Source organism: Schistocerca gregaria, chromosome 1, assembly GCF_023897955.1.
Source record: "Schistocerca gregaria isolate iqSchGreg1 chromosome 1, iqSchGreg1.2, whole genome shotgun sequence".
Classification (NCBI taxonomy): domain Eukaryota; kingdom Metazoa; phylum Arthropoda; class Insecta; order Orthoptera; family Acrididae; genus Schistocerca; species Schistocerca gregaria.
The window spans coordinates 457,922,958-457,995,046 of NC_064920.1; the positions used below are offsets into that span (position 1 = coordinate 457,922,958).

Genomic DNA, 72,089 nt, shown 5'->3' on the forward strand with positions numbered 1-72,089 from the left:
CAAGAGGTAAAAAGGGATCTGGAAGAAATGGAAATACAGGATACAGAGATTCATTAAGAGGTGACTCTGAAATAAATAAAAGAAAAACATTGCTTTATAGGACACCATTATACCGAGAGCAAAATCATCTTGGGTACAGGAGCAAAAAGATTGCGAACTATGACAATGAAAAACGACTAGAAACAGACAAGTTGACACTAATTCATGTAAACTGCAGACGGGCTAACGAAAACAAAACGAATTTCAAGCTGAAATGAATGAAATTTATAAAAATTGTATTTGTCTGCGAACAAAATACGTTTCCAGACATGTGGTTTCTTCCCAGTAAAGTGACACGTCGGTTACGTCAGTACCTCAAAACTGCAGCCAAAAAGTCTTAGATAACTCTTCAACATCGATTTTAGTAACATATTTTTTTCATTGGGAACGAAAAAGCGTCTCTGATTTGACAAATGGGATGAGACAATCGTTAGAGGTTAATGCCCTGTCAGGGAAGATGTAATTATAAATGGGTGATTGGGCTGGTAGCAAAAGATCTCAGTCGCTATAAATGCACGTAAACCGTCTATCAGACTTATTTCTACCTGACTATTTACGATCAATATGATATGCATTTAACCAATTCATCGCAGAAAAAATATCATGACATTATCAGTAACGTTCTTTAGATATATTAAATGTTTTTAACTGTGTGTACACTGTGTATCTGAGTTCGAGATAGGATCTGGCTGGGTATTCATGCTTACAAATGTGAAAACCCGACTAGAAAATAACAATGACTCGAGCCTGTGTTGCAGACTGACGGTAGAAGGCGCGTTATACATTACTGTATCCGAGCCCTTCTTAAAACGTAGGTCACATAAGTGAATAATGGTTAGCACAAGCCCATCTGAAGGCCATTTTTGCAGCGGAGACACATGTGATGCGTAGTTTGCGCTACACGTTCTCACTCCCAGAATTGTCATTTGTCACGGAAAACGTACCTTACCGAAAGGAACACATCACTGACTTCTATTGACAACGTTTTATGAGCTAGGAAGTAAATACAGACTTAATTAAAGTATTGCGAAAGCACTGCAACAGCTGCGTTTGGCAATGATTTACTCCAAATTCCTAGTCATGTAGTATACAGTTTTCAAGAAATATGCAAACGCAACTGCAGAATTGAAACTAATCACTGTATATAATTAAAGAAATCGATAGTATATAGCAAAAAAGAAATTAATTTTTAGAATTTGAACTAAAGAAACGATTTATTTTCTAAAATGTTTAAGGATATGAACGGTGAAACAATTGCCAATAGATAACAAAGCATGAATTCACACCCTCGTTAACTATAGAGGTAGCACCACCTATCAATTTCCTCATTTGCATGGAAGAACACCTCCCACCACTCCCCTCATGTGGATGTGGACATTTCTATTTAATATCAAAATAAATGCAAACACATGTTTTAAGTCGATTTAACAGCAATGAAATTCACGACAGCAAGCATCCTTCGAAGAAATGAGTAGCGTACAGACCTGTATTCTAAAACGTGGGCCAGAGCCAGCTTTGGGAGGATCTCTAAAGGTGAAGAGGCAGTCGGTTGGCGGAGTCACTGTTGAGGAAAATAGCAGTCCATGTGTAATCCAGAGCTCTAATGTAGAGAATAGATTTTTTCGTGCATTGTTTTAGAAGGTCATCCAATTCCAGGTTAGTCACGCACAATACCGCCGTTGTAAATGATATGTGCCATGATAGCTGCTTGTAACAGACTGACCGTACATGTGAGGGTTGTCCTTGGAGATGTACAATATCAGGTAACCCCCGCAAATGTCCTAGTTATCGTTAACTGTTGTTCCCGGAGCTGCAGAAGATTGCATTCAGCCGTGGCTTCGTTTATGATGTGGTGCTGTAATGATGAGAATCGTAGACAAATCTGTAAGTACTTTTCACTAAAGAGCACACATATTTATGTTTCCAAGCGATGCCTTTTTAATTCCTTGCTGTACTTCTTGACACAGCACTGTTAACTTTACACATGAGGTATTACACAAGATGAGGTACTTGACACCCATGAATAATACATGTTAACTCCATTTTATACTCTTGGTAATCGTACGCGACGTCACCCGCTTCCGACCCACGTCTCAGTGTTTCTAATAAAATCGTAACACACTCTTACATATTCAGTGACTTAACACTCGATATCGGCTTGGACTACAGCCCATGGCCAACTCGTTCTGATAATATCTCAAAACTGTTAACCCACTCTAATAACCTCACCGCCTTTCACTAAGGCCCGTACCCAACTCTAACTCTAATAATGCCATATTTCTTAACAGTTGGCTAGAGATGAAACCTGTGCGACCGCCCACTTCGGCCGTTACTAACCAACTCTGCCTGCGATTACGAAAGACCTTCTGTCTCGAGCTTATCAACCAATCACAGCCTTAGAAAGAACTGTGAGCTAATGGCAAACTGGAGGATTGCTGAGCAGTGTGGCATTCTTACCAAGTAGGATGGACGCAGGAAATAGAAGTTCAAAGAAGGACAGCTTACTTAGCGAAATAGGGAACAGAGTCACGGATGTGATACGCGGATTGGGGTGGCAACTGGAGTTTACTTAAGAGAACTAGAAATGGCCACAAAAGGGTTTAGAGCTCATAGCTGTTCTTCAGCACAGGCAGAGAGGATTTGCTTTGGCCCATCTCTACAGACCAGGGTCCAAAGGACCGCCATAGCCGTCATAAAAAATTCCATTCTACGACGCCTAATGAAATCCTTTTTGAAATAAAATGTATGCACCCAGAATGGAAGGATCATGGACTCTGCCGCTTTCTGCCGTGCCTACATGTGCGCCATTCAATACACCTAGGCCAAAAGGTGCACAAGGAGTGGGAGAGACTTTCTGCCTTCCTCCTCTCACCAGGCCATCACTGGTTAGTCGTGACCAAATCCGCAGGAGCAGCGATTATTTGACTTATGTACGAAGTTGTTATTGGATAGAACTCACAAGGTGTGCTGCAATAGAGTGGCAAGATTCCTACATTGGCAGACGGAGCCGGGGTTGAGAAAATTAATTCAGACCACACTTACTGCTGGGGGATGGAAGAGAGAGCACTTGCTGCCAGACAACCAATGAGATGAGACTTGTCGTCATACTAAGGGATGCCTCCACTTTAATACTGAGTACAGAGGCCGAGCTGGACTCAGAAGTGCCAGCCCTTAGTGCCACTACTTTCCACATTCGTACTGTATACAATTGATAGTAACGAGCCAGAGATACAATCACCAAGTGGAACGTGATGATAGTTTAACTTTCGTCAGAGGCTAAGTGTATGGTTTTCATAATTCCTGCCAGCTAGTTGCTTCCATCATGCACTTTGTGCGATTCTACTGCTGTTCTTACTTAGTGTTCTGTGTCATTTCATCAACCACTAACCATTCTCAATTAGAAAAATACACATTACGGTGCACAGTGCCACCTGAGATTTCTGAGTGAACAGGAATAGAGAGAGCTGGATCCTGAGTATCTCATTTGTCATAAGACAACAAGCTGCACCCAGGCACTCGTTGCTGTGACTAAGTCTGCTATAGTGGAATAATATGGCATTGGCAATGGATGTACGTCCTAATGTCCTTCTCCCCGTGCCTCTTCCATCTACTCCTCCCCCTCTCTGTATCCACCTCCTCGTCTTTCCCCCATCACCTTCTTCTCCACCTTATGTCTTCCTGCCAAATCCCTCCATCTCCTCCTGCCACCTCTGTTTCACCCTCATTTTGTCCATCACATACTCCCGCCGTCCTCTGTTCTTCTTCTTCTACATCCTCTCTCTAAATCTCCCTCTGGCCTTTCTGTCTCCAACTCTCTCTGTCCATCTCTCTCCATATGGCCCTGCCCTCTCCTCTCTCTGTCCGTTTACTCCTTTGTGCTCTCTGTGTAAATTTAATCTCAATTCTTCATCCATCCCCTCCTCCTCCCGCTCTCTCTGACCTTGAGTCTTGTTTATTGTTATTGCAAGTTTTGATTCAGTGCTAATATTCTAATCACAAGCCTATAAGCCATAAATACATCTATTCTGCCTGATAGCGACGTTTCATTCTTACATGTATTTTGTATATATTTATGCATGATGTATATTAAAGGTATGTAGCATATACATGTGCGATTGTTTACTATAGTAACGTGTAAAACTTTGAAGTAAATAAATCACACACACACACACACACACACACACACACACACACACACACACAAGTAAATCTCTCAAGAAAGTTTCGAGATTTTTGGTAACAGTGTTTCCCGCTTTTTACACACATCAAAGAAAGTTTGGCATCACGCCGGTTCCCAGAACTCCTGAAGATAGACGATAACTGTGGACAATGTATCACAGACACAGTCCCTTTTACTGTTCATAGATGTCAGTAAATCCGCCCAAAGATGTAAACAACGGTGCATGGGCAGCGCCTATTAGGGGGTGTCGGACAGCCGATCAGTTCCAGTCATTCTACCAGGAAGGAGGTACACGGCTGGAGTTGTCTGTAGTTCAACCATGCCTAGACGGTAAATATCGCTGTTCGATCGCGTCCGCATTATTACTTTGTGCCAGGAAGGGATATCAACAAGGGAAGTGTCCAGACGCCTCACAGTGAACCAAAGCTATGTTGTTCGGACATGGAGGTGATACAGAGAGACATGAACTGTCGATGACATGCCTCGCTCAGGCCGCCCAAGGGCTACTACTGCAGTAGATGACCGCTCCTTATCGATTATGGCTCGGAGGAACCCTGACACCAAAGCCACCACGTTGAATAATGATTTTCGTGCAGCCACAGGACGTCGTCTTATGGCTCAAACTGTGCACAATAGCATGCACGATGCGCAACTTCACTCCCGATTTCCCTGGCGAGGTCCATCTTTGCAACCACGACATCATGCAGAATGGTACAGATGGGCCCAACAACATACCGAATGGACCTCTCAGGATTGGCATCACGTGCTGTTCACCGATTAGTGTGGCATATGCCCTCAATCAGACAATCGTCGGAGACGTGTTTGGAAGCAACCCGGTCCGGCTGAACGCCTGAGAGACACTGCCAAGCGAGTGCAGCAAGGTGCAGGTTCCCAGCTGTTTTTGGATGACATTATGTGGGGCTGAGGTAAGCCGCTGGTGGTTATAGAAGTTGCCGTAACGGCTGTACGAAACGTGAATGCCATCCTCCGATCGATAGTGTAACCATATCTGCAGCGTATTGGCGAGTCATTCGTCTTCATGGACGTCAGTTCACGGCCCCATCGTGCACATATTGTGAATGACTTCCTTCGTGATTACATCACTCGACTAGAGTGGCCAATGTGTTCTCCAGACATGAACGCTATCGAAGATGCCTGGGATAGATTGAGAAGGGCTGCTTATGGACGGCGTGACTCACCAACCACTTCGAGGGATCTACGCCGAATTGCCATTGAGGAGTGGGAGAATCTGGACCAACAGTGCCTTGATGCACTTGTGGATAGTATGCCACGACGAATACAGGCACGCATCAATGCAAGAGAATGTGCTCCTGGGTATTAGAGGTACAGGTTTGTACAGCAGTCTGGACCACCACCTCCGACGTTCTCGCTGTATGGTAGTACAATATGCAGCGTGTGGTTTTTAATGAGCAGTAAAAAGGACAGAAATGATATTAATGTTGATCTCTATTCCAATTTCTTGTACAGGTTCCGGAACTCCCGGAATTGAGGTGATGCAAAACTATTTTTGATATGTGTATATAAAACGTAAATATTAATATGTTATGTATATTAAAATTTGTAGCCTATGCCCATCTGAATGTTCATTAGAGCATCCTGTAAAAATCTGAAAGAAGTCGGACAAGGTCTTTTCGAATATTTTGATAAAAATATTGCCCCTTTTACATATTTATTTATGTATTACATTTATTTGTATATCAGAAAATGTTAATCAGTACATAGTACAACATTTGTATAATGCTAAATTTCGTCTTCAATTCAGGCTGTCCTATAAATTATACGCTGGTTGTCCAGTGCCGTGCGACAGCTGGCGCACGGCATTTAATTAGTTCCTTCCCACGCGTCAAAGGTAGGCAGGCTGTCACTTTAATAAATCCCAGCTCATCCGAGCAGTGCCTGCTTATCACTGAAGTTAGAAAGGGAATGCGTGCAGCTAATAAACGCATTAGAATCGTTATTATTTTCTATTCGTAGGTTGTAATTTGTAACACGTCAGAGTCTGCTGCTGTAAATACTTAGATAACACAATATTTTAGTATCCAGCTGTGCAAAAAAGATGAACCGTCTGCCTGTGGAAGACAGCAGATAACAGACCATTCAGATGATGTTTAACCTAAATTCTGATTTTAAAGAAAACCTTCTAGTACGCTTTGGCGTGGAATACCATTAGCTAACTAGCAGAAGGAAAAATACTCATTCCTCTGAATAATATGGGGCTACCACAAATTGTCTATTCTTATATATGATTAGAACATATATTACCAAAATCTTAACGTATAACGGAATTTATGAGCACCTCTCACCATTTCGGCATCATTTGTGAAGTATCAGAGCAAAGTCGGCCATTGCCTTCGTAGTTACGGAGTTTACACTAGTTAGCTGCAAGTGAAAATGTTACTGGACAGTTTAAACTCTTTAAAATATCATAATAAATTTATACCTGGGGTTCCAGAGAGAATAATAGAAAGTCACAGATGTAATAGGAACGATCACTCGAAACAAAAATCCTGTATAGATGGACTCTAAAATCTTACCCTAGAAGCTATGAGCACTTCTTCATCTTCGATACGGTGAAACAAACCTCTTCCACTGCAAGCTCTTTGTTTTCATATTTGATAGGTGATAGAATGGGCAGAAATAGGAAAAAAAGGTCCAGTAAACATGGAATCTAAAGTGCATGTCGTGAGAGCTGTGAGTACTTGTTCATCATCGCTACTGTGAAACACATGTCTCCTACCGAACAAGTGCTCACAGCTCTTAGGTACGCGTGTTAGAGCCAATGTTTACTAGACAATTTTCTATTGTTTTCGTCCGTACTGCCTCCTCCCAAAGTAAGGAAAACAAAGAAGATGAAGAACTGCTCATAACTCTTAAGGAATACATTGCGGAGCTCATATTTACTAGACTTTTTCGCTTCGAATGTAATTCCTGTGGCATCTCTCAAAACTGACTGTTTGCGCTGAGACATTCTGTATATAAGTATTTATCAGTGCATAAATATCACTACAGAAATTGCGCTTGAAGCTTTGCTTACTTGTGTTATGTTGGAATAGTGAAATTTACCACCTTGATTTGCAATTTTACTGCTCTCTATTTTCTTTTATAATTTTTTTTCTGTTTCGCACAGTGTTTCAGCAAAATGAAAACTCAGGTATTGTCATCAGAAGGAAGACAATCGATAGCCAGGAGTGGAATTACGAAAACTTTTCTTGTAATAAGATGTACAGGAGCAAAAAAGGAAGCAGTTGGTTAGTGTTACCCTGTAACTAAGCAAACCTTTTCTTCTTCATTGTCTACTTAGAAAAACATTAGTCATTATTTGGGGAAATCCTAAAAGCAGCCTGTGTACGTTGTACAGTACTAGAGGACACGCACAGTTTGTTCTTTCGTTTATAAATATATAATTTGATTTATTAGTTTCTCAAGAAACAATCTATCAAATCATTCTCAGTTCCTTTTATGACTTGCCCGTCACATATTGCTGAGTGATTATTATTCATCTCATTTCGTGCTGATTTCTTAGGAGATTACAGCACCTGCTAACTCAGGAAGAAGAATTCATATTGTCGTGATAAGGAACAAACAAATAAAAAAGAAATAAGCTGGCCCTGGCTTCGTCGTGTGGTTTGGCTTGACCTTATGGTGTCAGTCACACAGGATCCAGTGTAAGGCCGTTGCTTCCCAGGCACTGCAGTTCACAGGAGTGGTTCCGATTAACCTTTGCTTCATGCTTTGGCGGCGAATGCGGCTTTCTCCTCTGAGGGCATCTGCCACTAAGCCACTACAAGAAAGTAGAGCGTACCTGTTGTTGATGTTGTTGTAACTCCTGGTTTGTTGCAGCACTCCATGCTACTCTACCCTGTGCAAGCTTCTTCATCTCCCAGTACCTACTGCAACCTACATCCTTCTGAATCTGCTTGGTGTATTCATCTCTGGGTCTCCCTCTTCGATTTTTACCCTCCACGCTGCCCTCCAATGATAAATGGGTGATCCCTTGATGCCTCAGAACATGTCCTACCAATCGATCACTTTTTCTAGTTAAGTTGTGCCAAAAACTTCTCTTCTCCCCAATCCTATTCAATACCTACTCATTTAATTATGTCATCTACCCACCCATCTAATATTCAGCATTCTTCTGTAGCACCACATTTCGAAAGCTTCTATTCTCCTCTTGTCCAAACTATTTATCGTTCATGTTTCACTTGCATACATGGCTACACTCCATACAAATACTTTCAGAAATCACTTCCTGACACTTAAATTTATACTCGATGTTAACAAATTTCTCTTCTTCAGAAATGCTTTCCTTGCCATTGCCGATGTACATTTTATATCCTCTCTACTTCGACTATCATCAGTTATTTTGCTCCCCAAATAGCAAAACTCGTCTACTACTTTGTGTCTCATTTTCCCACTCTAATACCCTCAGCATCTCCCGACTTAATTCGACTACATTCCATTATCCTCGTATTGATTTTGTTGATGTTCATCTTATATCCTCCTTTCAAGACGCTATCCATTCCGTTCAACTGCTCTTCCAAGTCCTTTGCTGTCTCTGACAGAATTACAATGTCATCGGTGAACCTCAAGGTTTTTATTTCTTCTCCATGGGTTTTAGTACCTACAAATTGTAAATAGCCTTTTGTTCCCTGTATTTTACCCCTGTCACCTTCAGAATCTGAAAGAGAGTATTCCAGTCAACATTGTCAAAAGCTTCTCGAAGTCTACAAATGCTAGAAATGGAGGTTTGCCTTTCCATAATCTAACTTCCAAGGTATGTCGTAGGGTAAGTATTGCCTCACGTGTTCTAATATTTCTACGGAATCCAAACTGATCTTCCCCGAGGTTGGCTTCTACTAGTTCTTCAATTCGTCTGTAAAGAACTCGCGTTAGTATTTTGCAGTAAACTGAGAGTTTGGTAATTTTCACATCTGACAACACCTGCGGATTGGAATTATTATATTCTTCTTGAAGTCTGAGGCTATTTCGCATGTCCCATACATCTTGCTCACCAGATGGTAGAGCTTTGTCCGGACTGGCTCTCCCAAGGCTGTCAGTAGTTCTAATGGAATGTTGTCTACTCCCGGGGCCTTGTTTCAACTCAGGTCTTTCAGTTCTCTGTCAAACTCTTCACGCAGTATCGTATCTCCCATCTCATCCTTATCCACATCCTTCTCCATTTCCATAATATTGTCCTCAAGTACATCGCCCTTGTATAAACCCTATATATACTCCTTCCACCTTTGTGCTTTCCCTTCTTTGCTTGGAACTGGGTTTCCATCTGAACTATTGATATTCATACAAGTGGTTCTCTTTTCTCCAAAGGTCTATTTAATTTTCGTGTAGGCAGTATCTATCTTACACCTAGTGAGATAAGCCTCTACATAGTTACATTTGTCCTCTAGCCATCACTGATTAGTCATTCTGCACTTCCTGTCGATCTCATTTTTGAGACGTTGGTATTCCTTTTTGCCTGCTTCATTTACTGCATTTTTATATTTTCTCCTTTCATCAATTAAATTCAATATTTCATCTGTTACCCAAGGATTTCTACTAGCCCTCGACTTCTTACCTACTTGATCCTCTGCTGCCTTAACTACTATATCCCTCAAAGCTACCCATTCTTCTTCTACTGTATTTCTTTCCCGCATTCCTCTCAATTGTTCCCTTATGCTCTCCCTGAAACTCTGTACAAGCTCTGGTTTAGTCATTTTATTCAGGTCCCATCTCCTTAAATTCCCAACTTTTTGCAGTTTCTTCAGTTTTAATCTACAGTTCATAACCAATGGATTGTGGTCAGAGTCCACATCTGCCCCTGGAAATTTCTTACAAATTAAAACCTGCTTCCTAAATCTCTGTCTTACCATTATATAGTCAATCTGAAACCTGTCAGTATCTCCCGGCTTCTTCCATGTATACAACCTTCTTTTATAATTCTTGAACCAAGTGCTAGCTATGATTAAGTTGTGCTCTGTGCAAAATTCTACCAGGCGGCTTCCTCTTTCGTTTCTTACCCCCAATCCATATTCACTTACTAAGTTTCCTTATCTCCCTTTTCCTACTACCGAATTCCAGTCACCCATGTCTATTAAATTTTCGTCCCCCTTCACTATCTGAATAATTTCTTTTATTTGATCATAAATTTCTTCAATTTCTTCGTCATCTGCAGAGCTAGTTGGCATATAAACTTGTACTACTGTAGTAGGCGTGGGCTTCGTGTTTATCGTGGCCACAAGAATGCTTTCACTATGCCCCTTGTAGTAGCTTAACCGCATTCCTATTTTTAAAATTCATTATTAAACCTACTCCTGCATTACCCCTATTTGACTTTGTATTTATAACGCTGTATTCGCCTGACCAAAAGTCTTATTCCTCCTGCCACCGAACTTCACTAATTCTCACTATATTTAACTTTAACCTATCCATTTCCCTTTTTAAATTTTCTAACCTACCTGCCCGATTAAGGGATCTGACATTCCACGCTCCGATCCGTAGAACGCCAGTTTTCTTTCTCCTGATAACGACGTGCTCTTGAGTAGTACCCGCCCGGAGATCCGAATGGGGGACTATTTTACCTCCGGAATATTTTAACCAAAAGGACGCCATCATCATTAACCATACAGTAGAGCTGCATGCATTCGGGAAAAATTACGGCTGTAGTTTCCCTTTGCTTTCAACCTTTCGCAGTACCAGCACAGCAAGGCCGTTTTGGTTAATGTTACAAGGCCAGATCAGTCAATCATCGAGACTGTTGCCCCTGCAACTACTGAATAGGCTGCTGCTCCTCTTCAGGAACCACACGTTTGTCTGGCCTCTCAACAGATACCCCTCCGTTGTGGTTGCACCTACGGTATGGCTATCTGTATCGCTGAGGCACGCAAACCTCCCCACCAACGGCAAGGTCCATGGTTCATGGGGGGAGAGCGTAACTATGCAATATGAATTCATTTCCCAGTAGGCCGAACTAAGAAAGGGCCGCCAAGTCGTTGCTTGGCCTCCGACTCATGATATCCAATCCACTGAGTCTGGCCGCCACCGTACTCAGGCACGAATGGCTCGGCCAATGAGTGAACACGCCTAGAAGCCGATACCAACTTCTTGCTCGTTTAAATATGGTCTGTAAGTCAAGAATGGGAAATTTATGCGGTGTTCCGCTGTATACTCGTAAATAAAGAGAAATTCTCACTAGTCTTTCTGGCAGAGCCTCGATCCCCTCTGTTTCGTGCACATATTTTGATGAGAAAAGGGGACTTTTCTTTAGAGGAGGGGAGTTTTCGGAGTCCAAGACGCACAAAACAATACAATTAACCCGGCTACACAAGTAGCGTAGTAAACCCCGTACATTGTGAGCTGCTCAGAAAGTGGACAGCACTAACGCAAAACGCGACACTTACTGAAAACTCGGTGTCAGGACTAGGACTCTTTTCCTTCGCTAGCTGGAGGCAAAGTGCCGAAAATTCTCCTCCAGTAAAGCTACGTCCCTTTTTTTTTCTTCAAGATATTTGCAAGGAAGAGAGGAGATGCAGGCACTGCCACAATGTCTAGTGAGTATTTCTCTTCATTTACGTGAATACAGCGGATCCCCGCATAAATTTCCCATCGTGGCTTATAGACGACATTTCAGCGTGCAAGAAGTCGGTATCGGCTGCTAGCCATGTCCCACTCACTGACCGAGCCAATCGTGCCCGAGCACTGTGGCGGTCAGCCTCAGCAGATTGGATGCGCTGGCCGAGCAGTTATTTGGCGGCCTGTTCTTAGTTCTGCGTTCAGGGAAATGAACCTATCATGCACAGTTATGCTCTAGGTACTTCTTATTTGTGAGCTGCGCAGAGCACGAAGGCTCGTAACGTTTCCCAGGCGGTCTTCCACATAGATAAGGTACCTTCACACCGTATTAACGGGATGTGATCAAATTGAGCTTCTAGAGACATTTGCGTTTCAATATTTTAGGTTACATTATGTGCGTTGTATTAGAGCAATTTCGTAGTCAACATTACAAGACTATCTTTATTTCGTTGGAAACTTATTCTCTGACATTTCAGTGTCGTATGAGTCTAGATCGCAGAATAAATGAATGAATTATAAAACACAGATTTAATTTTGACTCTAAGAACCAAACTATTCTGGTGAGACGACACCTAAAATCCAAGTTTTACGACTCTGTTACTAATCTGACTGTGTCACCGAAACGGTGTCAAATTGGAAAGCAAGTGCGACCACTTTTGCTTAAATATTAGATAGGAGAGTATTTTGGTATGTGATTGTAACGTCGGATTTACGTGCATTGAACTGAGATCGAAACATATGTGATCTGATAGAGATTCCAAAGATAGATAGGCAGGCAGCATAGGTTCGGTTCATGTCGATCCTGATCGAGGATAATCGTAATAGGTACAGCACAAAATGATCGGATCCAGGATATCCTAACAGGTACAGATCACTTGCTTGTGTGTTGTTATGAAAACGTATTTAGTGGTTGGAGCATTCTATATAGAAACGTATTATGTGAATCCCATGGATTAAACCAGAGTTACATGAATAATTTACGTAGATATAATACGTGGATAATGACTCACAGCTTTTTTTCTGCTTCTTAGTCTGCTGTATAACCGTTATTAATCAAATTCAGATTCTAAGTTTTCATTGATTTGATGCATTTGAGGTTTCAGCAGTATATTTTTACATTTGAACTTACCTTATACCTTAGTGTAATTGGCTTTTCTATCCTCTTGTGCGGAAATTCAATCGGCCACTTATATATGGACTAGTATTGCTTTTCTTATGTTCTCAGGAAATATAATTAATGATATGAAACTATTTTGTATCTGTACACAATTTGCTATTATTATTTTAGACATTCCACTGAATACCTTAACCAACATTTTAAGTTATTAAAGCAGTTTATTTGGATCGCTAATACATACGAAATGTCATTGGTATTTACTTTTTTAGTTTCACTTATAAACGGCAAGCTATTAAACGACTGGGAGTTGTCATACTGGTCTTGTACAGCACAGTACCATAGCACCATTCAGTGCAGCAACAATAATATTAACTTCTGCATTTGCAACAACATTCTCGTGTTTATCTGTGGCCATCAACTTTAGTCGGTTTCAGATTTCTCCATGGTGTACTGGTTTTGTTATGATAATGGTGTATTGTGATGTTCACCGTCGGTTAGGTTGGATGGATAAGGAATATAACTGGAAGTTCTCACTCTAAATATGAAGAAACTGATTGTTGTGCTTATAATTTTATTTCACAATTAATATGTACATACAAACATATTTTTGATTCCACAAAGATCACACACATAGCCAAGACTAGGCCGGTTACAACTACATACTAGGTAACAGAGGAGTAAATTTTAAAGTTCGAGATGACAATCACTTCGACACATATAGATAACGAGATACATAAAAAGGATTATTCCGTGCGTTTTAGACATCGCCGCTTACTCTATAACTAAATAGACAGAGAGAGAGAGAGACAGACAGACAGACAGACAGACAGAGAGAGTGAGTGAGTGGGGAAGACAGACAGAGAGAGAGAGAGAGAGAGAGAGAGAGGGGAGAGAAAGAGAGAGAGAGAGAGAGAGAGAGAGAGAGAGAGAGAGAGAGAGACAGCACGGGAAAACAATACACATAACTGTCGTGGTAGTGTAATTTCAATGTGTAATTTAAGATGTAAGAAGACTGCCACAGTTACATTTTTATTTACGGGCAAATGTAGTAGTCAGCTGTTTTCTAGACTTTCAGAAAGATTTTCGTTGTAGAGACCCTAAATGCAGAAACACAAAAAATTTAATTTTACCAAATGTTTGACTACGGTCTGGTGTATAAAATTAATAAATGCACGTGGCACCAGTGACAAAGCAGTTAGAATGAATGAGAAAGATTGGTGACTTATCGAAATACATTGCACTGACTATGCTGAGTGGTTCAATAACTTCGTTCTACGCTGCATGCAGGAAGATGTGGGAGACACGCTGTAAACGTCAGAAACAGAGGAGGAAGGGCAAAAAATATTAAAACTGTGCATGGGCCGGCTTTCTTGCACGATAAATAGTGATTTTAATTACTTACTTGGATAAAGTGCACTTTAGCGTCGTTTTGTGCGGGTCAAATAAAAATATGTATTCATTCAGAAATACATTAATTCATGGCGATGGATCTGACTAGTTATCAGAAGAAAAGTGAAGAAAACATGTTTATTAACAAAGATTTTAATTTCTACGGCTATCGAAAGACCTGTTTTCATTGAGGCTACATAATACTCACGTCACGCACAGACATTAATTAACGGTCAAATACGGAATACAGAATTAACGTGTTTACTTGTTTGTAGTGAGCTCAAGTATATTCATCTTCACTACTGGGGAAGATATCATAGCATAGGATTGTCCCAGCGTACAACAGACAAAAAGTTACCGACAAATAGTACTGATAAATTTCAGACATAACTCTTACAGCCTCAGTTTAAAATATGTCATTTAGATATGTCCGTAAATTGAAAGTTTAGTGGAGTACACGTAGTTATCGGAGCTCTTACACATACAGGAACAGCTAAATTCTTTACAAGTGAAAGGGGGTGCAATATGAAACATGTTTCAAAATATTTTAAAGAAACAGAAGGTAATATACGCAGCCACAAACACCATAAAATATCGTCCTTAAAGGAATATAACAGTTCATTTTAAGAACCAATCTTTCGGTTCCACAATTTTGCTCTTCAAAATCTTAATTTAAAAGTTGGAAACAGGTACTGAAGTATGGATTTCCCATTACACGTGCAGGCGTCGATGACATGTTTTTCGTGTAGCTGTACGAATAATAAATTTCATTACATTTTTCTTTTCATCACTTACACTCACAAAAAATCTACTGCAAACACTTCATTCGATATTATTGTCCATTGTTTTGACTTGCTGAATTGGAAAGGTTAATAACCACATTAGAGTCTGAGATTCCTGACGCCTACGTTAAGTCTTTGAGTTCTAAATGTTCGTTCGGCGATAGACTAATGCGCAAATTTTATATCTATGGTTTTAATTTTCCAGAGTTTTAGCCCGTCTTCGGCTGTACCGAAATGGCCCAAATCCATCCAAATTAGTATCTTCGACGACTGTTGCCTTATAGGACTTCTGAATTTGGGCATCTGAGAATCATTTACAAGTTTGAATAGTGATTTACTCGTTTAGTAGGTCCTTAACGGATGACTCTTTGTCAGAAGATTCACCCCCACAAAGGGATACCATCGCAAAAAAGGGACACAAAGGCGGATTCAAAGTGGTAATGCTGAAAGATCATGGCACTGGCACTCTTATAAGTACTGATATCATAACCTTTTACTGTTGTGAAACTGACAATAGTTTCTTCTTACATTGTACTAGTGCCCTTACCCTGACGAACACCTAATCTGTGCTTCACTATTTACGAAAATACTGAGTTCGAGCATTCTCTTGACGTAATCGATCAACTGCTATACGATCTGATGGTCGAACAGAGGCATATTTAATGCTGTAAGTATACTGATTTGCTTGCTGAATGAAACCAGAGAGATATCCAGGTACCTTACCGTCTGAGAAGGTTTAGTGGCAAGATGCTGGTTGGTGGTTCAAGCCATCCAGGTTATGGTACTTCCTTGTTTCCCTAAATCGCTCAAGATAAAATTTCCACAATAGTCCCTTTGAATGAATAAGACCAATTGCCTGCCTAGGAGTTCCTTAATCTGATCATCTGAAGCGTCTCTCGTGGTCTCGTTGTCAGCTGATCATTGTACCCAGTACTGCCTTCCAACACTTAGTTTATTCTTAGTTAAAGTTACATTGGTATAAACCTTAAATGAACGTTGTGAGCCGATTAAAAAAGTCTATTTAGCTTCATACTGTGATCAACCTAAAAATATTCTCATTTGTTTTCATCTGATAGTGAAATATATAATCCAATGCTATCTTACTCTAATATTCGGAACAAGTTCTTTGGTAATGAACACGGATCACTCCGCCAAGATTCTGCGCGCACTCAAAAGTCTGTTGAAACTTGACTCCAGTCCAACAAAGTACTTCAGGCTGGCATAGAAAACTGAACTTCAAGAATAGAAAATTGCAAAACCATTCAGCAATCATCATAAAGTAATGAGTCTCTTCTTTGGTTATGAACACGGACCAAGCCACGAAGATTCCGCAAGTATGTTGAAGCTTGACTCCAATTCATCAAAGTACTTCAGGCTGGCATAGAAAACTGCACTTTAGGAATAGAAAACTGCAAAATCAGTCAGGAATCATCGGAAAGGAATGGTGTCTCTCACTAAAACCATATCGAACCAAATAAAACAAAACAGACACAAACATAGGGAAATTTTTGTAGCGCTATCTGAATATAGCGATCTTTTTTTTTATTTTTTTATACTTTCTAGCCTTGTCATCTGGAGCTATCGAAGAGGTCCATCAGAATGATCTGTAATGGTCAATACATCTTCACAAGAAAGGTTTCCTTGCGGCCTAGTCCTAATTAAGGCGCTTGTCTTAAGATATAGGCAATATGATCATTCACTTATTCGGTGTCCCCACGGTTTCGGCATCAATGGACGTGAGAACATTATGCGGATCCAATGTGCAGAACGAGAGGTGGAAAGAAGAGTAAGGGCAATCCTTCCAGAAGGACTAGTTTGCAAGAATATCGTGGTGTTGGTCTAATGGGTCTGACGAGTAGACATTTTACATCGGCTAGAACCCAAGCCGGGGATACAGCGAGAATGTCACCACAAACCGTTGGGAACAGATTACTGGCATATATATGTGAAGTCTGTTTTTTCGGACATGCGCAAAAGAACAGACACCACTTTTGGACCTGGAACCTTTTGTTTTGGTGTCTCTTCTTTGGCAATGAACACGGACCACGCCATAGTAGGTGTTCGGGAGAACTGAAAGGACAGATATCACATATGTGTAAGCAGGTGAGTTGGCCAACTATCCTTCCAGTGCAGATGCTCAAACAAACCGGAACTCTTGTGGGAATCAGTGGTCGTACTAGTAGTGAGGGAAGTGAGCAGTGTCGGTACGTAGTGGCGTGTGGATAATTACGGAATTTCCGGCGGTCAGGCACCGTGTCCGGATGCCAACCATTCGTCAGTAACGGGAAAATCTGGGTCGAATCCTTTTAGAGGAGATGCACAGACAAGCCCGAACTGCTATGGAAATTACCGGTGGCTGCAAGTAGGTGGACTGCGTCAGTAGTGTGTAAGTAATGTGGGAATTTGGGTTCGCCAAGGACCGTGTCCGGGTTGCCGAGGCGGTCAAGGCGACCATTTGTGAGAATCAGAAAAATCTGGGCTCGAGTCCTAGACAGGCAACAAGTTTTAAATGTCCCCAATTATTTCCGCTTATTAATAGTTGTGAGCTAGGTTATAATCTTAAGTCGCATACCCTTGACATCACAGCATAGACGCAATAGACTCGCTCGGTGTATTGCCAGAGTCAGCTTCGTTACTGAGTGGCGTTCCATAACGTTCAACGATGACTACTCTACTCCATAATACGCTAAAGAAAAACGCCTTATTTAGTTACAACAAATCGAATCGATAAATTTGACTATTTGGAGGATACACTGAAACAGAGTAAATAACACCATGTGGACAGAAAGGTTAAAGAAAACGGAATTAACATACAAAGTCACCCAAAACCGACACAATGAATGATCAGTATCGTTCCAGGCAAAAATGAAACACTACACAACAGTAATTAATCAGGAATATTTATGTAGCTCTGAATGAGAGAGGCAAACAAGAAGAATTGAAAAAAAAAAAACAGAAAGCAAAAGACTTAGAAAAATTTTAGGAAGACAGAATATCAGAGACTGCTACTGAATAGAGAGGAGAAATGAAAATTAATACATAAATATACATGGAACCACTCATAGAATAAGGAAGAGGTGCTTAAGGTCTTACCGTCACATTCGCAGAATGAATGACAGCAGGCCAAAGAATAAAATTTTCGATTTCATTTGCGTATTTAAGAATTAAACGTGATTTCTGGGAGTGACAACAAGGTATCTGAGAAGACTTACCATCACAGAACGCAACATGAAGGACAGGGAAAATATCAGCCTTCTCAACAACAGTGCAATATTTGCTGTCCAACAACAAAAACTACAACCTATGACATCGATGTGAAACGAGCAGAGGCGGGCCATCATCCAACGAACGTAGACGCTCTGGGAAGATAAGAAGAGAAAGGCTGTCCCACTGTCGTCTGTTATAAACGGTCTAGATTGGCCAGCACAGAGTGTGCTATAGCTGCAAGCATCATACCTTAATAGAGGCAAGCGGTGACCCATACCTGTCCCACTGCCTGATATGTTTCACCTGTTGGGGTCCAGTTTGGCTGATGGTAGGAATATTCTGAAACGACGCAGCTGAAAAAGACACCAGCCCGGTATGTGGGGTTGGGTGATTTAGTTCCAGCAGACATTGCTTTGTAGTTCCAACCGTTATATCACAATCTGAGGAAGGAGTGATCCGTACCTGCCCTGCAATCTGTCACGTTTTACTGATTGGCATCCAGTCTCGGTGACGGCAAGAATGGTGCGGCGACCACACACCTGGAAAAGGCCTCAACCAAGCATATAGCCACGGCTGATTCAGGTCCCACAGCCAAATTTATAGTTCCAGAACAGGTGTATCAGTGGGGGAAGTAGTGACCCGTACTAGCCCCCCTACCTGATATGCTGACAGCTTGGGATCGAATTCAGCTAGCAACAGGGATGACGCCGCAACCCCGAAACCAGTAAAAAACTGGAAGAGGAACCAATAGAAATACTTATCAGCTACGAGCCGGCCAGTGAATCTCTCTTGCAAAAGTAATGGAGAAGATCGTGTTTGCTACGCCGTCACACAGTTTCCGGTACGAACACCAGACTGGCGTCGGGACGCTGTGCCTGGCAGAGGTGAGGCGAGGCCTCACTCGGGCAGCCAGAGGGCGGAGGCGCGGCCCCCGGGCGGCCCTGCGGCTGACCGTTACAGGTGCGAGTCCGAGTAGACGGCGGGTGAGGGCGGGCGCGCGAGCGCCTGCGCCTCGAGCAGCGCGCGCTTCAGCACCAGCTCCTGGTCGCCGCTCAAGTTGAGCCGCGTGTTGGAGTTGCGCAGCGGGTGCGGAGAGCCGCCGCGCGGCTGCTGCTGGCTGCTCGAGCTGGTGGTGACTCCCTCGCTGGGCGGCGACGACGTGGGCCGCGGCTGCGCGTCCGACTGGGGCGCCTGCTGCGGACTGCCCGCGGGCCTGCCGGGCCCGTCCGAGAACAGCCCGGTCGCCGTCGCCGTCGCCGTGGCGACCGTGGCGACGCCCGGCGGCGGGTGCGGGCCCGCGTGGTGGTTGGAGCAGGCGTGGTTGGCGGCGGCGGCCAGCGGCTCCTTGCGGCCGCGCGAGGCGGTGCCGGAGCGGCCGCCGCGGCCCAGCAGCGCGCGCAGGTCTCGCCGGTACTGCTTGGTCAGCAGCGCGTACAGCACGGGGTTGGCGCACGCGTTCAGCGGGTAGAAGCACACCAGCAGGATCTTGGCGCGCGGCACGCCCAGCAGCGGCCGGCCCGCCAGCGCCGTCAGCCCGAAGAACGCCACCGGCGCCCAGCACGCGAAGTCCGTGAACACCAACAGCGCCATCCGCTTCGCCACCGTCGCGTCCGACCGCGCCGCCGCTCCTGCGGGCCGAGCCAATCAGCATCGTTACAGACACTGTCAGGGCCATACCGAGGGCACAGTCCGGTAGACGAAGGAAGTGCGGGGAAAATCGCGTAGCCATAGTGTTTCTACAGTGGTACAATAGAGTAACATTCACTACTGGCCATTAAAATTGCTACACCTCGAAGATGACATACTATAGACGCTAAATTTAACCGACAGGAAGAAGAAGTTGTGATATTCAAATGATTAACGTTTCAGAGCATTCACACAAGGTTGGCCCCGGTGATGATACCTACAACGTGCTGACATGAGGAACGTTTCCACCCGATTTCTCATACACAAACAGCAGTTGACCGGAGTTGCCTGGTGAAACGTTGTTGTGATGCCTCGTGTAAGGAGGAGAAATGCGTACCATCACGTTTCCGACTTTGATAAAGGTCGGATTGTAGCCTATATCGATTGCGTGTAGCACGACACTGTTGCTCGCGCTCGTCGAGATCCAATGACTTAGGAGAATATGGAATCAGTGGGTTCAGGAGGGTAATACGGAACGCCGTGCTGGATCCCAACGGCCTCGTACCACTACCGGTCGAGATGACAGGCATCTTGTCCACGTGGCTGTAACGCATCGTGCAGCCACGTCTCGATCCCTCAGTCAACGGATGGGGACGTTGCAAGACGACAACCACCTGCACGATAAATTCGACGACGTTTGCAGCAGCATGCACTATCAGCTCGGAGACCGTGGCTGCGGTTAATCTTGACGCTGCATCACAGACAGGAACGCCTGTGATGGTGTACTTAACGACGAACCTGGGTGCACAAATGGCAAACGTCATTTTTTCGGGTGAATCCAGGTTCTGTTCACAGCATCATGATGGTCGCATCCGTGTTTGGCGACATCACGGAGAACACACATAGGAAGAATGTATTCGTCATCGCCATTCTGGCGTATCACCTCGTGTGATGGTATGGGGTGCCATTGGTCACACGTCTCGGTCACCTCTTGTGTGCAGTGATGGCACTTTGAACAGTGCACGTTACATTTCAGATGTGTTACGACCCGTTGCTCTACCGAGCATTCGATCCCTGCGAAACCCTACATTTCAGCAGGATAATGCACGACTGATGCTGCAGGTCCTGTACGGGCCTTTCTCGATACAGAAAATATTCGACTGCTGCCCTGGCCAGCCCATTCTCCACATCTCTCACCAACTGAAAACGTCTGGCCAATGGTGGCCGAGCACTGGCTCGTCACAATGCGCCAGTCACTACTCATGATGAACTGTGGTATCGTGTTGAAGCTGCATGGGGAGCTGTACTTGTACACGCCATCCAAGCTCTGTTTACGGCCGGAGGTGGTTGTTCTGCATACTGATTTCTCAGGATCTATGCACCCAATTTGCGTGAAAATGTAATCACATGTCAGTTGTAGTATAATATATTTGTCCAATGAATTAAAATTGCTACACCACGAAGATGACATACTATAGACGCGAAATTTAACCGACAGGAATAAGAAGCTGTGATATTCAAATGATTAACTTTTCAGAGCATTCACACAAGATTGGCCCCGGTGATGATACCTACAACGTGCTGACATGAGGAACGTTTCCACCCGATTTCTCATACACAAACAGCAGTTGACCGGAGTTGCCTGGTGAAACGTTGTTGTGATGCCTCGTGTAAGGAGGAGAAATGCGTACCATCACGTTTCCGACTTTGATAAAGGTCGGATTGTAGCCTATATCGATTGCGTGTAGCACGACACTGTTGCTCGCGCTCGTCGAGATCCAATGACTTAGGAGAATATGGAATCAGTGGGTTCAGGAGGGTAATACGGAACGCCGTGCTGGATCCCAACGGCCTCGTACCACTACCGGTCGAGATGACAGGCATCTTGTCCACGTGGCTGTAACGCATCGTGCAGCCACGTCTCGATCCCTCAGTCAACGGATGGGGACGTTGCAAGACGACAACCACCTGCACGATAAATTCGACGACGTTTGCAGCAGCATGGACTATCAGCTCGGAGACCGTGGCTGCGGTTAATCTTGACGCTGCATCACAGACAGGAACGCCTGTGATGGTGTACTTAACGACGAACCTGGGTGCACAAATGGCAAACGTCATTTTTTCGGGTGAATCCAGGTTCTGTTCACAGCATCATGATGGTCGCATCCGTGTTTGGCGACACCACGGAGAACACACATAGGAAGAATGTATTCGTCATCGCCATTCTGGCGTATCACCTCGTGTGATGGTATGGGGTGCCATTGGTCACACGTCTCGGTCACCTCTTGTGTGCAGTGATGGCACTTTGAACAGTGGACGTTACATTTCAGATGTGTTACGACCCGTTGCTCTACCGAGCATTCGATCCCTGCGAAACCCTACATTTCAGGAGGATAATGCACGACTGATGCTGCAGGTCCTGTACGGGCCTTTCTCGATACAGAAAATATTCGACTGCTGCCCTGGCCAGCCCATTCTCCACATCTCTCACCAACTGAAAACGCCTGGCCAATGGTGGCCGAGCACTGGCTCGTCACAATGCGCCAGTCACTACTCATGATGAACTGTGGTATCGTGTTGAAGCTGCATGGGGAGCTGTACTTGTACACGCCATCCAAGCTCTGTTTACGGCAGGAGGTGGTTGTTCTGCATACTGATTTCTCAGGATCTATGCACCCAATTTGCGTGAAAATGTAATCACATGTCAGTTGTAGTATAATATATTTGTCCAATGAATACCCGTGGATCTTCTGAATTTCTCTTTCGTGTAGCAATTTTAATGGCCAGTAGTGCACTAAAAGTCTCCATCCATAGAGTGTGAGCGTGGAAAGGAGAGGGTTTGAAGGTCATCTTGTTCGCGAAATTTCAAACGTCTAAAAGTTGTCTAGGAGATTGATAAGACAATATTTTGAATGGCAACACATGTACTGAACTGAACCTTTCCTTTGATACAGCTCTTCGAATACTCGTTTGATATGTAAGTATTCTACTGGCTATTCACGGTGGAGGCGGAGGGGTGGAGGAGATGTTTACAATGGATCGGCTGATGTAATTTGATGTCTATCCTACCTCCGTGAGCTGGTCCGAGTCCGATTCACGTATCTGTGAGTGTTAAGGTAACGTGGTTGATTACACAATTGCAGGATAACCTGACATGATCTTCCTGTATGGCAAAACTCACTGTAATCGAAGAGCTGCTTGTTGCCTTTATCAAGATCGTAATCCTGAATATCTGACTCCATCGCATACCCTTTTCGCCACAATTAGGCCACGGGTGTGAGAAAAGGGTACCTCCACTTCACTACCAGCAGGCATGACTGTGGTACTGCAAGGAGGTGCCGCTCTCCCGAACTGGACGACAGCGCCTGTGAAAACTAATGAGCTTTCCTTACTGTTCCTTTGCTTATTAATAAATGGCTTTGTAAAACAAGCGATGTGCTGGATCACACCTATTAAATTACTTGTAAAATCGGTCACTTTACTAACACGTTTTCGAATAGTTATATCAGGGATATGTTACGTTTCCAGACATGGGTTCCTATTCAAAATATTGTCTACTCAGTTCGCTCTACAAGTTCTAGAAGTTTTAAGGTGAATTTTATGGCACCCTGTATATTCTTTTTAATAACTTGAAAATCGTGTCTTCTATCGGAAAGGTTTCCCCGTGCAAAATAAAACTATGTTACATTTGCCACAGTAACATCCCGTTCAGTGGGACTAATAGTTCCCATGGTACAGAGGATGGAAAAACCGGAGATTCGTTTAATGATAAAGAATTAATGTTTATCATTAAACTGGTCTTTCCCCTGCAACTTTGCTCATATATGTGTTTGACACGTATTTTGCAGACATCTCTCCTCCTCCCTCTCCAGCTTTACCTCCCTTTGCCCACTTCATCCTCCAAACTCGATATGCCCACCTCCTTCTTCCCACTGTCTCTCCATCTCCTATTCCCCCTCTCTTTGTCCATCTAAATCACCTCTTTCTCCCACCACATCTTCTTCCCCCCTCCCATTTGTCCATATCCTCCTCTTCTCCCTCTGTCTGTATACTGATCACCGTTTCACTGTCCACCTCATTTTCCACTCTCTAACACCCCACCTTCTCCCTGACCCCCCCCCCCCCCCCCCTTACCTCTCTCTTCTCAGCTGTGTCTATCTGCACATTTAGCCGCAGCTAAAGGAGGTCGAGAAATCAGGCCAATACTAATCCCACACAAGACGCCTATTATGCAGGGCAGGTTACATGTTGGGGAATGGAAATCGATTCTAGCCCCTGAGTTTAAGGCTGCACTGCAAAGAAGGGGGCGGCCGGAGTGGCCGAGCGGTTATAGGCACTACAGTCTGGAACCGCGCGAGCGCTACGGTTGCAGGTTCGAATCCTGCCTCGGGCATGGATGTGTGTGATGTACTGTGTTAGTCAGGTTTACGTAGTTCTAAGTTCTAGGGGACTGATGACCTCAGACGTTACGTCCCATAGTGCTCAGAGCCATTTGAACCATTTTTGCAAAGTAGGGTGACAAGACAGGCCGATACTCTTCCCAAACAATTTGCTTGTAAAGTAGGACAGCCTATGTGGCTATACTCTACGGACTGAAAAAACACGTTTTTGTCCACATCTCAGTTCCTATTGGAGCTAGGGGGGCTAATTGACTTGAGACCTGCTGTTCAGGTGCCAAATTTGGTTGAAATCGATTCAGAGGTTTGGGAGAAGATCCCAGACATACACACATACACGGTGTAAGTGGGTCAGGAACAAATATATTAAATGTGTGCACCATATACAAGTGTAGTAGAGCAATGCTAAGGAGTAAAATGTGATCTAGGGGTGTAGAACGGTGGAGCGGGAAGTGAGTGTGGGAGGGTGGGTGTCGAGAGAGTGTAGGTCGTCAGATTGTGCACATTCACTTCATAGGTTGGTTCTTTGATTTGTGTGGAGGGGACCAAATAGCGATGTCATCGGTCCCATCGGATTAGGGAAGGATGGGAAAGGACGTCGGCCGTGTCATTTCAAAGGAACCATCCCAGCTCTTGCCTGAAACGATTTAGGGTAATCACGGGAAACCTAAATCAGGATGGCCGGACGCGAGTATGAACCGTCGTCCTCCCGAATGCGAGTCCAGCGTGCTAACCACTGCGCCACCTCGCTCGGTCACTCCATAGGTAAGAAGACCGAAGAGAACGCAGGTAATTCCACACTCTACCAATCGCACTACGTCACAAGAAGCAATTGTGGGATGGTTTACAAAGCTATGTCGATCCTCCACTGCGCAGCCTATCTAAATGGAGTACAGATATGAGTTACTAATAATATTAACATAAGAAACTCCTTTGGACCTAATATATGTAAATCATTGTGCACAGTTCTACATTACTAGACTGCTAGAGACGTAACTGATACTTGGTCATCTCGTACAACAATTATGGGGTTCTTCCAGCAAAGATAACTTCCACTACCATGAGCGCATCTCGCTTTTAACTTTACAGACAGCACTTGTTGTGCCTTTCCCTTATGAGAGTGTTTATATAACGAAGTTATTTTCAGTTTATTAAATGAGTACTTATTTGCAATCGTTATCTTTTATGTAAAATACGCTCCTATAAATAATGGGTGAGGAGTGTTTAGCTTGTGAGTGTGATGTCATCAGTGACCCATGTCGTGTTGGTGGGAAAGTAATTGGATTGGTAAATTCTCTAACCGAATCAGATGTTCCAATATCCAACTTCAGAAAGTTGTATGGGGGCTTTCGCGGCGAACGTCAGCAATGAAATGATCTCAGACCATCGTCTGAATAATCGTGAATCGACAAGGTACTGTTCATAGTATTCCTCGAAAGGAGCTCGAGGTGGCCAGTTCGCATGCCTTTAGACCACCATGTCCTGGATGGTCGTGCGAGAGATAGTAACTAGAGATATGGGCATCGAGTCGTAGCGCAGCCAGTACATACCGTCATGGGGCCCCTCAGTCGAAACATCCCTAAATTACTTAAGGGTGGACGTCGGGATCTTTCCTTTCGGAGGAATGACTGATTTCGTTCCCAGATATTCCAAAATTCGAGGATATACTTAGTCTCTGATGGCCCAGTCGTCGACGGATGTGATATTCTAAACTACCTTCGCCCTCCTTTTGTTATTTCCACCGCTCCCTCGAATATAATGCCCCAGAAGCCTAGCTCTTAAGCCTGCTCAGAGTCACGGACGTGTGCTTGGCTACTGTGCTTTGCCACGACACAACTTTTTGCCTGGCTGAAGCAAATGCTTCTTCCGTTTTCCTAACAGTACTTCGAGATACAGTGTTCCGCGTCGCCCATGTACCAGCGTACATATTCGCACTCGAAGCTGTGGTATTTGATGAAACACTGTGAGTCGTTAATCCTAAATGTTCAATGGTATACGATCTTTATTTGCTATTTATCCAACGTCTTCGCAATCTCATTAGTTGACGGTGGGGTGCAAACGACCGACATGCTAAACTACCAATGTCTTTGGTAAAGTCTTAGTTGGCGATTGATATTTTCCGAAAAGATTTTGCTGCAACAAAAAACGGTCTTCGTTTTAATGATTTCCTCCCTAATTCGTTTATCATATCTGTGACCTTGTTTCACCTGCCTTCTGAAAATCTAGAAATATGGAATCAAACTGAGATCACTTGTCGGTATCATACTCACCTTCGTGATGATGAAGAACCAGTTGTGTTTCATATAATCGAAATTTTCTGCATTAATGATGGACCTCTTCGAGGTACGAGGGGCGTCTAATAAGTATTGTAACGCATTTTCCTAATTGGCCAATTTCGGTTGAAAAGTATTTGTGGGACATCGTAGAATGCTGTAGTATAATTGTACGATTGAAGAACAATCGCCTGAAGGAGTTACATCAATTAAATATATGGGAGCATGCATACAAAGCGATTTCAGGTGGAACGACGATAATAATAATAATGGCGTGTGACGAGGGCCTCCCGTCGGGTAGACCGCTCACCTGATACAAGTCTTTCGATTTGACGCCACTTCGGCTACTTGCGCGTCGATGTGGACTAAATGATGATGATTAGGACAACACAACACCCAGTCCCTGAGCGGCGAAAATCTCCTATCTAGCCGGGAATCGAACCCGGGCTCATAGGATTGACAGTCCAGCGTGCTGACCACTTTTTTTTTTTTAATTTCATTTTGTTCGTTGTCGTTCGTTGTATCTGATCGGGGCGGACGTCGTAAGACATCCTTTTAAGTTCGTTGTTGATCTATTAACTCAGTTTTTTTTTTATTACAGAGGGCGGCTAACACTCTGACCAAGCACGTTGAGGTACCGTGCCGGCAACCACTCAGCTACCGGGGGCGGGGAACGACGATTAAAACTAATCTCCTTAAGGGAAATGAAAGACTGAGGCTCACTGGAAGAATCCTGAGGAAGGCAGTCCATCCTCGAAGGAAGTAGCATGCAATATCGTCGTTCGACTAATACTTGAATATGGTTCATCAGCCTGTGACCCTAACCAGATAGTATTCATGGGGGACATAGTGATGATCTAGAATAGAACAGTGATCTTTGTCGCAGATTCATTCAGCAAGCACGAAAGCGTCACGCAGACGCTCAGCCAGCTCCAGTGGTAGACGCTACAAGGAGGTGTTGTGCATCACGGAGTGTTGGGGTTGGGTTGTTTGGGGAAGGAGACCAGACAGCGAGGTCATCGGTCTCATCGGAGTAGTTAAGGATGGGAAAGGAAGTCTGTCGTGCCCTTTCAAAGGAGCCATCCCGGCATTTGGCTGGAGCGATTTAGGGAAATCAGGATGGCCGGACGCGGGACTGAACCGTCGTCCTCCCGAATGCGAGTCCAGTGTCTAACCACTGCGCCACCTCGCTCTGTCCACGGAGTGTATCCCGGAGCGTACGTCCCTACAAGTGTAAAATAATATATTGCTATCTGCTACGTACCAGGTGCTCGTAAATAAACTGACGATGTTGCAAGTGCTGCAGTGCGATCTGTACACATCACTGAACGATGAAAAATTGTAGGAATGTTAATTAATCGGTGCGCTTGTTGAGTATGCTGAAAAAAATAATGCACACATCAAATACAGTTTTGCATCACCCCGGTTCCCAGAACTTCTGAAGACAGACGTTGCAGTGGATGATCGCTACCTACGGATTACGGCTTGCAGGTGCCCTGACAGCAACGCCACTATGTTGAATAATGGTTTTCGTGCAGCCACAGGACGTCGTGTTAGACTCAAACTATGCGCAAAAGGCTGCATGATGCGCAACTTCACCCCCGACGTCCATGGCGAGGTCCATCTCTGCAACCACGGCACCATGCAGCGCGGTGCACATGGCCCAACAACGTGCCGAATGGACCGCTCAGGATTGGCGTCATGTTCTCTTTACCGATGAGTGTCGCATATTCCTTCAACCAGACAATCGTTTAGGACGTGTTTGGAGGCAACCTGGTAAGGCTGAACGCCTGAGACACACTGTCCAGCGAGTGCAGCAAGGTGGAGGTTCCCGGCCGGCGGAGCGGTTCTAGGCGCTTCAGTCTGGAACCGCACGACCGCTACGGTCGCAGGTTCGAATTCTGTCTCGGGGATGAATGTCCTTAGGTTAGTTGGGTTAAAGTAGTTCTAAGCTCTAGGGGATTGATGACTTCAGCTGTTAATTCCCATAGTGCTCAGAGACATTTGAACCATTTGGAGGTTCCCTCCTGCTTTGGGGTGGCATTAAGTGGGGCCGTCGTACACCGCTGGTGGTCATGGAAGCCGCCGCAAGGGATGTACGATACGTGAATATCATCCTCCGATCAATAATCCAACCATATCGGAAGCACATTGGCGAGGCATTCGTCTTCATGTACAACATTTCGCGCCCCCATAGAGCACATCTTGTCAATGTCTTCCTTCAGGATAACGACGTCGCTCGACTAGAGTGAGCAGCATTTTCTCGAGACATGAACCCTATCTTACAATCGTGGGATACATTGAGAAGGACTGTTTATGGACGACGTGACCCACCAACCACTCTGAGGGATCTACGCCGAATCGCAGTTGAGGAGTGGGTCAACCTGGACCAACAGAGTCTTGATAAACCTGCGGATAGTATGCCACGACGTATACAGTAATGCTTCAATGCCAGAGGACGTGGAAACAGGTATTAGATGCACCGGTGTGTACAGCAATCTGGACCACCACCTCTGACGGTCTCGCTGTATGGTGCTACAACATGCAATGTGTGGTTTTAATGAGCAATAAAAAGGGCGAAAATGATGTTTATGTTGATCTCTATTCCAATTATCTGTACAGGTTCCGGAACTCTCGGAACAGAGGTGATGCAAAACATTTTTGATGTGTGTCGTTGACTTTTTGCGGCGAGGTGAAAATATGGCACTTTATGCAGTCATAATATGGTGTGGGTGCAGGAAATGAGTAGGAACGATCGAACATGTGTCAGTGGTCTTTCTGGCACGTTCATTAGGATATGGCCCTAAGTTACAACGTCTGTTCAGTCTGATCTCCCTCTCAGCGAAATGCTGCATTCGTAACACTGCATGGCCGACAGCTGCTCACAGCGTATCCAGTATAATTGGAGGGACATGTTGTCGTACGATGTGCTTCAGATCAGGAAGAGTCCTCATACATACCTGATAGACACGATCTTTCAAGTATCTCGTCAAGCAGGGGTACATGGAATTCTGATTCCAGCCTAAAATGGGCCGCAATATCTTTTGAACTGTTGGTGTGAGGAGAGACAATTCCAGAGACACAGCTGGAGGACTGACTGCAGAATTTGTGACATGTGCAGCTATGTCTGCTGTAGCTACAGCAACTTGACCAACTATTGCAATGGGAATGGGTCGCCGCCCTCTCCCTGGTGCACCGCCTAATTCACCAGATCCTTCAAATTTCTTAACCATATTCTGTGGTCCATTTATTGATATGTGGCTTCTTTGCAGCTGTTTCTGTAGACGATATTCGCGCTACTGTAGCCGTTCTGGTAGAGCCACTTTACTAGTAGTGTACGGTCTTTCTCCTCAGTAGCCACTGCGTATCACGCAGTAAACTTCAACCAGCTTAACCTTTTACACCAGAGTCACTTCCCAAAAGAAACCAACAATTATGACGAAGGAACACACAGCATACTGACACCGCACGAAACATTCTTGCCAGAACTATTATTTTACCAGAATAGTGCGACAGTGTACCAAGTAATTGACATAACTACGATGTTTCAACGTCCTTCGATGTATGTAGCCCGCTCTGCGCCACTCGGAACACCGGCAGTTTAATATCAACCACCAATGAAAAGAACATGGGGAGAGGAGTAGGTTGGAGCTCACGCATAGGCTCCCCAACAATCATTCTCAGTGCAGATAATTAGGTACTGGAGCAGGAAAGGGGAAGTGACAGAGGTGCACACAGTATCCTCCACCAAATATGACAGGGTGAACTGCGAAGTGTAACTGTATTGTAGCGGCAGAGCCGAGAGCGCCGCGAGCACCCACCGGCCCCGGCGGTGGCGTTCCCCGGGCCGACGCCCCTGCTGTCCATGCCGGCCGTCGTGGCGCCGCCGCCGGCGCCGCCGCCGCCCCGGCGCGTCCCGCCGCTCCCGCGGATGGCGCAGTAGATGCGCGCGTAGCAGGCGCACACCAGCGCGAATGCCAGCGCGTTCACCAGCAGCAGCGTCGCCAGGTACGCTGTGTCGCCCGCGTCGCGGTTCTCCATCGGCAGGCAGATGCTGCAACAAGCGCAGCCCCGGGGCTCAGGTAAGGGCAGTGCGCGTAAGAGGAAGGCGGCAGCGACTCAGGTCTGCATTACGTCGTGCTCTGGCGTCGATTGCTACCGGCCGTTCCTGTGTCGCTCCTTCCCAACGTACTCACATTGTTTTACGGTTCTCTCCATTACTCGAAGTCCGTTACTTATTTTACACTACTGGCCATTAAAATTGCTACACCAAGACGAAATGCAGATGATAAACGAGTATTCATTGGACAAATATATTACAATAGAACTGACGTGTAATTACATTTTCACGCAATTTGGGCACATAGATCCTGAGGAATCAGTACCCAGAACAACCACCCCTGGCCGCAATAACAGTCTTGATACGCCTGGGAATTGAGTCAAACAGAGCTTGAATGGCGTGTACAGGTACAGCTGCCCATGCAGCTTCAATACGATACCACAATTCATCAACTGGCGCATTGTGACGAGCCAGTTGCTCGGAAACCATTGACCACACGTTTTCAATTGGTGAGAGAGCTGGAGAATGTGCTGCCAGAGCAGCAGTCGAACATTTTCTGTATCCAGAAAGGCCCATACAGGACCTGCAACATGTGTTCGTGCGTTATCCTGCTGAAGTGTAGGGTTTCGCAGGGATCGAATGAAGGGTGGAGCCACGGATCGTAACACATCTGAAATCTAGCGTTCACTGTTCAAAATGCCGTCAATGCGAACAAGAACTGACCGAGACCTGTAACCAATGGCACCCCATACCATCACGCCGGGTGATACGCCAGTATGGCGATGACGAATACACGCTTGCAATGTGCGTTCACCGCGATGACGCCAAACACGGATGCGACCATTATGATGCTGTAAACAGAACCTGGATTCATCCGAAAAAATGACGTTTTGCTATTCGTGCACCCAGGTTCGTCGTTGAGTACAGGCGCTTCTGTCTGTGATGCAGCGTCAAGGGTAACCGCAGCCATGGTCTCCGAGCTGATAGCCCACGCTGCTGCAAACGTCGTCGAGCTGTACGTGCAGATGGTTGTTGTCTTGCAAACATCTACATGTGTTGACTCAGGGATCGAGACGTGACTGCACGATCTAGTACAGCCATGCGGATAAGATACCTGTCATCTCGACTGATAGTGATACGAGGCCGTTGGGGTCCAGCACGGCGTTCCGTATTACCCTCCTGCACCCACCCAATCCATATCCTGCTAACAGTCATTGGATCTCGATCAACGTGAGCAGGAATGTCGTGATACGATGAACCGCAATAGCGATAGGCTACAATCTGACCTTTATCAAAGTCGGAAATGTGATGGTACGCATTTCTCCTCCTTACACGAGGCATCACAACAACGTTTCACCAGACAACGCCGGTCAATTGCTGTTTGTGTATGAGAAATCGGTTGGAAACTTTCCTCATGTCAGCACTCTGTAGATGTCACCAGCGGCGCCAACCTTGTGTGAATGCTCTGCATATCAGAGCATCTTCTTCCTGTCGGTAAAATCTCGCGTCTTATCACGTCATCTTCGTGGTGTAGCAATTTTAATGGCCAGTAGTGTACATTTATTTTTATAATAGACGTTCATGTTAACTGAATCTTCCATCCGTTCTTGGTACAAAAACATTATAATAAATGTAAAGCACTAGTTTGCCTTTGTTCTACTGTATTTTAACGAGAATTGCAATGAGAGTTCACATCGAAAATTGGAAATTTATGGTAAGGTCTTATGGGACCAAACTGCTGAGGTCATCGGTCCCTAAGCTTACACACTTTTTAATCTAACTTACTCTAACTTACGCTAAGGACGACACACAGATTCATGGCCGAGGGAGGAATCGAACCTCCGACGGGGGAGAGCAGAGTTCACTTGATTTGAGTAGCTGTCGGAGGAGTCAAAGGAGAGCGTTTACATCAGATACGTAGGTTCATATTCAGTTTTATTGCGTGCCTAAACCGACCTATTCACTTCTTCCAATGCACATAGAGTTCTGTGCTTAAAAGCAATATTAGAACGATAAATGTCACTCGATTATGACTCCGTTTACCCTTGAAACAAATATAGGGTGTGTCGAAACTATTCGTTCAAATAAATACAGGCGGTAAAGAACACCAAAACAAATATATTCGATAAGCAACATATTGTCTCCGAAATCATCTTGTAATGCTAGGGAACATTTTATTAGTGCAGCTGACGTAAGTTATCGTATCGGTATCACTTACTGAGAATGCGTACTGACATTTAAAACTGTTCTGTGTACAGATGATTGACTCAAAGTCTGCTTGGAAAAACACCGATTCATTCGCAAACATCACCGCCTTTTGAAAACAACGGAAAACATTGAGCAGTTTACGTATACTGGCATGACTGACATGCATCTGATATACGGGTCTGCGAATGGACGTGGGCGAGCTGTAATGAGCTTTCCCAACCGATTGTTTCCACAATACCAAACATTCAGACGTGTGCATCGGCTGCTACGTGAAACCGGCATTTCCCATGCAAGTATGCACGATGCAGGATAGAATCGATCACTTAGAACTCCCGAAATGGAAGACGAGATTCTGCGGCATGCTCAGGACAATCCATCTACAATCACATGAAATATTTCAAGCAGCTTTGGCGTCAGGCATAAGCTTTTGTGGAATGTGATACATCACCAGCAGCTTCATCATTTCCATCTATACCGAGCGACAGCACTAGCACCTAAACATTGTCCCCAACGCGTGCGGTAGGGCAAAGGATCTTATAACAGACTGTCTTGCGCCCGTTATTTCTGGGTGAGGCCCTGTACGCCATCGATGCTTAGTTTACTCGTGAAGGTTGCTTCATTATCCACAGTTCGCATTTTTGGGCACATGTGAATCCACGAGATACTCGACCTCGTGCTCATCAACACCGATTCGGTGTTAATGCCTGGGCTGGCATTCTCAGCGGTAAGTCGATTGCACCATACATTCTTCCATTCGGCCTCAGTGTATGGAGGTATCGCAACTTGTTGGAACATGTGTTACCAGACCTGCTGGAGGGTATACCTCTGAATGTTAGACAAATGACGTATTTACAGCACGGAGGGGCACCTGCCCATTTCAGCATTGCTATGATGAATCATCTGAGAGACACATTTGAGAATAGACGGGTTGGCCAAGGCGGTCCTGTTTCCAGACCATCCCCGTCGCCTGACCTCCCGTACCTGGAGTTCTTCAAAATGGTTTAAATGGCTCTGAGCACTACGGGACTTAACATCTGAGGTCATCAGCTCCTATACTCAGAACTACTTAAACCTAACTAAGCTAAGGACATCTCACAAATCCGTGCCCGAGGCAGGATTCGAACCTGCGACCGTAGCAGCTGCGCAATTCCGGACTGAAGCGCCTAGAAACGCACGACCACAGCGGCCGACTCTGGAGTTCTCCCTCTGGGGGAGTATGAAGCAGTTAGAGTATGAAACCGGTCTACAGGCTAAGTAACACGCAACATGCCCCACTGTTGACGCTCATTGCTGTGCTGCTGATCCTCACTGCTTGTACATCTCTGTGAGGAGCTTTGATAAATCGATGTAAAAACGGATTTTTTTCATTGGCGCCTTTAGGTACGATCGATTCGGTTGCCTCCAAGACTACACGTTATGGCATCAGCTTCTTCGAGTAGAGGCAGTGTGGGGCACGTGAGGTGAACCACCACAGTGAGAAGTTGTATACCTAGGAGCCAACCACAACTTTCAGAAAGTGCAGAAGATGACAATCAGAGGGTATCTGTTTCCATGCAGCAACGAATACGAGAGTGTAATGGTGCCCTTTCGTGCGGTGCCTCATAATAATGTTGGTGACTGACATCGGCTATATGAAGCACCCAAAAGAGGGGAAGAAAACAAAATGAAGCTTCACAGGTGTAGAGGATATGTGATGTTACTTCAGTGATTGCAAAGCGGAGTAATACAACTTGGCCGTAGGAGCCCTCTTGTCAGTATGTCGTTGCACCCTCTCTGGACTGGATGTATGCACCAATTATGTTGGGAAGGACGTCATAAAGTCGTTGTATCGCCTCCTGGGGCAACCTGACGCACAACCGTTACAAATGGCCCTTGATATTCAGGACACTGCCACAGGGACACAGTCGGAGTACGAGCTACTCTGGCACATGTTCAATCAGGGACAGACCTGACGATGTTGCTGGCCACAGTATTTCCTCCACATCAAACTGAAAGTTTATAGGTGTGTGTCTTTCGCGGAAGAGAAGTGTCCTGTTGGAAAAGGACACCACGATGCTGTCACTTGGTAGGTAACATGTGAGAATATAGGATGACCGTGACGTACCATTGTGGCGTCAGAGTTGCTGTGACCTAAAGCCATACCCGATGGCTTCCCAAAGCATGACGGCAGAAGTAATACCGTTATTACTCTCTAAAAACAAAGGAATAATGGACCTCTCCACAGGTCGCCGTCACACTCGCCGACTACGGTCATCCAGGTTTGTACAGAACAGTGGTTCATCAGGGAACGTAATACGAAATGTTTCATCAACAGTTCACGCTTTCCGAGCCCGGAATCACTCCTAATGCAGCCGTCGACGTTGTAAGAAGAAAGGATGGATAAATAGCGTATTTGCCGACGGTGTGAACATGTACGAAGTTACGAGGAGTGTACAATAAATAATGCAACACATCGTTTTTCTCGGCCAGTTTCGCTTGAAAAAAGGTGGAATTTGTCGTGTGACATCGTGGTGTATTCCCACGTCAGCCCCCATAGTTCGTGAAATTCGAATAAATGTCGGTGCTACACGTAGCCCTCAACACGGCGTTTGTAACGGAGGCACGTTTCAAGCTATGTGCAGTCACTGAGTTCCCTTCAGCGGAAAACCATAGTCTCGCAGGTACCGATACGTGCTTTCTAATATAGGTGCTATCTAAGGAGACCCGGTAGCGAGCAAACACAAGGTGAGTCGTTGGGCGAGACGTCTGAAGGTCACACAAACCCATCCAATCTCCCACGTGCCAGCCGCCGCACACAGCTGTGACTCTTGTAATGTTAAAACCAGCAGACACTCTGATTCGAGGTGATCTATGAATCACAGTCTATCACCTCGCTGCTCAACTGGACGTTTCTGTTGGTACTGCTGACACCCTCGTCTACCGGTTGAGTAACTCAAAGGTGTGGAAGCTGTGTTCCTCTCCGCCTAACAGACGAGTATACAGAGCAGCGAAGGACTGTCTATGCGGAATTGCTCGTGCGTTACAAGTCTGATAGTTATAGTTTTTGTCGAACATCGTAAGAGGCGATGAAATCATGGGTTCATCGTTTCTAACCAGCTTTGGGGTGCTGTGATCAACTCAGAAGTGTATTATGCCATCCTCAGAAAATTGAAAAAACAACTTCAGCGTGTTTGTTGCCACAATGATGGAAACGAAATTTTCCTTCTCCAAGACAATGCGAAGCTTGTGAACCCGAAAGGAACTCATCCACTCTATAGCCAGGGTCTCGCATCTTACGACTTCTGACTATTTGGCCCAATGAAGGATGCCGCTATCGGGAAGTAGTACGTGAATAATGTGGAGGTTGTTGATGCAGCAGGACGCTGGCTCCAACATAGACCGAGCGAGGTGGCTCAGTGGTTAGCACACTGGACTCATTCGGGAGGATTACAGTTCAAACCCGCGTACAGTCATCCTGATTTTGGTCTTGCGTGATTGCCTTAAATCGCTTCAGGCAGATGCCGAGATGGTTCCTTTGAAAGGGAACGGCCGATTTCCTTCCCCATGCGTCACACAGTCAGAGTTTGTGCCTCTAATGACCTCGATGTCGACGGGACTTTAAATCCAGTCTTCCATCCTTCCTTACTTCCTTGTAACGTCGGCCAGCAAATTTGTACTATGCGGGCATACCAGGCCCTTCCAGTGAAGTTGTGTGAGGCCACCGCATTTAGCGAAGATTATAATGAAAAATAGGGTTTTGTAGCCGAAAGGGTGGGGAACAAAATTGTGTATTGGAATCCTGAATGAATCCAAACTTACTTTCAGGCAGAATTTAAAAAGAAAGTGTTGCATTATTTATTGAATGCCCCTCGTGCACTGTCGACCGATCATTCTTCTTCTTCGTTTGGCAGTGTATTTGGTTAGGTCTTGGTAGCGTAGTGCCATCCACGGAAGCCAGTGTTGTTTAAGACAACGTGAGCAGAAATGGGACGCGACTGCCCACCTGGTCCTGGAGTAGCCGCTGACGCCGAGCAGCGGCAGCGCCGCCATGGAGACGGCGTACAGCCAGCCGGCGGCCATGACGCGGCCCGCCGTGCCCAGCCGCAGCCGGCGGTCCAGGTGCAGCGCGTGCGTGATGGCGTACCAGCGCTCGCCCGTGATCACCGTCAGCGTGTACACCGACAGCTCCGACGCGAACACCGTCAGGAAGCCCGCCACCTGGCAGCCCGGGCCTGCAACGGGTACCACTCAGTGGGGCCTCCTCCTGAGAGTCAACTGTGCTACTGGATCGAGCCTGTGCTGGTTGGTCTAAGGAAACTCACAGATCAGAACGAACATATTTTCTTAAATTGATCTATATTAATGATAAATCTGTAAAATCGTCAAGTCTGTCTGTCTGTTTTTGAACATTACAATCTTCAAAATTATTACGCAAATTTTCAAGAGATTTTCGTAAGTAATTTGTGCATAGCTCGAGGCACCGTATAGGCTATATTCCATCATCTTCGGATAGCGGAGAAAAAGATATTCACATATATAATAAATTGTATGTGTGTGCGTAATTATATCCCACATCTGCTCCTTGCCAAGGAGTTAACTTGAACCCTCAGAAATAACATGGCTAGTTTAGAAACTGTGTAGCACGAGAATTTTATTGGTTTTAAGAACATTACCCGAACGGGAGAAAAACATTCAGTCTTTCAAAAAGTTGTTTACTCTTTGGCTTTTGAAAGTGATCATCTTTGTGAAAATTCTATTACTGATTGATATTACTATGTGATACGATTCAAACTAATGAATACAATGCTTATGGAACCTCCAATGTGTTTAAGCCATGTTTCCAGATTTTTTGTTGGATAATGTACAGATTGCATAATATAGTTACGATGTGTACTGTACAGTATTTTGGAACAAGAACACTTATGGACCAGCAAAAAACTTCACATATAATTTCAGATCTTTATCAAACTTTTCTTGCTGACAAACCACAAAAAATGTCGAAAGAAAAATGTTTATCGCTTACTATATTTTCGCTGTTCAAGCAGTAAAACTGTCCCATCACGCATGACATCATGATGTTTAAATGTACAACTTCTTTGCTAGTAACTTTATTCACAACACATTTAGCACATACTATCCTGAATGTACCTACAAAGTTCTATCGATGTACGACACAGTTCAGTAGACGTGAGGGAAGGAAGAGACGGACAGAGAGAGATGGGGAGGAGGTGATGGACAGAGGCAGGGAAAAGGAAGAAATGAACAAAGAGAGAGGGAAGAAGAGACGGACATAGAAAGGCAATAGAAGCAGATGGAATGACGGAAGGCGAGCACGAGTTGTGTAGAGAGACTGTAAGATGCAGATGGACACAGAGAGGGGCACTGAGAATGGGGATGGAGGAGGTGGGCAGGGAGCAGAGGGATTGGGGGGGGGGGAAGAAGATGAGAGGGGTAGAGGAGATGGGCAGAGAGAGGGGAGGGAGCAGATGGACTAATACAATTGAGGGCCAGAATGAGATTTTCACTCTGCAGCGGAGTGTGCGCTGGCATGAAACTTCCGGACAGATTAAAACTGTGTACCGGACCGAGACTCGAACTCGGGACCTTGTCCTTTCGCGGGCAAGTGCTCTACCAACTGAGCTACCCAAGAAAGACTCACGCCCCGTCCTGACAGCTTTACTTCTGCCAGTACCTTGTCTCCTACCTTTCAAACTTTACAGAAGCTCTCCTGCGAACCTTTCAGAACTAGCAATCCTGAAAGAAAGGATATAGTGGAGACATGGCTTAGCCAGGTCCCTAGTTAGGGGTCTGGGTCCGGCAGTTTTAATCTGCCATGAAGTTTCATATAATTGAAATAAATACATACCAGGTCAACGCCGGGTACCCAGCTAGGTAATAAGTAATCATATGGAATATTCATTCATCCTCATTGATCTCGTTCAGGAACGTAAATTAATGGGCGTTTTTGTACAGTTACAGTGACAGCATGTGCAACTTTATTTCTACTTTTCTCCCTGTTAGTGAATGTAGTAGTACGACAATGATCACAGATCAGTGCCGTAGTTCGGACCTACAGACGCTTAGGACGAACCTGCGTTGCCAGCTATACCACGAGAAATTGTCCGATATCTTACTTGCATTGATTGCATTTTAGAGCAATTTTCGAACTAAAAGCCTATAACGTAAAATTTAAGGATGATTATTTAGGAGAAGGTGGGTTAAGATTGGGTAATGAGCTGACATTGGATACCGTGTTTGTGATGTCATTATTTATGCCCTCTGGTGGAGAGATACAGAATTACATTCCACTAGTCAAGAAGAAAGAGCGACAGCGTTTTTGCTGATTAATGTCATCTTGATCTGTGATTATTTCATAGTCATTACACTTTTAAAAGCTCTAAGTCAGGAATATTACATGATTGCTAAGAATTTATGCTAACGGCCTTGCCGCAGAGCTAACATAGATTTCCATCAGATTGCCGAAGTTAAGCGCTGTCGGGCTGGCTAGCACTTGGGTAAGCGACCGAATGGGTCTGCCGAAAACGCTGTAGGGAAGCGGAGTGGAATCAGCTCTTCTGAGGGCAACTCAGGAGCAACTTAACTGAGAAGTACAGGCTCTCGTTACGAAAACTGACGAGGCCGAATGAGCTACTGACCACATGCACCTCCAGATCCGCATCCAGTGACGCCTATCTGTTGAGGATGACACAGCGGTCAGTCGGTACCGTCGGGCTTTTCCAGGCCTGTTCTGACGGAGAGTGATAATTTATTCAGTAACACATAATAGGGATTTGGTTCAACAACAGTGTGCTTTCGCTTCTTTTCATAACATCCGACCTCAGGGTAAGATCGGGTACTTTGAGTGGGGCCAAGAAAATTGAAAATTTTTGTTAAGGTTTTACTGGACCAAACTGCTTAGGTCATCGGTCCCTAAGCTTACGCACTACTTAAACTAACTTACGCTAAGGACCACACACACACGTCCATGCCCGAGGGAGGACTCGAACCTCCGTCGGGGAGAGCCGTGGGGGCAAGACCGACAGTACATGGTCTTACCAAACTACTTAATACGACACTCCAAACTTCTTTTACAAACTTTGCACCACAAAAACTGGGGGGAAGGTGGGGGGGGGGGAGTTATAAGAGCAAATGATTTGATTTTTTGTATGAAAGAACCTCTCATTAAAAAAACACTACAGCTATGACTTTAGAGGAGTAAGTTGTTATACCCAGTAAAAAATTATTTTTAGTAAACATGGCAACCTCTTGTTAAATAGTTCAGCTCCACAGGATGTTAGAGGATTAGCTACTCGATCTTACCTCTCTTTCCTCTACGCTCATAAAATTTTATTATACGATCTATGATCTAAGAATTCGATAAGACAAAAAAACTAAAACATTTCAAATCTTTAAGATATTTAATGCGATTTATTAAAATTGCTATGCAGGACCATATTTTTTTTTTTTAATGTTGAGATTCTTGTTGAAACACAGTCGCCCTCGCACGAACTTTGTTTCCAATCACACGCTTCCGTGCGCCACTCATGGGTCGCTTGTTCCTCGAGAAATCTCACTCATTAGCGTCTACGTCTCGTAGCTGAACGAATGCCGCGCGGGATTAGCCGAGCGATCTGGGGGGCTGCAGTCATGGACTGTGCGGCTGGTCCCGGCGGAGGTTCGAGTCCTCCCTCGGGCATGTGTATGTGTATTTGTCCTTAGGATAATTTAGGTAAAGTAGTGTGTAAGCTTAGGGACTGATGACCTCAGCAGTTAAGTCCCATAAGATTTCACACACATTTGAACAGCTGATAGAATCTTCGCAAAGCATCGCGAGCCATGTCGCTCGCTTATCTCCGAATTGTGACTGCCAATCAGGACGCAAACCGCCAGAATTCGTTTGTACAGAACTTTGTATGGTCGAATATAGTTTTAGTCTTGTCCGTGCATCTCTCTGTTTCGAGACGAAGAATCCAACCTGCCAATACAAACGACTTGATGATACCGCAGTTTGCTTAGTACATTCGCGTATCGTCTGCGTTGCTGGAGTTTGCATATGGTTTATAAATACGAAAAAACGAATTAATTTTGCACGTTATCTTTGCAGACATTCTATTTCACCGAAGAATGTGGTAGTCAGGATCTGATTGTAGTTCAAACATGTGTGGATAAGTGATCTATGATCAGTTCCTCATTTCAGTTTCCAATATGCCGCTTTGTAGTATTATTCTGAATTTTCTTTGTATGACCACGTGAGTTTGGGAAATTGAAAAAATTAGATTTGATGTACCGTATATATCCACGAGGTGTAATTCATTCTGTAGTCCAATTTTGATAATTATAATACATTTTCAATACATTTGGCGTCTCAGAATATATTACATTCCATACTTACCTTTCTCCACGACTCAAACCCCGTGTTCCTCACCTACGTATTTGCAAAAGAAACGTGCCCTATTCATTTACACTGCATTATTCACATCGGCGTACTGCTCTTGTTATGATTTTCCGTAAGACCTTCACAGCACTACAGTTAAGGGAACGTGATTAAGTATTACGAGGTATGCGGCTGAAGAATTAGCGTAACAGATTTTCCACCACATCAACTCATGAATTAATAGTATTTTCTTCCTGTAGTATAGGTCATAAATGGCAAGCATATTATCCTAAACAAGTCGAGCCAACAGGCAGAGCTTAATACGCAACACGAGTTCATTACTTTCAGTTTGCAGTCAGTATTCAAATATGCATTATCTGGAAGCACTTTGAACTCTAACACGCACCTGCAATTGCGAGAGTTGTGCTGTCTCCTACACAGTAATACCTATTTCAGTCACATTATATTTACAATGGTTTTATTCAATATCTTGAGGATAAATTTCAGAGGGAAAACCAGGTTCATAATAACGGATGGACCCAGGTCTGATAATTACAAGGACTGGCAGGCTTTGATTATCCATGCTTAAATAAATATTTGTTATTTTATTAAGTCGTATGTTGGAAAAATAAAGAAATGTATCTGTCAGGGAAATGAGAAAAACCAAAATAAACATGTTGGTAAAGCTGATTTTACCTACACTTCATTCAGATTGGATACTTTTCAAACTATCGGCCTTGAAATGAAAATTTTGAGTAAACTTATCTGTTAGCGCCTACTCGTCACACTAATGGAACTACTTATAATATCTCCATAACTAAACTGTTTGCGCGCCCCTGGTAGTTGAGTGTTCAGCGCGACAGAATGTCAATCCTAAGGGCCCAGGTTCGATTCCCGGCTAGCTCGGAGACTTTCTCTGCTCAGGGACTGGGTGTTGTGTTGTCTTAATTATCATCATTTCATCTCCATCGACACGCAAGTCGTCGACGTGGCGTCAAATCGAAAGACTTGCACCCCGTGAACGGTCTACCCGACGGGAGCACCTAGTCACACGGCATCTACTTTTATTTACGACACTGTATTAAAATATAACTTTCATTGCTAAGTGTACACGTAACGTTGATTCACTCTTCCAACGTAGAGATTCGAAGATTGTTTATGATTAGTTTGGAAAATGACCTTTGCGACTGCTGGCTGTTACCACAAGTGAGAAGCACATTCTTAGACCGACCTGGAACTACCTGACGTTTAATGGCTCGTTGTTTGAATGAAATAAAGTTTAGAAGACACCTATTATCACTAAATCGATTTCGATCTGTCAAAACTGCTTTAACTTTTTTTTAAAGTCTTAAATATTCTGACACCTGAAGTACAACACTTAAGACTGGGTGTTACAGAGAATTTTTCGCAAGGGCTGTTTCAGAGGTGAACGTTGACTTAATTCATATCAGCTGTCTACTGGAAAACTCAGCCTTATAAGCACATTTTTTTCTTTTTTTAAATTTTCGTGGCGTTGTGTGTCTATGCCTGCAGTCTAGGTAGCGTGCGTCTAGATGCGTCCGTGTGCTAGATCAGGCAGCTGTTAGAAAGGACAATATGAGAGTGTGAGTCCGCCTTCATGCTGAATACTTTTGTTTACTATCTTCCTCAAACTAGTTTCAGCGACAATATCGCCATAATTAAAGGAGTTTCCTTTATTCTAAGTCACTCAAAATTTGCACCGTTTCGAAACATTATTACATGTGTACTGTTCGGCTACAGTACTGTATTGCATGAATCTATACAACTTATAAGTATGGTTGTATGTATGCCAGGGGGTGGAACTGCAAATGACAATTCTTGGTACATTACCTTCCACACTGGGGCCATCACATTCTTAGAGGTCAGTAGAATTCCAACAATCTGGTCTTGGTGCCTTATTAAATGCCGGCCGTTGTGGCCGAGCGGTGCTAGGTGCTTTAGTCCGGAACCACGCTGCTAGTACAGTCGCAGGTTCGAATCCTGCCTCGGGCATGGGTGTGTGTGCTGTCCTTAGATTGGTTAGGTTTTAGTAGTTCTAAGTCCAGGGGACTGATGACCTCAGATGTTAAGTTCCATAGTGCTCAGAACCATTTGAACTGTATTAACTGCTCCTTGGAAAGAGTGTCCGCAACGCCATCACTGGCGATCTCCGCCAAAAGGGATGCCAATTCATCAAGTGTCCGGGGGACTGATGCCAAGGCTGCATCGTCCTGTGTGTATATTCCACATCTCCTCCTAACCCACTAGACAGACTTCAGCGAAACTTGGTACAGGCATCACTCACTGTCTGGAGAAAATTGCTGTGTGGTATGAACCACGTACCTATCAAAGGGGTGGGGGTGGAGGAGAACAGTAATGTATCTCACCACCCGCGAATTCCAGAGCGGGTACCAATTTTCGTCGTTTTTGTCGTCGTTCGGAGATAATGTGCTGCATGGATGGAGGTTCTTCGCCGACCTGTCCTGGAAACTCGTTCACATCACACGTTGAAGCTTATCGCGGATAAATTTGGGAATCTTCGCTTTGGCGCGGCAGATCACCGTCTGGCGATCAGGGAATGGTGGAAGCGCCATGAGTTCTCGGAGACCAATATAACAGATGAACGTCGTTTGTTGGTGCCAGAGTGGTCATTGCCTACCTTAACCAAACATTGCACGTCGTAAAGCCTATTTGACGCATTCGAACCACCATTAAAGGCATGATACATGTCGCAGCAATCGATGTTCGCATGAGGCCCACGTGCTTGCAACGAGTTGCCTACATTTCTGATCCTGTAGGAGTGTAAAATGCAATTTCCATAATCCCCAACTTCTCCACATCGTCTGCCGCTGGAGGCTGACCATGCATACGTGTGCACCACGTTCTGAGAAAGCAATGAGTCGGCGCTCTCCTGCTAGAATCGCCGTCACAAGGTCAGAGGAGGGGTAGATTTGATCAGGTCTGCCGATTGAGTTACTGGTCACATAAATCCAGGGCGATCACTATGGAATACCTCCCAAGTAACAGAAAGATGCAGGTGTTGTACGAAGAGACTCAGTTCAGGACACAGAGTGTAGTTTGGTTGTTAGTCATTCTGTGACAGCACGCTATCGAAGTCCCCCGCCAATTATGATCTGTTTGTAGCGGCCCAAGAAGAGAGGTGTAAGTTCTTCTGCGTAAAACCGTGACCGGTCTTATCTATTTCAGAAGGGGAGTAGGCATTAGATACTCGAGTACACAGCATATTGAATCCCAGTCCCCATGCCGATTGCAAGTGTACCACTTTGGGTACCTCTATTCCATCTCGCACAGGGACAGCCAATCCACTGCCTCCAGTAGAAGTCGGCGAAGGTCTCCACTCGAACTCCCTGCAGCAGAACAACACCCCCTCCGCCAGTCTGAGCATACTGCGGAGCAGTTGAATTTGATACTTGTGCCGAGAATGTTGAAACTGATGGAGACAATCTTGCAAGCTTGCTGCTAGTCTGCTGACGGTGGGACGTTCGTAACAACAAGGGAAGGAGCTGCAACGGCAGCGGCAGCTCGCCCACGTTGAGATGCCCTTTCATTTCTCTCGTTCCTGTGCCGCTGAGGCAACAGTCGCTTGTGCATCCCCTGCCGAAAGCTCGGGGAGCCTGGGTAAGATCTTCAGAGTCCTCCACAACGGGACTTGGTGGCTCCTGGGATACTTCTCATGATACAGGGAATCGTTTGTCGCGTTGGTCGGCAATCATCAGCTGCACGTTCGAGAGGAGCGAATCGGCGGTCGAGCTATGGAAGGACACGCCTTAGTATCCGGCTTGGAGGCGTCCATCGGAAGTTCATCGAGATGGTGAGAGATCGCCTCGGCTCGCGACTGTGTCGGTGGTCATTGGCTGAGAACATCTTCCGCTTCTTATGTCTCTTTGGGGACACAGTTTCCGAGAGTGCGTCTCTGTGGCAGATAACAGGAGTGAATCGCGGCATCCGAGCACAAAGGCGGCCGCGGACACAACCATCGCAACGACAACCACACCGCCATGAGGCCTCTCTTCACCTCCTTCTAGAGCCAGCGCGACGTGAGAGAGGACTTGTTAGGCGTCTCTTGCCTCTCGTCGTTCCGTCTTGACATCGCCTGTGTGGAAGATCCTGTAACTGATCGGGCTCGTGCATCTGACTGAGATCCGCTACATACGTGAGAGATAAATATGTTAGTGCGGTGGAAGGCATCAGATTCATTGATCCGAGCTGGGCATTCCGTCGCTGCAGACTCTGCGTGAACGTGGCCCTACTTTCCGAGCAGGTCTTTGATTGGCGTCATATATTAGGACAGCCCTGCATCTCTTGTATGTATATTCAACATCTCCTCCTAAACCACTAGATAGACTTCAACCAAAATTTAGTACACGTACCACTTACTGTCTACAGTAAATCACTGTGAGCACTCACGACGTACGATGCCCTTTACATCAACACCATGATCAAGTTGTAGACCCATCGTCAACACAATTTAAGAGCTCTCCTCTTTCATGAACTGGCGCCTTCACCTTGCCTGCCACTTTTTCACTCGCTCTCGTTGTGCCTGCGCTCTCCCACGTCAAACAACGTCGAAATATTCCTCCTCGATAATATCTATGTGCACGTCAATCTGTTCTGTGCCAGGACTCTTACGGTACGTGATGTATACGGCCAGCAGATGACGTATGATCCTCGGAATGTGGTTGAAAGGCGCTGTCCTGGAGTTTGTGATCAGTAGTGTGGCAAGCGATCCACCAACGATATCTTACGACGGAGACAAGTGCCACTTGGTGCCTCTTCGTCAACGAAATGTTTCCGACAAGACAAGGACTGCACAATATTTCTCTAGCTGACTCTGCAATGTGAATGCACTGTCGTCTGACAGACGCGGATGAACATCACCTGGAATGTGAACATTCTGCGGATGTGTGGCTTCTAATTCAGAAGATGCTTGCCTTCTATCTCCGAGTACCGCCCCATACGATCAAGCCCGAAATGCTTCTTCACTCTGTTGAGACCAAATTTCCTAAATCAGAGACATATTTTCTGATGTTTTCGAGTGGTCGTCATTCCTATATTATAGTACCTGGAAAAAGGAAAAAAAGTGGTTAAGGTAACCTTCTCATTCAGTCCTCGTCAGGCACAAAATTTTCAATTTCGACACTGTATTTCCACAATGCCTGTGTGGCTGGAAGTCACTAGTTTCTCACCTAACTTTTTTCTTTCCTTCCTATTCCTCTATTTCATACAGAATGAGCTGTTTCAGCCATCTTTGATTTCAATACTGCACTGTGATTGGCTGGAACTAAGGTGGGGTTGGGAGGGGCAGGAGAAATTTGTTATGATTTTCCATTGATGAGAATAATGAAGTCACCGATGATGTCATCAGTTCAAGTTCATCGATGATGTCATGCATCAAAAACTCACTGACACAGTTCCAAGTCTGGTAGTGTGTCCGTAAGGATTCAAGCTGTGCCAGAGTCCCTATGTCTATGCTTCTACTTCCATATTCTAATTAAATCTGAACTTTTCTTCTCGTAAGATCTTTGACAGGTGTAAGAGGGATCCCATAGCCCAAATCTTGGCAGGTTAAATAAGTAAAGAAGTTATTTTCTCATGCATTTAATCAGAGACCTATAACAAGCTCGCAAAAATATCACAGGTTCTACCCACGGAAACCTTTATAAATTGAAAACTGCTAAAATGAATCGCACGTTCTCAAGAACAACACAATCAGGCCACTGTCTACAGGAAAACTCAGTTACAAACATACCAATTAATTCAGGAAGTCTCTAGTTAATACCTCGCGAAACTGTCTAAATACCTGAAACCAACGACGCCAATTTTTGATAGAGACCCCAGCAGCCGAACCGCTGCTAAAATGAAGGTAGATTCTAAAAAAGCCGGAAAGTCTCGTAGAGGTCAGTGATACTGATGGTTTTACGCAATTGAATATTTGTTTGGAAAGACTTCCTTGAGTGGGGGATGTTCCCAGCATTAGCGTCCCCCAAATGTATTTGTGATTCGATATCACGTAGGTCATAATCCTATTTGAAACCCTTGCAGTCATTATCACCCAACAGCAAAAATGTAAATAATTAATGAACTAAAGTACCAAAACTATAATTACGTGATTCCATGAGCTTTTATTCTCTGACGACGTGGTACCTCTTGGTCAAACATATGTTCAACAATACCAATGATTGCAATTATGTTTTCACAAAGAAATTGCTGTGAAAATAAAACTTGTATTACACCTGGCATGTCATTTTTAAATGTTTTTCCCGTAGATGCGTGAGAAATTATTGCAGTCCAGATCCCTCAGGCGTAATTGATTCAATTACCTCAGTTGGCATAATACGCCCGCGGAGGCCTTCGTTAGTGTGCAACAGCCATTGTTCTTAAGTTACATACTTTCAACATGCACACTCAGTTCTTAGCTGTAGAGTTATTTTCTGGTGAACAAAAGCACAAAGAATGAATACAGTTTTAAAGCTACGAAAATGTGCTCAAAGAGTAACAAGATAAAATGTTTCCACCCCGAAAAAGTGCTCAAAGAGTTATGGCTTAAAATAACGTTCAATCTCAATGTAAAGAACTGCTGAAAACATTGGGGATTTCAACTGCACCATGTAAGTAAATTTACCAGTTACGCACTTACAAAATGACCCTGATGATGACTGCATGACTGACTCTGTCCATTAACATGGACAAAGACCTAGACTTACATTTACTAAAAAATAATAAACATAAAACTTAAAACAGAATTTTCTACTAGCCTAGGAAATGAAAGAGATTGCTAAAAGTTAAAAAGTGCCTGTTAAGAAATACTTTGTATTCAGTTAGGGATTACTTAAATGAAACAGACCATGGATATGGAAAGAATACAACACAATTGCAGAGTAACAAAAACAATACAACATCTGTCGTGAAGCTGTCTTCTGTTCTTAGTAATTTGCCGGTTAAAAGTCACAGCGCTGCTAGGAATTTGTTTGTTTTACAGTTTGCAGAGTGACCTGTCGGTTATGTACTCGTACTATGAATTATTGGTGGGTGCCCTCATTTTTCAACGGTGTTCTGTACTTTATGGTTAGATCGAGAAAATCCACTTTAACTTAGAGAGATTTAATTGTAGGTACTTAGCACTAAACATAGTAGAAAATTTGTTCGGCTTCTGTATTAATTTGGAACTCGTAAACTGTTCAGTTTGGCAACGTTACTGACGTGCTTCCATACAGCTGTACTCGTGACTATTAGGAGCTATGCTCACCAACAAGCTCAGCACTATTAGCAGTTTCTGAAAATAATGTGACGCGATAAATTGTTACAGTGAGAATTGTTCAGGTCAGTTCATCAACCTTGTTACATCTAAACGAAAAATAGACTCAACTGGCAGATGTTTGTTTGTGAAATACATTCATGTTTACTATGTTATAACTAATTCTTTTAAAATCACCGCTGTTGTAGATGAAGACAGTCATCGGAGAAAACAATTAGCGGCGTATCTTGTTGTGAAAATGCTCAGATTGCAACTTAAAATTGAAAGAAGAGACTTAAAAGTGATGATTTGATGAAAAGGTTTCTTCTTTGTGTACATATTAATAATAGCAAACTGGAGAGTACAAAAACGTTTTGGAAGATGACTATGCGTGTTTAACAATGCCGTAAACATAAAAAGTAATGGGAGTAGGCGAATGATATGGCTGTAGAACAAAGGTGATATATTCGTATGCGAAGTTCGGAACATGTGCTGTGTTCTCACTCGGGGAGCGTTAAGGCAGATACAGCAGTAACAATTGTTTCTGGTCATTACTGCTGTTATAAACTCGAGTTCGACCAAACTCGTGACTCGCTGAACCAAGGGGCCTGCTGGATTGTGTGTGGAAGCAATGCAGAAGAGCCTACGATTTGCATTTATCGATTCAGTTTCGAAACAGTGCACATTTGTACGCGAGGCGCAGTGGGACAGGATTTTCCTTTTCTGGCACTACCACGGCATCAATGGAACTAACAGCTTATTACCGGATCTATTCAGTTTTGTCCTAACTGAAAATTCAGCAACTTTCCATCCAGACTCAATTGGTATTGATCATTTTAAAATAAGTATGAGTAGAATAGGTTCAGTATGGCAATCACTAATAAAATCTTCATCTCTAATTATATGATCTATAATGAGAGACACCGTTTTATTTTATGATTTTTATGAAAATATAATTTTATTTCTTGTTTCTATATTAAATGAAAAATAGTGTGTTTTAGAACTGGGACATAGTGTCATCAGCTGACAAAAATAAGCAAGCTGTTTACAGCTGAAGTTAGTTCAGAAACTACATTTACTCTATAACAGCATTGAGGTTTACATTTAAAATCAAGGTTACAACCAACTTTACTGGACATAAGTTAGAATGTAATCGTTGTAACTTCTTGCGACATGTATGTGCGTGCTAAGTTAATTTATCGATTGTAAATACAACTTAGTGTTTGGAGTAAATATAAACACGTAGGTTAAAAGCGTACTCGCCATACCAAATATCTGAGCAACAGGTACAGAAAATTTCAAAATATTGTAAATGTAAAATCAAATGTTGCAGTAGTTCAGATAACTAATGAAAAGAGCTGAAGTTTTATTAAATAATCACCACTGGCAAAGCATGTCGCAGTGGAGCTAAGCTACTGCTTTGCGTATGGCGCACCCAGTTCTCACTCCGCTCCTCATCGACTATGTTAAATACTTACAGCAGCGCTTAGCACAGGTGTTGCAATGCGTATGACATAACCATGAACTTATTTCGTCGACAGATATGTATAGTCTGCAAAGATCAAGGAATATTAAATGCACCAGAAGGAACGTAAATAGTAAGGATAACATTAAACACTTCCGTGATTGTCTTGTTTGCCATAGTCGATTATCTAAGAAGTCGAAAGCCGGGCTGCAACCATGTAAATAATATTTAGAAGACCACCAGGAAAATGTTTCCTGTTTAATATTATTGATATGACCGGCCGTATGGAAAGTTCCGTTACTGCGACAGACGAGACTTACTCCCCAGTTCATGAAATCGCAGTCAGTTACTTGAACCCTCCGCTTCAGAGAAGGAAAACATTAAAAAACGAATAGTCAAATAGCTTGTAGGGCATTTTCCATAACGTTCTGCTTTTTCGTATCTTATGCAACAAGTGGAGGTTAATTGTCTCATATAGTAAGAAATTCCTGGGCTAACCCGTCAACCCTTATGCTGTTTCGTCCCTATTACGTTATACATAACACGTTCTTAACAATCTAAATTTATTTTACACGCTTGTAACACAAATCTTTAATCCACAATAATTGTAAATAAGACATTTCTGTCTCCACCTTGATATGAAAAGTAAAATAGTTCTCTGGAAATCGATATTTTAAAGAAGTAACAGAATGAATGAAGTAATAAATTCGAAATACAATTTCGTCAGAAAATATTTCTCTTCCCATTAAAAAATTTTTCATTGTTCTAGAAACGACCCAAATCAAACGAAAAACCTCTTCTTCGGCTTTCGTTTACTATGCAGCAATGAAACGATACTGAAGAGTAAATAATGTGTGCCAAAATACTGTATACATGTTAAGGAATCTATTTAAGTAAAATTATGACCACATCTTCATATCATATCTTCAGAAAGGAACTGAATATACAGAGATTTGCTGATTTTGTTCTTGATGTGACCACAGATGCCCCTATGTGGAATCGAAACCAGAGGTCTACGGCGAGCGCCTCCGTCCGATATTGATACGAGACACTGCTACTGACGTCTGTGGTAGGAACAACAGCTGGTGCATAAAATATGCCTTAGAAGACCACTCTGTTTGCGTTATTCGATCGAATAAAAAACGAAATACGTGTAGCCGAGTGGTTCTGCTTCTTACAACGTCGAATTCCAACCCTGCAACATAGGCCCCTCCCCAGCAACGGTGGGTGAACGGAACAGTCTAAATATCAAGGCGTTGCGAGTCCGCCAGTAAAGTCTAACGGCTTGCCGCAGAATTCGTTGGCATCGTGGAATCACCAATCGCATCACGAATCACACAGAGCAAACAATGCGGAGCCTAGTACAGTGGCACGTAAAGTGCCCTCCGCCACACACCGTTGGGTGGCTTGCGGAGTATAGATGTAGATGTAGATGTAGTATCACTTCACACTAGACTAAGCTCAATGGAGAAAAAATTTATCACACCAGTATGCACACGCAGGAAGCTTTCACAGATGGGGCAGTGACCAAGGCACGTGAGCAATAGGGTAAGGGTGTACTGACGCAGTTTTGATAGAAAATTATAAGCAAATTAATTAAATTGATGAATTAATTACAACCCATGCCTCAATCACGCCCACCACACCTCCATCCCATATCACGTATGTGTTTTTTTCTGCATGCTTATGGGTCCCTGTCCCCGCCCCTTCAACTTCCACACCCCTTCACCACCTACACTATTGGCGGCAATTTCGAATTTTGGTGGTAATTTCGAATATTGGAGGGAATTTTAAAAATGTTGGGAATTTGTTTGTCCCAGGGCTGTGCTGACATCCCACACTACCATCCTACCCACCCTTCCCCACTCCCATCCACCCATCCAGGAATTGTCGGGAAATTAAACATGACGGTGTTCTTTTCGTGACTCAAACTCTGAATCTGTAGAATGTGTGCTGTTCGTCTATAAATTACGTTGGTAGGGGTGCGCACCCTGTAGCTGCAGGGAGGGGTAACACTCACGATCCAGGACGTTAACTATACTAGAATAAAAAAAATTAAAAAAACCTGCAGCATGTAAATGTCCTGACACGGTACTGGGGACATATTAGAATTTGAAGGTGTAAACAAAAGTAACGAAGCTCATCTGTTAAGCAATATCAGCACATACTTATGGGAAAAATATATCAGAGAAGCAGCAGAAATCAACTCTGTACACATGTCAACTCCCTGTTGCAGATCCCCACACGGTAGAGTGGAAGTTAGATGAACGTGTAGAATTGTACCGGACTTTGAGTTTCCATCAAGTGCATAGCTACATGAGTCTGCAGGCAAGCTCTCCGATAGTAGTACACGGATTTTCTTCCAGACTAAGAGTTTCCAATCTGCAGCACCCTTAGAGTCTCATCTAGGTACGAGGCGGGCGTTACTACACTTTTCATGATCTTCATAGGCAAAATGCATGTCTGTAGATCATTGGGAAGATGTAAATTCTTAGTATTTTTAGTAGGCTTGTGCAAAGGACACGCAAATATCCTTGTACAAAATCAAACAACGAATGAGTATGTTGGCAATATGATCATATATACAGGGTGTTACAAAAAGGTACGGCCAAACTTTCAGGAAACATTCTTCACACAAAGAAAGAAAAGATGTTATGTGGAAATGTGTCCGGAAACGCTTACTTTCCATGTTAGAGCTCATTTTATTACTTATCTTCAAATCACATTAATCATGAATGGAAACACACAGCAACAGATCGTCCCAGCGTGACTTCAAACCCTTTGATACAGGAAATGATGAAAATGTCCTCCGTTAGCGAGGATATATGCATCCACCCTCCGTCGCATGGAATCCCTGATGCCCTGGAGAATGCCGTATTGTATAACCGCCGTCCACAATACGAGCACGAAGAGTCTCTATATTTGGTACCGGGGTTGCGTAGACAAGAGCTTTCAAATGCCCCATAATGAAAGTCAAGAGGGTTGAGGTCAGGAGAGCGTGGAGGCCATGGAATTGGTCTGCCTCTACCAATCCATCGGTCACCGAATCTGTTGTTGAGAAGCGTATGAACACTTCGACTGAAATGTGCAGGAGCTCCATCGTGCATGAACCACATACATCACAGGTAGAGTATCCCGTATGAAGTCATGGAGGTGAATCGAGGAAGTACAGTACATACTGACGAAACTAAAATGAGCTCTAACATGGAAATTAAGCGTTTCCGGACACGTGTCCACATAACATCTTTTCTTTATTTGTGTGTGAGGAATGTTTCCTGAATGTTTGGCCGTAACTTTTTGGAACACCCTGTATACCTACACACAGAAAAATATCAAAAAGAATATGAAGAAATGACACAAAATCGTTGAAAATCGAGACGCACCCGGTATAATTACAAGAAATTGATGGTAAAAGCCAAAAATTGAGGGAAATATATAAAATCGATCAAAAAGTGCGAAATTATTTAAATTGACTGAGAATACACGAAATTACGGAAAATGTACCATGAAATGTAAAGTTCTATTTGGTTTATAAGCAACTAGTTCGGCGGATATACACTGACGACGCCTTCCTAGGACACCAGAATAATGTAGAGCCACAATCGCAGCTCACAGTTGTCCGAAGCGGATCCGCTGCTCTTCGTCAGTGCCTTCCCCGGACAGAGGACGTCATTGTGTACCATACGGACTTAGCCTCGGAGCAGAACTGTCACAGGATAGGAATACTGTACATCGAACTCTTTAAGTTGAGTACTGGTGGGCTGCTGAATAAATGTGTGTTTCCAGAAACAGAATTGTAGTCCTTCCAGTAGTTGTGCATACAGGTATGAGTGCTGATGCTTCGTTCGGAGAAACGCTCCTTTTTACATCAACTTTACCTCGGTATATGTTGTCAACTTTCTAACGTTGGCAACGAAGTGTAGCTACAAGACTGCTAACAATTATCTGATATTAGAACGTTACTAAGGATATACTGAAAAAGGATCCTGAGCTTTAAAAGTTAATGGATTCTTCCGAACAACCCTTTACAAATCAAGATGGCAAAAATTGTTTATAATCATTGATAATTAGTTACGTCTAAAACAGCCAATCATATTCAGATCAAATAAGACAAACATTCTTCTTTGTAATCAACAGGCATGCGATGAAACATTCAATGTTTGTCCTAGTTCATTTGAAGGTGGCCAGCTGTTTTAGCCGAAACTGGTTACCAATGATTAAAAATAATTTTTGTAATCTTGAGTAATTCATACCGAAATATCATCAAATCTGCCGACCGTTCATAAAAGCAGATATCTAATCTTGCATCATGGCTCATGTAAATGAAAAAAAAAAAAAATCGAAATGAGCGTTTGGCGTCATTGGCCGGGAGCCCCCTTGCGGGGCAGGTCCGGCCGCTTTAGTGCAGGTCTTATTAAATTTGACGCCTCATTGGGCGACCTGCAAGCTGGATGGGGATGAAATGATGATGAAGACAACATAATTCCCGTGCTCTAACCGGAGAAAACCTCCAACCCAGCCGGAATCGAACCCGGGCCCGTAGGACGGCAAGCCGCCAGGCTGACCATTCAGCTATCAGGGCAGACAATAAACTCTGAATTAAACGCGAGTATTTGGCGTTTCTTGATTTAACATTTCTTTATTGTTACTGTTCACAAGCAAGAACTGTTGCTCTCAAATTGCATTTTAATGATTCATTAAGTCTTAGGTTTTCAAAAGGGACTAATAATTTACAATACTCTGTAGCTTAGGAGTTTTGACCTATACACACTTCACAACAAAATTAAAGGATAACTTCTTTGAAACCCGGTAAGTCACAACGCGTAAGTTTGGTATTTGTGTCAAAGGAGCCTACAGCTTTTCTATGTAATGACGCAAAAGCGTGGAGCACTGAGACGTCATTATCGAGCTCCTCGACATTTCAAATAGCAAGGTGTCGACATATGCGAGAACAAGGCCACAGCTCAGACGTTAATGTGAGCTGTAAGGTGAATAAATGGTGTTACATTGATAGCAGATTTCAACACAGTTCTCCTCAACGCCAGCATGGACGTGTCAAACGATGAGAAGTCCGTCACACCCCTCTTCTTCACATTTCACTCCTTCTGTTGATTTCTCTGTCATTGGGTTCAGAACCAGAAGAGTGAGCGTTGAAATCACGCTGGTTTCCTATGGGTTGCTTAGGGAAACTTTCCAGACACACTGCCGCTCAGAATCAACGTGAAAGTGCCTCAGGGTGTAGCATACAGGGCGTTAATGCCACCAGCCCGTTGCCTGGGTCGTTTATTCCCACACATATTGCTATCGAAGACGACAGTTCGCTTTTGATACTCCTGGCACCCTAGCACATTTCAAACCTTTTGTAAGGACATCGTTGGTCTGGATCCCCACTGAACATGATCGGATCCCTTTTGAGTGCAGCGCGAACGCAATTTTAGCACTCGTGTGCACGTTGGAGCCACTAGGAGCCGTTCAAAACCATTCGATGAAATTTGAACGTGATCCGAAGCAGTAAAAGGCACTTATGCTCCTTCGGGCCTCCTGATTTCTGCCCTCCTGTAAGTGATCACAAAGAAGTGCAACATTAACATGTGCGTGAACAAAACGGCAAAGCGCCCCTCTAAGGCCTCCCAGTTCGGCCACACACAGGTATCACCCAAGCTGTTTTGTTGAATACGTTCCAAATGCACCTATCAGAAACTTTAATATCAAATCAGCCTGCCAGCTGCTCTAGCGCCTGAAAGTGATCAAGCCCTACTCAAGGTGTGTCGAAGTGTTTCCCTAACCCTCAGGAAATTTCTGAAGGTACAGCTCTAACTTGTTTAATGAGGTGGCACCGAGGGTGTTGCCGAAAAAAAGGCTGAAGAGAGCGGGAGGGAGGTTGAAGGGGACTCCTCGCTCAGTCCGTGACTGGGGACTTTCCCGCCTGCATCTCCAAGCATTGCGGTCTGTTGCATTTATGGCACACTTTGTGGACTGTGAACTCATACTTTCTGCTTATCTGATAATTCGCTTATTGTGTCATTTATTGTGCACAAAGAATGTTCGGTCCTGTCTTATTGCAAGATCAATGTAACTATTTAACACATGTAATCTGATTACGTGGCTTCTTGGCTACCAAATCGGTCATTGAATAAATTATTTTCAAGACCAGCCAAGCGATTATTATTCACGATTTCTACTTACGGCTGCGGTTGTCCCTCATAGTTTGGAATCTCTCGAACACAAGGCCTACATGTAAACCAACATTCTGGAACCTTACGCTTTAGCCATTGCCAGCAACTCTGAATGAAAACTGTCAAGTGTTTAGAGTCACAGTCTGTGACTCTGACGCACTGGGTACACTGGGTGTGGCTGCAGAGCACTCAAGAGCATGGATGGGAGGAAAAGCATGTGATGTGTTTCAGATGCGAAAGTGGTGCTCATATAATAAATTAGTATACAGATTATTTACATGCTACTCAAACGAAGCCTCTCCCCTTCACGGTACCTTGCACATGGATGAAAAGCTTAACTTCTTCACACATATATTTCATCTATATCCGAAATCTACCAAATCCAAGCGAAAATTGGCAAAACCGTGCACCGTTGACTTGAAAATTCCATTAAAAAAACTTCGCATTTGTTAAGACTCGATCCTAACTCCAGTACTAGGGTATACAGCCGAAGCTTTGGCGCACAAAAAATGGCTCTGAGCACTATGCGACTTAACTTCTGAGGTCATCAGTCGCCTAGAACTTAGAACTAAGTAAACCTAACTAACCTAAGGACATCACACACATCCATGCTCGAGGCAGAATTCGAACCTGCGACCGTAGCGGTTCCAGACTGTAGCGCGTAGAACCGCACGGCCACTCCGGCCGGCGTTTGGCGCACAAACAGCGATGCAGCTGATATAAGTCACTCCACTCCACAGAGGAGTGTCCTGGTTAGTCTTCCAGGTTTCTTTAGAACAAAACCCGTGGAGGAACGTTTGGTCATGCTCGGCGTGTGCCCAATAGATATTACTGTCAGGTACAGATTATCTATTTATTGGCTTCGCAAAGGAAATCTTGTCAGGGTGAAAGAAATTACTGTCTTGGAAATCACAACCAACAGTAAGAAACTGTGACTGTAATTCAACTGGTCGTAGAGTATATGGATATTTCTAAGCACCAGGGAGGAGAAGTCTATGAAAATTGTAAATCCATGATTCACTAACTGACAGGGCATAAACCATACCCTGAAAATTTGCATAATATAAAGCCACATCCTACAAACGTGTGTGAATGTGATGCCATTGATACCATGGAAAATAACTTACTAGAGTGCCCTATGTATAACGATCTGATTTAAGTATCAGGGTCTGCTACAATAAATGAGGTTGGTAGCGACAAAGACAAATGGAACCTGGTGAACAAAGTAGCTAATAAAGTGTCCGGGAGAGAACTTAGAAAATATTTAGATAGAAAGGAAAGGCAAAAGAAAACTATAATGTACCTGACAGTGCTCAGGTGAATACTGTGAATGCAGTGAAGGTCACTCAGCAATCGCAGGCTCGGTATGTGTGTGTGTGTGTGTGTGTGTGTGTGTGTGGGTGTGCGTGTGTGTGTGTGTGTGTGTGTGTGTTTGTGTATGTGTGGGTGAGGGGGGGGGGGGCGGACGGAAAATCCGTAAAGTCTGACTGACTCCACTATGACAGCAGACGATGTCGTTAGCTCACGTGTTACCCCATCTCAGGGGTTGACGCGCCGTTGTTCGGTATTCTATGGGATGGTATGGGTTTACTGGAACTGCGGTTCTGGAGATATAGCATACTAATTTCTGGTCCACCTTATGGAGCACTGTGGGGCAGGTTCTTCAGCTGTAGCACAGATATACAATAGAATAAACGCAGCAGTTGCACATTTACTTTGCTTTGAAATGCCATGACTGGTTTCGACCCCCAAGGCCATTACAAATCAGGCAGTGAGTCATAAATCCTAGTTGCATTCATCATAATGAAGCTATGTGGAAATACGGCCTGTATTGGATTCTTAAGTGGCAGGCATCGAGATTGTAGCTAATAATAAATAACCGCTTTCAACCATGTCAGTTTTCGCTATAATTAATCCCATGAATTCCCCAGTAAGGAAACTACATTCGTCTGGTCTAGTATTATTTTGAGATTCAATCTTACTAAAGTGAATCGTTACTAAATTAAATGAAAAACAAAATGATCGTACGGCACTGATGGCCGGGAGTCCCAGCCTGCGCAAGTTCAGCCGCTGAGTTGCTGGTCTTTTCAGTTGACGCCACACTGCGCGAGGTGCGTGTCAGTGATGATGAGGGCAAAACAACACGCAATTCCCGAGCGGAGACAATCTCTGAACCTGCCAGAAAATGAGCCTCGGCCGGCTTCACGGCCGTCAAACAAGCTAGCCAATCAGCTAAGAAGACGGACGTTATGAAATAATTTTAGCATTAAATTTAAAAAAGTTGTAGCGTTTCATTTAATGTTGGCAAGTAAGCAGTTTATTACGCAGTTCCAATAACGGGAATATTTCATTTTAGTAAATATATTTATTACACCCGTATCATCACCTTTCACCGTTTGTGTGTGTTCAACATGTCCATGAGTGCATATTATTGCGGGAATAATTTACGAACGCATAACAGTCACGCGCTAATTTTGTGCCTTCGTTGCCATAATAGATTTTGCTATTCATTTTTACAAATTTCCAGTTACATATGTACATGTGCTATAGTGTTATCGCGCTGGAATTGAATGAGTGAATTTGACATATAATAGCGATTTCCGCGAGAAATAGTCAATGAGCGACATGACATCTTATGCTTCATTTACTTGTATAACACAAAATATTTAATTTAATGTTCGCAAGTCACCGGTTAATTTGATGCTAAATGAAACATGAATCGGCCATGGGAGTCATATGAGTAACTCTAGGCGCTACAAACAATGGATTTGACCAAGTTGAACTGCTTAGTTACGTAAATGTGGTCAGACCCCAAACTTCGTTTGTTATTATTCTGTTACTATTATGAATACCGTGTTTATTTTTAGAGAGTTCACAGCAGTCAGTGTTCAGTAACAGTGATTTATCCCAACATTTCACTAGCCCAAATGTGCAACGCAGGTACATTTTCGCGATCTTGAGTGGTGACGTTAAACCTAGAGAGGGATTTCAGCACTAACTTAACGCGAGATTTAGAAGCAGGTGAGTTTTCACCTTAAACAAATCGGTATAGTAAGGGATCACAATGTTTCTAGGCATGCGTTTGCAGCTTTCTGTGAGACACTTAGTGTAAACAGTACTATAGTTGCCATCCACCAGAAAAAATGGTGATCTCACATTATATTTGTCAATAGAAAGCTGTTGATCCGTTCTGTAGTATTATACTACGGCCTGTGAAATCTAATGGCATATCAATTCAGTTTATTCTCGTAGAATGAACACTGCAACGAAGATATCGGTTTTGCTTAACACTTGTGGAACGGTGATGTGCGCGTACACGTAGATGCCTTACTGGCTGCTTCAGCTTGGTGCTATATCACAGTTCTCTAGGTTAGGCTCTGGAATGCTTCGTAACAAAATAATATTCCATATATATTAAACATAATTAATCGTTTGTTTTTAGGTACACTTAGTAAAAAAATTTCTTTCTGGTTAACTTTTATTTATTACAGGGTCTGGAAAATTATAGGCCGCAAATACAAAGACCAATATAGAACAAAAATGAGATTAAATAAAGGGGTAGCATCTTCGATTAGTGACCAAGACGTCCTCGATCTCGAGGTCGAAACCCGCCACCGCTTAAATTTTGATTATTAGTCAGCACTGGCGGCGCATACTTGGGGCTTAAGAAGTCAGAATCATTCCGCCAACGGCCTAGTCAAGTAGGGAGGAGGAGCGGACAGAGGTTATGCCCACTCTCTTGTTCTTCGCGCGGGGAACTTTCCCTAAAGGCGAAAGAATGAGCAACGATCAAAGTCATTGGAAAATGTTCATTATGATGTCTCCATTGGCATTCGGTTCTCCAGGAGAGACTGCTAATGGGAAGGTGACCATGAGAATGAGACTGAATAACCAACGAAAGAACAACATTCTACCAGCGGTGGCGTGGGATGTCAGAAGCTCGAATCTGGTAGGAAAGCTAGAAATTCTAAAAAGGGAAATGCAAAAGCTCAGTCTAGATACAATAAACTCTCCTCCCCAGCAGGCCATGAAGGCAAAACGTACCGACCGGCCGCCGTGTCATCCTCACTCCATAGGCGTCACTGGATGCGGATATGTAGGAGCATGTGTTTAGTATATTGCTCTCACGGCCGTATGTCAGTTTCCGAGGTGCTACTTTTCAATCAAGTAGATCCTCAGTTTTCCTCACAAAGGCTGAGTGCACTCCGCTTGCCAACAGCGCTAGGCCGAGCGAACGGGCACCCATCCAAGTGCTAGCCTAGCCAGACAGCAATTAACTTCGGTGATCTGACGGGAACCGGTGTTACCACCGCGGCAAGGCCGTTGAACTACATGTAATAAGGATCAGTGAAATGAAACGGAAAGAAGATAAGATTTTTGGTCAGACGAGAATAGGGCATATCAACAGTAGCAGAAAATGGTATTCATTATGAATAGAAAGATAGGGTAAAGAGTATGCCACAGCGAACAGTTCATTGATAGAGTTGTTCTTGTCAGAATCAACAGCAAACCAACACCGACAACGATAGTTCAGCTAGACGTTCCGACATCGCAAGCTGGAGATGAAGAGATAGAGAAAGTACGTGAGGATATTGAAAGGATAATAAAGTACATAAAGGGAGATGAGAATCTAATAGTCATAGGGCATTGGAATGCAGTTCTAGGGGAAGGAGTAGAAGAAAAGATTACAGGAGAACATGGGCTTGGGACAATGAATGAGAGAGGAGGAAGACTAATTGAGTTCTTTAATAAATTTCAGCTAGTAATTGCGAATAGTCTGTTCCATAACTACAAGAAGAGGAGGTATATTTGGAAAAGACCGTGTGATACAGGAATGTTTCAGTTAGGTTACATCGTGGGCAGACAGAGATTCCGAAATCAGATACTGGATTGTAAGGCGTACACATTAACACATATAGACTCAGATCACAATGTAGTAGCGATGAATAGTAGGCTGAAATTCAAGAAATTAGTCAGGAAGAATCAATATGCAAAGATGTGGAATAGAGAAATACTAGGGGCCCTGAGACACGCTTGAAGTTCTCTAAAGCTATAGATACAACAATAAGGAATAGCTCAGTGGGCAGTACAGTTGAAGAGGAGTGGACATCTCTAAAAAGGGAAATCACAGAAGTTGGAAAGAAAAACATATGTACAAAGAAGGTAACTGCGAAGAAACCTTGGGTAACAGAAGAAAAAAACTGCAGTTGTTCGATGAAAAAATGAAGTACAAATATGTTCACGGATTCAGGAATTCAGAAACACAAGTCGCTGAGGAACGAAATAAATAGGAAGTGAAGGCAAGCTAAGACGAAACGGCTGCATGAAAAATGTGAAGAAACTGAAAAACAATTGACTGTCGGGTAGGACTGACTCAGCATACAGGAAAGTCGAAACAGCCTTCGGTGGCATTAAAAGGGTGGTAACATTAAGAGCGCAACGGGAATTTTTCTGTTAAATGCAGATGAGAAAGCGGATAGATGGAAAGAGTACATTGAAGAGCTCAATGAGGGAGAAGAATTTTCTATGTGATAGGAGAAGAAACGAAAGTCGATTTAGAGGAGATAGAGGATCCAGTATTAGAATCAGAATTTATGGCAGCTTTAAATGACTTAAGATCAAAGAAAGCAGAAGGAATAGATAACATTCCACAGACCTTCTAAAATCATTTGGGTAACTGGCAACAACACGACTATTCACGATGGTGTGTGGAATGTACGAGTCAGGTGACATACCATCTGACATTCGGAGAAAATGTCATCCACACAATTCTGAAGACTGCAAGAACTGGCAGCTTATGCGTCCAAGTTGTTGACTAAAATAGTTTACAGAAGAATGGAAAAAAAAACTTTGGATGTACTAGATGACGATCAGTTTAGCTTTAGGAAAGGTAAAAACATGAGAGAGGCAATTCTGACGTTGTGGTTGATAATGGGATAAAGACAGAAGAAAAATCAAGACACGTTCATACGATTTTCCAACCTGGGAAAAGCGCTAGACAATATAAAATGGTGCAAGATGTCTGGAATTCTGAGGAAAATAGGGGTACGCCAGGTAAGCCATAGGGAGGGACTACATCTACGAGAGCCAAGAGAGGATAATAAGGGTGGACGACCACGAGCGAAGTTCTAGGATAAAACTCTGTAAGACAGAGATGTAGTCTTTCCCCGCTAATATTCAATCTGTACATCGAAAAAGTAATGATGGAAATCAAAGAAACGTTCAGGAGTGGAATTAAAATTTAAGGTGAAAGGATACCAATGACACGATTCGCTAAAAACATTTCTATCCTGAGTCAAAGTTAAGAAGAACTACATGATATGCTGAATGCAATGAACATTCTAATTAGTATAGAATATAAATTGAGAATAAATCGAAGAAAGCCGAAAGGAATGAGAAGTTGTAGAAATGAGAACAACGAAAAACTTAACATCAGGGTTGATGGCGACGAAGAAAATGAGGTTAAGTAGTTCTACTAACGAGACTCGAAAATAAGCAATGACGGACGGAACAAGAGGGACATCAACAGTGGACTAGCTCTATCAAAATGGGCATTCCTGGCAAAGAGAAATCTTCTATATCAAATATAGTCCTTAATTTGAGGAAGATATTTCTAAGACTGTACGTCTGGAGCACAGCATTGTATGGTAGTGAAACAAGGACTGTGGGGAAAACCGGAAAAGAAGAGAATTGTGACGTGGTCCTACAGGCAAAGGTTGAAAATTAGGCGAACTTATAAGGTATGGAATGAGGATGTTCAGCGCAGAATCGGAGAGGAAAGGAATATGCGGAAAAGACTGACAGGGAGAAAGGGCTGGATGATAGGACATCTGTTAAGCAATTATGGAATGACTTCCATGGTACTAGAGGGAGCCGTAGAAGGCAAAAACTTGTAGAGGAAGACAGAGATTGGATTACGTCCAGTAAATAATAGAGGACGTAGGTTGGAAGCGCTACTCTGAGGTGAAGAGATTGGCACAGGAGAGGAACTCGTGGCGGGCCTCATGAAAAAAGTCAGAAGTCTGATGAACTCCTCCCTCCTCTCTACCCCACACCCCCACCCCTTAAAAAAAATCTTCACTGAACTTCTTCATGAGTTGGCTGATGGGCTGTCTCCCCTTAATTTGAGGAAGATATTTCTAAGAATGTACGTCTGGAGCACAGCATTGTATGGTAGTGAAACAAGGACTGTGGGAAAACCGGAAAAGAAGAGAATTGTGACGTGGTCCTACAGGCAAAGGTTGAAAATTAGGCGAACTTATAAGGTATGGAATGAGGATGCTCAGCGCAGAATCGGAGAGGAAAGGAATATGCGGAAAACACTGACAGGGAGAAAGGGCTGGATGATAGGACATCTGTTAAGCAATTAGGGAATGACTTCCATGGTACTAGAGGGAGCCGTAGAAGGCAAAAACTTGTAGAGGAAGACAGAGATTGGATTACGTCCAGTAAATAATAGAGGACGTAGGTTGGAAGCGCTACTCTGAGGTGAAGAGGTTGGCACAGGAGAGGAACTCGTGGCGGGCCTCATGAAAAAAGTCAGAAGTCTGATGAACTCCTCCCTCCTCTCTACCCCACACCCCCACCCCTTAAAAAAAATCTTCACTGAACTTCTTCATGAGTTGGCTGATGGGCTGTCTCCCCTTAATTTGAGGAAGATATTTCTAAGAATGTACGTCTGGAGCACAGCATTGTATGGTAGTGAAACAAGGACTGTGGGAAAACCGGAAAAGAAGAGAATTGTGACGCGGTCCTACAGGCAAAGGTTGAAAATTAGGCGAACTTATAAGGTATGGAATGAGGATGCTCAGCGCAGAATCGGAGAGGAAAGGAATATGCGGAAAACACTGACAGGGAGAAAGGGCTGGATGATAGGACATCTGTTAAGCAATTAGGGAATGACTTCCATGGTACTAGAGGGAGCCGTAGAAGGCAAAAACTTGTAGAGGAAGACAGAGATTGGATTACGTCCAGCAAATAATAGAGGGCGTAGGTTGGAAGCGCTACTCTGAGGTGAAGAGATTGGCACAGGAGAGGAACTCGTGGCGGGCCTCATGAAAAAAGTCAGAAGTCTGATGAACTCCTCCCTCCTCTCTACCCCACACCCCCACCCCTTAAAAAAAATCTTCACTGAACTTCTTCATGAGTTGGCTGATGGGCTGTCTCCCCTTAATTTGAGGAAGATATTTCTAAGAATGTACGTCTGGAGCACAGCATTGTATGGTAGTGAAACAAGGACTGTGGGAAAACCGGAAAAGAAGAGAATTGTGACGTGGTCCTACAGGCAAAGGTTGAAAATTAGGCGAACTTATAAGGTATGGAATGAGGATGCTCAGCGCAGAATCGGAGAGGAAAGGAATATGCGGAAAACACTGACAGGGAGAAAGGGTTGGATGATAGGACATCTGTTAAGCAATTAGGGAATGACTTCCATGGTACTAGAGGGAGCCGTAGAAGGCAAAAACTTGTAGAGGAAGACAGAGATTGGATTACGTCCAGTAAATAATAGAGGACGTAGGTTGGAAGCGCTACTCTGAGGTGAAGAGGTTGGCACAGGAGAGGAACTCGTGGCGGGCCTCATGAAAAAAGTCAGAAGTCTGATGAACCCCTCCCTCCTCTCTACCCCCCCCCCCCCCCACCCCTTCAAAAAAAATCTTCACTGAACTTCTTCATGAGTTGGCTGATGGGCTGTCTCCCCTCATTTGACATCACTTGCCTAGGTTGCGGTTTTCGTTGTTGAATAGGAGATGTTGCAGTATTGATCAGCGCCTTACAATTTTCCCTGTCCTTTATTTATTTATTTATTTTTTTTATTTATTTATTTAACCTGGCAAGATTAGGGCCATCAGGCCCTCTCTTACATCTAACCAGGCATTCTACTTATTTTACAGTCATATGTTTTAGTGGGCATGTTAAACTACATCTAATACAAAAAGTGAGATAAACAATTAGAAAGGTACACCTCGAAAAATACATTATTGAAGAGAAAGATTTTAGATAGGAGTGCTGGCAGCAGGGAGTATGAGGGAGACTCATGGTGAAGCGAGGAGAAGAATAGAGAGACATGATGAAACATAATTAAGGAAAATATAAAGGAAAAGGAGACTGCGTGTCTAATAGAGATAGATGAAGAGGAAGGCATCTCAGGAGCAAGATAGGAGACACTAGCTTTGCTATTTGACAGATGAGAGGATTTGCCTTGCACATTAATTTTGTGGAGAATTTTATGCGGATGATAGTAGGAAATGCTTCAACTTCTTCTTAAAAGCAACAGGAGATTGAATTTTCCTCAAGGTAAGGGGCAGTTTGTTCCAGAGGCGGACAGCGGCAACTGAGAAGGAGTTTGCAAAAGTTTTTGTTTTGTGAGTGGGCACAGTTAGGATACCAGATAAGAGTGACCTCGTGTTTCGATTATGATGGCATGACAGGATTTTAATCTCTGAAGCTAGGTACTGGGGTGCTTGCGCGATGAGGAGTCGGTGAAGTAGACATAGAGTGTGGTAGTCACGCAGTTTGTCCGGCCGCAGCCACCCTAGCTCGGAGTATGAAGAACTAACATGATCATATCGGCGAATGTTGCAGGTGTAACGCACACAGGCATTCATGGTTAGCTCTAGCCGTCTTTTGTTTTCACTACTCATGCCTTGTTGAATCACATCACAATAGTGGAGGTTCGGTAGAACGAGTGCTTGCACGAGCTGGCGTTTCAAGTCCTGTGGGAATATGTTCCGAAACTTTTTGAGAGCATAGAGACAAGCAGACGTTTTTCGGCACACTGCGACTGTATTCTCCGCCCAGTTGAGATGCTCGTCCAAAGTTACACCCAAGTTCTTCACTGTTTTCTGATATGGTATTGGAGTACCTTCGAGCAGAATAGGAGGTAGCCGTTCGCGGAAATCTGAACTTATTAATTTCTGATGGGCTATTAAGATTACTTGCGTCTTTTTTGCATTTAATTTAAGCCCCAGGTTTTTCGCCCATGTCACTACTGAAGACAGATCATCATTCATCAGAGCGATTGCAGTGTTTACGTCTTCAGGTCTGACGCTGAGGTAGAGCTGGAGGTCGTCGGCATAGAAATGATGTTTACAGGAGGACAAAACCGACGAAATATCGTTGACATATAAAGAAAACAAAAGTGGTCCTAAGACTGATCCTTGTGGCACTCCCGAAGAAACATGTTTCCAGGAAGATTTTTCATTTGCGCAGACAACACATTGCTGTCTGTCTTTTAAGTAGCTTTCAAACCACTATCAGAGAAATTAAGCTGTTGCATTTTTCTGAGTAATATGTCAAAGTTAACAGTGTCAAAAGCTTTGCTGAAGTCCAGTAGCGTCAATATTGTTGCCTTTCGATTGTCGATGGCATATTTCAGGTCATCAGTTACTTTAATTAGAGCAGTGTTTGTGCTGTGATGTTTACGGAAACCGGATTGAAATTTGTCATATAGACTGAATTCATGCAAGTGTTCAGTGATTTGGTCATGAACAATATATTCCAGTGCTTTGGAAACAGCAGGCAGTATGCTAATTGGTCGGTAATCACTAGGCAGTTGCGGGTTTTCGACCTTAGGGATGGGTCGAATTATGCTTCTTTTCCATGCAGTGGGGTATATTCCGTTCACGAGGGAAAAATTAAATATGTCAGTTAAGACAGGTACTAAGATATCGGCAACATTCTTAATCATGGTTATACCGATACTGTCGTTGCCTATTGCATCAGAAGAGATTCTCATTATTGCTTTTCTTGCCGTATTTGTTGTTACATGTTTTAGATGAAAGGTATCGTTGTTAGTTATCCTGTTTGGGGGTTCTTGTGGACGGAAATCATCAGCCGTGCTGGTATTCAGAGGTGCAGAGAAGAATTCATTTAATTCGTTAGCTGACACATGAAAAGTAGTTTCCGATTTTGCCTTTCCTTTATGGCGTCTTCTGTAATGTTACGTCTTCTCAAACGTCTTTCTTGTCTCCTCTACCTATCCCGTTGAGTTTTTGAATTTGGGAAGGAAACTGAAATTTTTCTTGGTTGGCTTATTGTCATTTATTCTACGAATCTTTATCAAGTCCAAATAAGAGTTCTTAAATATGTGCTCGTTTCATTTATTTTATTTTCTTGCAGCCATTAAAGTAGGGGTAAGAGTTACCGTTTATTATACTCGTACTCTGTACGACAGAATTATAGAATCACTGCCTCAAAAGACCGCAGTTTTTTCCCATTGACACAGAAGTTTGAAATTTAGCGCAAAGGTGCCCACGACCTTTCTTTGTAATGGTGGAGAGTGATTACGCTTCAAACAGCAAGGTGTCGACACAGGCGAAAAAAAAGGCCAGAGCTCAGGTCATGCGACGTGTAAGGGAAGTAAACACTCGACACATCTCTGATGGCAATGGCCTGCTTGCAGGACTCTATGACTACTTCACAGATTTTCTGTGTAAAGACACATTTTTGAAATTAAGAAAAAATTTGAACAGGTCCCACCAGGGTATTGCTGAACTGCAGGGCCTTAGAGGTATCTTTTACCATTTTATTCAAGCACGTGTCACAGTCACACTGCCATATGATCATGTCACATGATGGTGTAAAACAAGAGGCTCAACAAGCATAAGCGCCCTTCGCTGATTTAGACCCCTTTCAAATTTAGTCGAATGGTTTTGAACGGTTCCTTGTCGTTCCAGTCTGTACACGAGAGGAAAAGCTGCTGTCGCTCTGGGGGGATCTTTTTCAACGAGGATGCAGCCCGAGAGCGTTTGAAATGGCTGGGGTCGCAGCAGTGAGAACAACAGAACAGTGAGATACTTCTGTCTGCACTCAGAACTATCGTTTACGACAACGAAAAGAGCGCAAATTAACGCCCTTAGGAAAGAGGTTTTTTCATTGACGACCTTTATACGACCATCTAAGGCCTTTCCTTGTCAGTTGTGAGCGACGGTTTGTATGAAATCTTTTCCGCAGTCATCAGTACCAAAACGACGTGATTTCAACGTTGGGTGTCGCCGTTTAGACCTCCATCGCAGAGGCTAGTAAGGAGTGAACTATTGGTAAGCGTGACGGCCTTCTCATCAAGCGACACATTCACGGTCGCGTTAATAGAATTGTGACGCGATTTGGTGACAATGTGACACTATTAACCTAATTTACATTTCAGATGAACTTCTTAGCAGTGCTGATTTTTTCGCATTTGTCGATACCTGCTGTTTGAACTGTCGCTGAAAACGAGAGTGATGTCGCTTGGCAACCCGCTTTTGCAACATTACAGAGTAAGTTTGTAGGCATATTTTAGCTAAATTTATACGCCGCAATGGGAAATAATAACAGGGTTTTTAAAATGTGATCCTTTAATTCTGTTGCACAGCATAGTTGAACCGAGCAAACTTTTAACTTATTTACTTCTTATGACGTTCTACCAAAAGATAGGAATCTTGCTGTTTATGATGAATGAACTGGCCTCTACTCAAGGCAAAAAAAACTCACAAAGAGGATCAGATAGTGTCGTGCAATCTATTAGCGTAGGTAGATAACACACACATTATCTGTAGGTGAAAATGAGAACCAAGAAGATGCTCGGAGGCACAATACTGACAGGAAAGGGGTCTTGCGAAAGTCCTGAAGGTGCTCTGAGGTTCTGCTGCCGCCACTCCAAACACAGAACGCTCTCGTGTCAAGACGTGTGTTACCTTGAATGCTGCTTGCATTGCAACTAAGCTGATATTAAGTTTCGGGACAAGGTAGGAATTCGGCTTCGCTACCTTTGTGCTCGAGCGGGAGGAACGCAATAACGTTTCCTTCTCCGTTGACGACCAAAACAACCAAGTGGGGGGCCGAGTGACACGAGCCGATGGCCCACGTGCACCAGATGGCGAGATGCGCACAGGGCGACAGCTAGCCTCGACTCGCTCATCCATCAGCGTCCGCCGCGTTTATTAAACTGGGGCGGAGTTAATTCAGGGTCGACGACCGCGGCGTATGACAGCCGAGACAAGAGGCGCTGCTCCGGGTAGGGGCTCAGCGAACAAGTCATTTCATTTTGGCCGCCGCTCCTCTGTGCGTTGAATTTCGAATGCGTCAGTGCTGTTCCGCACCACTAGTGCGCCAGTCGCCTCAGCAACCAGTGAAGTGATATGTCATTCACTGTGGCGGGAACAATGGAAATATCGACTGCAATGAAGCGACAAGGCGCTATCCTGGTTTTACATAGTGACACGGTGTCTCTATTGTTTATGCGCGACCTTAATAGTTCTGAGTGCAACATTTATGAATGTTTCGTAATATTGTGTGCGTCCTTTATTCAGTACACACTGATGCGGCACCACAGCCCGTGAACACCTGCCAAAGCAGTGTTATTGCGCCATGAATACTGACCTTTAATCATTCACGGTTGCATATATGATGCTATTCTCTGTCAAGTTTTCGCAATGTATATACACTACATTTACTTGTTATGCGGAGGTGAAGAGAACTGGGCAGAACAGACTATTTTTTAATGTGAGACGTAACATTAACAAAAAATGGATAGTGATCAATGTCAAGGTTTCAACTCGAGATGTGTAAGTTACGTTATTTATTATTTATTTCTACATCTACATCTACGTACATACTCCGCAATCCACCATACGGTGCGTGGCGGAGGGTATCTCGTACCAAAATTAGCATCTTCTCTCCCTGTTCCACTCCCAAACAGAACAAGGGAAAAATGACTGCCTATATGCCTCTGTACGAGCCCTAATCTTTCCGCAAAATGTAAGTTGTCGGCAGTAAAATTGCACTGCAGTCAGTCGCAAATGCTGGTTCTCTAAATTTCCTCAGTAGCGATTTACGAAAAGAACGCCTCCTTTCTAGAGACTCCCACCCGAGTTCCTGAAGCATTTCCATAACACTCGCGTGATGATCAAACCTACCAGTAACAAATCTAGCAGCCCGCCTCTGAATTGCTTTTATGTCCTCTCTTAATCCGACCTGATAGGGATCCCAAATGCTCGAGCAGTACTCAAGAATAGGTCGCTCCAGCGATCTACAAGCGGTCTCCTTTACAGATGAACCACATCTTCCCAGAATTCTACTAATGAACCGAAGACAACCATCCGCCTTCCCCACAACTGCCATTACATGCTTGTCCCACTTCATATCGCCCTTCAAAGTTACGCCCAAATATTTAATCGACATGACTGTGTCAAGCGCTACACTAGCAATGGAGTATTCAAACATTACGGGATTCTTTTTCCTATTCATCTGCATTAATTTACATTTATCTCTATTTACAGTTAGCTGCCGTTCTTTACACCAATCACAAATCCTGTCCAAGTCATCTTGTGTCCTACGACAGTCACTCAACGACGACACCATCCCGTACACCACAGCATCATCAACAAACAGCCGCACATTGCTATCCACCCTATCCAAAAGATCATTTATGTAGATAGAAAACAACAGCGGACCTACCACACTTCCCTGGGGCACTCCAGATGATACCCTCACCTCCAATGAACACTCATCATCGAGGACAACGTACTGGGTTCTATTACTTAAGAAGTCTTCGAGCCACTCACATATTTGGGAACCAATCCCATATGCTCGTACCTTAGTTAGGAGTCTGCAGTGGGGCACCGAGTCAAACGCTTTCCGGAAGTCAAGGAATATGGCATCCGTCTGATACCCTTCATCCGTGGTTCGCAATATATCATGTGAAAAAAGGGCGAGTTGGTTTTCGCAGGAGCGATGCTTTCTAAAGCCGTGCTGATGCATGGACAGCAACTTCTCTGTCTCAAGGAAATTCATTATTTCGAACTGGGAATGTGTTCAAGAATCCTGCAACAAACCGATGGTAAGGATATTGGTCTGTAATTTTGAGGATCCGCCCTTCTACCCTTCTTATATACAGGCGTCACCTGCGCTTTTTTCCAGTCGCTCGGGACTTTACGTTGGGCAAGAGATTCGCGATAAATGCAAGCTTAGCAAGGGGCCAATGTAGTAGAGTACTCACTGTAAAACTGAATTGGAATCCCATCAGGACCTGGGGATTTATTTATTTTCAACCCATTCAGCTGCTTCACAACTCCAGGGATGTCTATCACTATGTCCTCCATACGGGAATCTGTACGAGACTCAAACGGCGGTATGTTTGTACGATCCTCCTGCGTGGAAGATTTCTCAAATGCTAAATTTAAAATTTCAGCTTTCGTTTTGCTGTCTTCCGTTGCCAAGCCAGACTGATCAGAGAGTGACTGGATGGAAGCCTTCGACGCGCTTACCGATTTTGCGTAATACCAGAATTTTCTTGTTTTTTTTCAGCAAGATCTTTGGCTAACGTATGACGGTGGTAGTGGCTGAATGCTTTGAGCATCGCTCTTTTTACAGCAGCACGAATCTCTACTAACTTTGGTCTGTCCTCATTCTCCCGATCTTTCTTGTACCGCGAGTGCAACTGCCTTCGCTTCCTGAACATTGTCCGAATTGCGCTGTTTAAAAACCACGGTGGGTCAGTTCCGTCGGTAGCCCGCTTTTTCGGCGCATACTGTCCAATGCGTGATTTATAATGCGTTTACAATTTGCCCATCATTCCTCCACGTCCATCGTATCGGAAGTAAATGAAGTCGATTCATTTACTAAGTGGGATGCTAACAACTGCTTATCTGCTCTTTCTAGTAAGAATACTCTCCTAGCCTTCTTGACCGACTTTTTAACTTTCGTAACCATAGTCCTCATGACAACATCATGATCGCTAATCCCTGTCTCAACACTGACACCTTCGATGAGGACTGGTCTGTTTGTGGCTACCAGATCTAAAATATTTCCATTACGCGGTGGCTGTCGATTTAGCTGCTCAAGACAGTTTTCGGATAATGTATTTAAAAGTAATTCACACGACGGCTCGTCTGTACCAACTCTAATGAATCCATAGACATCCCAGTCCAAACTAGATAGGCTGAATTAGCCTCCGACTAATATAGCATGATCCGGGTACTTCTGCGATAAAGAATG

The 72,089-nt window shown here is 43.8% G+C and overlaps 1 protein-coding gene across 1 annotated transcript; it reads right to left on the reverse strand.

Annotated features, from left to right (window-relative positions):
• Positions 1-19,255: 19,255 nt before the first annotated feature.
• LOC126353749 (thyrotropin receptor-like) lies at positions 19,256-45,695 on the reverse strand. Its single transcript, XM_050002843.1, has 4 exons — positions 45,647-45,695; positions 36,848-37,076; positions 30,503-30,651; positions 19,256-19,929 (listed from the first exon to the last, which is right to left on the reverse strand). Exons 1-4 carry the CDS (start codon positions 45,693-45,695, stop codon positions 19,256-19,258), a joined length of 1,101 nt encoding a protein of 366 aa, XP_049858800.1.
• Positions 45,696-72,089: the final 26,394 nt, after the last annotated feature.

What these genes read in the sequence shown, in the direction of transcription:
- LOC126353749 (XM_050002843.1), bottom strand. Translation starts at nt 45,695, where the DNA reads ATGGGTCTACAACTTGATCATGGTGTTGATGTAAAGGGCATCGTACGT. An exon ending in TGTAAAGGGCATCGTACGTC is followed by an intron (nt 37,077 to 45,646) that starts GTGAGTGCTCAC and finishes TACCCGTTGCAG; the next exon opens with GCCCGGGCTGCCAGGTGGCG. An exon ending in GAGCGGCGGGACGCGCCGGG is followed by an intron (nt 19,930 to 30,502) that starts GCGGCGGCGGCG and finishes CTCGGCCCGCAG; the next exon opens with GAGCGGCGGCGCGGTCGGAC.